Genomic DNA, 72,089 nt, shown 5'->3' with positions numbered 1-72,089 from the left:
CTCTCTCTCTCTCTCTCTCTCTCTCACCACAGGATTTGTAAAGTTCTGCTATTTCTCAGAGTTGTCTTTTATAGGAGTGATTTTGACACTCTCTTGAGGAGAATGAGGAAACGTTCTTGCTAGCTGGACTCATTCTCTCAGTTTATCCATTATCTCATCAAATCTATCTAGGCTATCTTTAACCGGAGCGCTAGACATTTGGACAGAGAGAGCAAGGCAGTTTCCCCTCGTAATATGGATGTGGGATTTGTCGGGATAAAATAGCATGCTTCATCAAACTAGCAGAGTATATGGTGTAAAACACACAGCCTAAACACTAGCTCACACTAGCCGTCGTCACGTGCTTGTTTCTGAACGCTGACCTCAAATTCTCATTCATTATTCACAGAAATGCTCCTTATGAGCTGAACCTGAGCTCTCACAACCGCCTGCATGTTCAATAATGATCAGATTTTAGAAACTAAGCCTGCATTTATTTGATGTATAGTAAAGGTCTGCATTTTCAGCATTACTCCAGTCTTCAGTGTCACATGACCCTTCAGAAATCACTCTAATATGATGATTTAATTCTCAATAAACATTTATGATTATTATCAACGTTGAATCAGCCGTGCTACTTTATTTTTTGATGGTTCTTTGAAAGCTCAAAAGTAACTATAAACATTATGTCACTTTTGATCAATTGAATGCATCCTTGCTGAATAAAGGTAGGCCTGTTTTTTTCTTTTTTATAACCTCAACCTCTCAATTGTATACATTTCGACATTTGTTTAAGTGATGTGACTGGAAAGCTGAATCAGGAGTACCTGAGCTGAGTCTGGAGAGAGAAGTCTCTCTTATGTTGAGCCAGAGCCGTTATTCTGGGACTGGGAACGGCCCGCAGCGCTGAGCGGGACAGAGGCCGGATTGATTCCTGGTTTCCCCACGTCAGCGTCCTGAACACAAGCACAACAGACACCGCCTCACATTAGCTGGGTCAGGGGGCCAAACAACGGCTTGGGATATTTCATCCAAAAATGCAACTCTGTCAGTGTCAGTTATGACTCGCTCTCATGTTATTCAACCCCGTCAGACTTTTGTTCACAACAAAAATTAAGATATTTTTTGTCAAATTTAGATTTTTTTTCTGTTCAAAAAATTATATAATGAGTGAGTTCATCATGAATCCATCAGTCCGTGTTACCTATAATAAGCGTTTACATTGGGACTATTTTACACTGGTTCGGATCGCTGCCGCGCCTGCGTGACTCGTCATAGACGTACACAGAGAGAAGTAGTTCCGGCTACAATGTTCTTCCGACTATTCTGTTAATAAACGCAAGTTAATTATCGCTCGCTAAAGCGCATAAAACGTAAAAAATAAAGCCTCTCTTTGATAAAGCCTCACAAATAACTTGCAAGGATTGAGACAGCAGTCATTTAGTAACTTATTAGTAAAGCTTATTCTTTCTTTTTTAATTTTACCTACACACCATTGTGAATATTTGTTTTTTCATTTTCAAAGAGGGCCAATATGCTTATCCTAGGCTTACATTTTTAAATTACAATGGGCTGATGTTTTTGTTATTGTATTTTCAATATTATAAGCTGCATAAATATATCTGATTATAGTAAACATACCATTTGTATACATTTTGTCATCCTTGCTGCAATCTTACTGGGGTTAAGGGGGGCCCTAAAATATTTTCTTGGGAAAAGTCGGGTCTTAGACACAAAAATGTTGGGAACCACTGTTGTACATCACACGTATAGGCTCACTATTGGCCGACGCTGGTCATGTGTTTGTGTGTGTGACGTACAACCCAGAAGAGCTGTGCTGTTACACTACGTGAACACACTCGAGGAAATGAATAGTTGAATAAAGTTGTTATTTTGTTTGTTTTTTTGCGCTCAAAAAGTATTCTCGTCGCTTGATAAACTTAAGATTGAGCCACTGTAGTCACTCGGACTATTTTAACAAAATGTCTTTAATAACTTTCTGGGCCGGCAAGTTTCGATCCCTTAAGAAGCCTATGCAGTGATCCAGCTCTCAGATTTAATAAATAATATCTTAATTTGTGTCCTGAAGATGAACGACAGTCTTACGGGGTTGAACAACATGAGGGAGAGTCATCACTGACATTTTCATTTTGGGGTGAACTATCCCTTTAATGTCTGTATTTGGCTAGTGCTGAAAAATATAAGCCTTGCGTTTATTTGTACACTCTCAGAAAAAAACGTACGGAAGCTGTCACTGGGCCCTTTTAGGACCTAATATGTACATTTTAGATGCTAATGTGTACCATTAAGGTACCAATATGCACTCTTTAGGTACAAAAGTGAACATTTTAGGTGCTAATATGTACATTTTAGGTGCTGATATGTACATTTTAGGTGCTGATATGTACATTTTAGGTGTTAAAATGTACACTTTAGGTGCTAATATGTACATTTTAGGTGCTAATATGTACATTTTAGGTGCTGATATGTACATTTTAGGTGTTAAAATGTACACTTTAGGTGCTAATATGTACATTTTAGGTGCTGTGTACCATTAAGGCACCAATATGCACTCTCTTTAGGTACAAATGTGTACATTTTGAAAAGATACAGCCCCAGCGACCTTTTATTCTGTGGAATGAATATAGTTAGATTAGAGGCACTAATCAAGTTACACATAGAAATAAAATTAAGTTTTTACCAAGGTGTTGTGGCCCAAACAGTCTTGGACTTTTTTGGTTGAGCTAGAAATGAAATCCTGCAAGCAAACATGTTATCAGCCTCTTAAAAATATAAAGCATTTCATGAAAAACTAAATGTTATTCTGATATACATACCTATCCAAGTCTTACAGGAAAAAAAAAAAAAAAAAAACAATTACACATATTAGCACATTTTTTTGTAAAAATACCATGAGAGTATTTTTAGGATTTGATTTAAATGCAGACTTTACCTGAGTCCATTCTGTCCTGTGTGAAGACCTCTCGGCCCAAAGGATCCTGGGAAACTAAAAGCTCACTTAATACTCACGGTTGCCAAGGAAGCTGTTATTATGGCAACCGATGTCACATGGTGCAGCTCAGTCATCAAGTGACATCATAAAGTTTCCAGCAAAGATCAAACAATTATGTCATCGACAAAAAAGACAAACATATTCATGTGTTTAAATCGATATTTAATGGTTATCAAAAGACCAATCATAAAACATATCAAATCTTCACTTGATTTCTGGCATTAAAAATCCAATTAAACACAGAAAGGTCAAGTTGCAAAGTTAATATACAGACCCAGACATTTGCAGTGTAGACAATCCTTACAGACAATTCAGTGAGTTACATTATAAACCAATCAAAGCAAGCTAGAGCTGGGCAAAGTTTGTGTTTACATAATAGATGCGTGTACTTTGTATAATTATTTTGTGTATATATAAATACACACACACATACATGTACACATTTAAGAAATATTTGCATATACTATATGAATTTAGACATATACATAAATAAATTCTTAAATATATACATGCATGTGTGTGTGTGTATATATTAGCGCTGTCAAACGATTAATCGCGATTAATCACATCCAAAATAAAAGTTTGTGTTTACATAATATATGTGGGTGCACTGTGTATAATTATTTTATATATATAAATACACACACATGCTTGTTGTATATATTTAAGAAATTTTCATGTATATACTGTATATAGATTTATATATAATTTATATTATATATAAATATAAATATTTTATATATAATTTTTTTTTCTTAAATATACATGTATGTGTGTATATTTATATATAAACAAAATAATTATACACAGTGCACCCACATATATTATGTAAACACAAACTTTTATTTTGGATGCGATTAATCATTTCACAGCCCTAATATATATATATATATATTATACACATAATATATTCACATATATACACACATACATATATATATATATATATATATATATATATATAATTATACACAGTACATAAACTCACATAAATTATGTAAACACAAACCTTTATTTTGGATGTGATTAATCGTTGCCCAGCACTAAAGCAAATGCATCAAACACACACATGAAAGAGCTTCAGTAGGTTCATAGCACACTCAAACATCCCATAATACACAATCACACAACTGAAAAACATCATAATCTTTGGCATCTTTTTCAAAATGCTCCGTCTGTATGTGTTAGTGTCATTAAAAGACCGAACTATCTGATCTAGTCTCTCTTCTACTCCAGGACAGGCCGTCTGCCTGTCATTTGCTGAATGTAAATCAAGCCCTGAATAACTGAGACAGCCGATGGTCAGTTGTCCGCCATCATGTCGATGATGATGTCACGGGCGTCCTGCACACCGGTGTTGGCCACACACTTTCCCTTCTTCACCTGCGTGCCGATCACACTGAGCCGGTGTCCGTCGCCAACCGTGCCCAGATCCAGCGCCTCGTACAGGTCGGTGACCCCGCGGGCCCCGGGGACGTCCTGCGGGACACCATGATGAATTAGTCCAAAAACACCAGGAATGAGGGGTGTGCGTGATGTGGAGGATATCGTAATGATGATGTCAGACTCCAATGGTGTCGAATATGTCATTGACTAGAAGTTTAGACAAAGATCAACACCAAATGTGGCCTTTATTGTTCATCTCTGTTCAATTATTGGGAAATACTACACTTGTTTCAACCCAAATATGGTTCAATTTTAAATGACATTTTTAACCAGACGTATGGGTTTGGCCATATTTGACCCAGAATGGGTTATAACAATCCAACTTTCTGTTATTTCAGATAGACATGAAAAATTATATTGAGTCACTACTTGGGTTGAAAAATAGTAAAGCAAAACGCTTTAATAATATTTATACCTGTTTATATTATTTTCTTATTTATTTTTATTTTATATATTGCACTTTATATTTTCTTTTCCTATTTGTTGAAGTCGATATTTGATTTATATACTAAACGTTGGACTATTGTCATGTTTATTTTTTGTAATCTAACCTAAGCCTTTAATTAAAATATATATTTTTTAAAGTGCATCCTTTCAGTCTGTGAGATAAAGCCTAGAAAAATGCATTTAAAATGCCTCCTAAAAAATAACCCAGAGCAAGTGAGTTTTCCTGAATATCATCAGCACAATTGAAAAATTTGATAATGACCTGTCAATCATCTTATCACAGTAAACTATAATAATGCATTTAAAAGTTAAATGGCCAAACAGATCTTTATAAAAGTCCACATTTAACACAGGTAAGAGCTTAAATGTTGATTATTAGTCTCTAAAACCCCTTTATCTGAACCGTCGGTCGCGTGCATCTGCCTTGTTTTGTAGTTTTGATCACTTTTTACTTGTGTTTGTAGTACTGAATCCTCCTCCAAAGCGCAATGGATTGTGGGTAATATTTTATCTGTTATAATGAGCACAAATCCACACTTATTTCAATCTCACGTACCGTTTAGGATGGATACTGTGGGCATTGAGATGCAGGGTTACTCAGTAATGCAGTGCTGCCACCTAATGGTGGCTTTAGTGTCAGTTCATTAAAGTATAAATTTATATATACATTTAAATCTATGAATATGCTAATTAGCCCCGTCTCCACTCACTCACAGCCGCTCAGAGATCCACTTGGCCAACTTACTGAGGTAAACTCTGCACAATGGTCTCGCGCTTTACAACATCAGACACATAGCGTAATAAATACGATTAGCCTTTAGTTTGACTATATTATCAAACATCTCAGATTCTGCTCATATCTAGCTTACTTGAACACACACACACACACGTCACTACGCAATAGATAACACACACTTGTTCACTTGCACTGAAGAAATAGCGAAGATTAAAAAGCATTTGGTTAATAGAAAAGACATTATTTTCCAAAATCCTACTTTTTTTTAATGTACTTTGTTCTGTATTGATCAGTCCACCTAAAAATAAATGATTGGTGAAAAGGATGAGGATGAACGAGGAAGAGTGGAGGATTGAGATAAATTAGAAATTAATGTATGAAATCAACATTTTATTATATATATATATATATATATATATATATATATATATATATATATGAAGAGTTTGGTTCCAAAACGCTATAAATCCATTTTGATGAATTTGAGTAAAACTGTGTTTTCTTTAGCAAGAAAGTGGGAAGATGAAAACCACTATTTTCTGTTTCAAATTTTCACATAGCATTTGTAGGTTATAATAACAATAAAAAATGAAATCCAGGTTTTGATTTTCAAAGATTTATTAAAAAAACAGATTGTGCAATAAATCCATTAATTTTTTTTTTTTCAAAATGCAATTAATCAAAATAAAATTTTACATAAAATTAAACATTGACTTTTCAATACCGACTAGATCCAAAACAGATTTTTGCAGTAACTCAATTTTTTTATTGCGTTTTGGAACCAAACTCTTCATATATATATATATATATATTTATTTTATTTTTTTAAGCTGTGACGTAGTTCATTTCTTTTTGGGTTAGTGCAAGTTTTGAATGTCCAGTAACTTAAAAATTTAGCAGCCAAATTGGCCGGCGAGTCAGAAAGTTAATTTCAAAGCCTGCATGAGAACAACATTAAAAGCTTGAGTTTAATCTCCCGTCTGAGCAGGCAGATGGCCCTGACACACTGGATCAGGGAGGATTAGTGTGTGTGTGTGTGTGTGTGTGTGTGTTCACCTGTTTGTTGGCGAGCAGCACAAGAGGAAGGCAGGGGTCGGCCAACAGGAGCTGATGGAGGAGGCGTTTGGCCAGAGGGAATCGCTCCGGGTCAGACGAGTCCACGACGAACACCATCACACGCGCTTTCCCCAGATACATCCGCCAGTAATCACGCAGCTTCTCCGTGCCTCCGACTGCAAACACACACACACACACACTAAATACTACGGAAACCCTCATGTCACGATTCAATACACATCACAATGCGATATTATTGCGAGACATATGATAAAAGATTAACCAAAAAAATGGACTGTTGATTAAAATGTTAAATATAATATAATGAATATGCTTTGGTCCTGATAACCCAAAGCACAGGACAATTATAGAGACACCAGAATAACAATATTCATGATTAGATGAAAATACTGTTCTCTGTCACTGACTAGATATATGTAAAATAAAGGTAACATACGACATCTGGAATCCCATTGAATTATTATACATTATATAGTAGTTTTATATAGTACTGACACTAAAACTTTTCATTTTAGGTGAACTATACACAATGTCACCATCCCCGATACATATTTATGCATTTCTGTATTGCGATATATAATGTGACGGGATATATTGTTACACCCCTACTAAATACTATTACCCTTTTGGGCACAGCTAACATCAAAATTGCATTTATTTGATCAGTGCATGAGTTCAAACCCTATGCCACACACTGTAAAAATGAACATGCTTTATCTAATCAAAACAATTGTGGCAACAGATTACAAGCACTATTATGAATTAAACTTAACAAATTAGAATTGAGTAATAATTAATCAAATTAATTCCTTAAAAGTTAACCATTGAAAATTGCATTTCATTTCATTTACTTGTTCATTTTACAGGGACAGTGCTCATTAATTAACAGTAAAATAACTTTAAATGAGCCAGAGTTAGCTCGACAGGCTAATTTTCATCTGTTGTCCCTGGCCAGTTATTATGATGGCAACCTAAAATCAAGATATGAAACAAGAAATGACAGTCCACAAATAATAATAACAACATGAAAAAGTAATAATAAGACAAATACGACACACAAGTTCAATAAGTAACGAAACAACATAGGCTAAAAAATGAAAAAACAACCAAGTTTGACACAAGACAATCTGCTAGCAAGCCACAATTTTCAGTAGGCAGTCAGTGGTTTAATGTGCACATATCTGATTATCAATTAGCCAGTTCTTAAGCTGACCATTAAAGGAACGATAAGTCTTTGTTTCTGTTTTTAAAATTTATTTATTAAAAATTACATTTATTTTATTTAAAATTAGAAAAAACTTACAACAACAACCCAAAAAACATAAATTAAAGTCACCATTATGATGATCGGTGTTTGTTTTGTCGTCTGTTAGTGAGATATTTTTGTTACATTTTTTGGTGTAAACTTTACTCATTTTAAATGGTTAACTTTTAAGGAATATTTTGATTATTAATTCAATTTTAATTTTTACAGTGCAGGAACATGCGTGAGCTATATTTACTCTCTAAGAACTCGATCTGAAGCTCCTCCTTGTTGATGGAGACGGCGTTGAAGCCCTGAGTGGGACAGACGTCTTGTTCCAGGCTGCCGGTGGCGAAGCAGTGCAGTAAACTGGTCTTTCCCGCCCCGTCCAGACCCAGAACCAGCACCTGAGTACCTGCCGTCCTGGGCTAACCACACAGAGCACACACACACGACACATCAGGACACGTGACACAGCATTCATGGCAGAAATCACAGCATGATAGGACAGTAAAGCTGCCTCAGAGGTCACAGGAAGAGTGCATACCAAACACAGCATGCACATTTATTTATTTTGATGAACTTTCATGAAGAAGCATTACATAAACCATGAAAAATCTGTAGCTCATTATTTTAATGACTTTGGTTGCACTTTATTTTAAAGGTGTCATTGCTACAGTGTAATTCTACATTTGAGTAATATTAATAAACTATAGGGTTAATTGCATGTAATTATGCCTAATTTATAGGCATAGTAGAATGTATGTTTTTATTGTAGTAAAAACATAAAATATTACAAGGACACTGTCAAATAAAGCAATACCTTGACTTTTATTAAAACGTGAATCACTGTTGCATGACATTTCGTTCACCATCTGTTAAACATAATAAATTATGTACTTACTATTAACATTTCTTAAATAGAAATAGTAATAAATAGAAGGTAATATCATAATAATACTATCTGGAACTATTTAAGCATTACACATAACGACAATTTTTCTTAATAAACATTAACATTTAGGAAAATATTAATTAAAGATTAATGCTATGTTTAACTATTTGCAACGTTAACGAATTATTAACATTTAATATATATATATATATATATATATATATATATTTTTTAAACAAAGCTCCAATATCATATGAGACTATCTGCATGCACCGAAAGTATCATTTTAAGCATTACATATCATGATAAAGTTATAAATAAACATTAACATTAGAGGAAAATCAAAAATAAGTTGCATGAGTTTTTTTTTTTATTAAAATATATTATATAATAATTGAATATTAGTATGTATGAGGATATAGACTATGCATGATCTGTTAAGCATTACAACAACACTTATGTACACTGGACTGTCACATCGAGGCCTCGCGTGCAACCAAAACACCACAGTGGAAGTCCAAGAGGATAAACTGGATCGAAACCAACAAACCTCTGATATTATAGGCGTCTTTTGTGCAGTTTCGGTCTTGGTCGCTTTATGCACGTGTTCTTTTTTCTCGTCCTTCACTTTTTTCTTGGGTTGTTGTTGTGTTTGATGCATCAGATAGCAGAACGCGCACGCGACTCCCCCCGTCAGCGCGAGCGCGGCGCCCATCATCCCGATCTCGCGCGCGCCGGGCATGTTCACGCGCAACTCAAGCCCACAATATCAAATCAAGTTAAGGTTAAAATGTAAACAAACGCGGTACTTTTATCACGCGCACGCGGGCATGACGCGCCACACAAAGGCCTCGGTGCGGCTCCACAAGTGGATTAGAAACTCTACAAGTGTATATTTCCGGGGAGCGGATCTAACGAGAGCAAGAAACAGAGTTATCGGTACAGAAAGCAATCGATTAAAAGCGCTAAATGAAGTTTATTCGTCGTCCTTGCACTAACGGAAAAGGTGCAGTCCGAGCTTTTGCGTTTCCTGGAGATCAACAACAAAAGTCTCGTGAGGTAATCACAACAAACCGCGAGAGATTTTGATCTTAAAGTGTCTCTGCGGGGAGTCTGAGCTCAAATAATCCCCTGAGACGAACCTGCCAATGAGAGGAAATCTTTTCCGTTTAATTTAGAGATGCACACTAGTCGGCGGTGACATGTTTGGCTCAAGTATTGCGCGATCGTTCCAGCAGAGGGCGCTAGAATACAGAGCGAATTAATGAATGTGCAACATTGCCCTCTGCTGGTGAAATATAGCTCTCACAGAGACATTCAAGTGGGCAATAGTATAATTTAATGTATTTTTTCCTCCCATATACATAAATATAAACGTACTATTATTACATGGCTTGGTTAAAATCTAATGTAGATGCGGTCTGTTAATTCTTGATAAGTAAAACACACCGTTACCACGAAAAACAGAGCGTTGCCATGGACGCAGTTCAGAGACGGAACGGACTATTTTTTTTAGCGGAAGCACAATCGTTTTTATATCAATAAACTCATTTTTAAATCAATATTTTCTGTCAAATTATTGATTTATTTTGTAGGTAGCCACGTAGTAAGCGGGTTAATGTGATAATCTACTTTATCCCTTACGTAAAATACCTGGCTTTAAGGTGTTAAGGTAGGAAATGAGAGTAGGCCTATACAAAATCTCTGTGCTCACAAAATAAATAAATAAATAAAATCCAAGCATATGTTCTTTAGAAGTTTAGAAATAGAAATACACGTAGGACTAGTTAGCATTAAACAATTTCTGTAAGTAATACATCTATTGTTTTTTTTAATGGAAAATTAATGTTTCTCTATTTGATGCTGCGTCACCACACAAACAGTTATGATAGATTTATTTCTTGCTGGTCAGGATGGAAAAATGACAAATATTTGTGAGTACAGGATAAGCAAACTTATTTATAGTAATATCCCAACCTTTGAAATGTATAATTAAACAATTATACTTGGTGCACAACTGTGTTTGAATTATGTCAACAGATCTTTATGGGGTTTAAATAGAAAAACACTAAAAATTCATTGTTTTTCTTTCTTTCCTTTATTAAGACATAACACTGGAAATAGTGTCATGATCTGACTGAGGATAGATTGTTTAAAATTATTAGTGTTGATCACGGGATTTAAAAAAATAAATCTCAACTTTGCATAAACAGCCTCTTATTGTGACACAAAGTAGCTTTATTAAGCATTCATGTATCAAGCAAAGGACAAAAGATGAACAGAAACATCATCCAGGTTCAGAAAGAAAACAAATAAACAACTGAAAAATGCCCTAGAGACTCTTGAACATTGATATTTATGCATGTACAGAGTGAATTGGATGGTTAAAAAAATGCATTGAAAAACCGATTCCTGTTAATTTCACACGACATAGTCGCACAAATCACATTCCTCCGTCCTTCATGATTTAATGACTAAAACATTTCATCCTCCAGGCCTCTGGATCTTCATAATCTTCATTATTACAATGCTTTTCAGTGTTTCGAAACCAACAAGCAAACGGAGGGAGACAAAAGCCAGATCAATGGTTTTGTCTCTCTCTCTACCATCCTCCCTTCCCTCCTTTCTTCTTCTTCTGCGGGGCCTTTTTCCGGGCAGCTGCGGGCGCTGTGGGTTTCTGTTGTCGCGGAGGAACCGCGTTGCTGGAGACGCTGCCGGATCCTGAGCCGGGTCGAGGAGAGGTGGGCGGACTGCTGGCGGTCTTACTGGCGTCACTGAAATACACAAAAACAGTGACAGATGTTGCTTCTGGTGCATTAAATGCGACTAAAAAAAGTCAGTGAATTGCACTGGTACTGTATGCATGCAGAAACGTTATTATAGTCAACTAAAACTGTTAAAAAAAATTAAAGTGCATTATGCTATTTTAAAGGTTTTAGAGTCTCCTACAACAGGTTTATATGCATTCAAGGTTAAAAAAAATCTATTTTTCTCATAATATCCACTGCAGCTCTTTCCTCTCAGTGTCTGAAACATGTCAATCACAGATTCAGTCTCTAAGCCCCGCCTATCTGATTGGTCCGAAAGCAACCGCTCATTATCATATGTGAATCTCTGAAATTACTGAAGACAGATACAGATAGATGGATAGATAGATAGATAGACAGACAGACAGACAGATGGATAGACAGATGGATAGATAGATAGATAGATAGATAGATAGATAGATAGATAGATAGATAGATAGATAGATAGATAGATAGATAGATAGATAGATAGATAGATAGATAGATAGATAGATAGACAGATGGACAGATGGATAGATCGATAGATAGATAGAGACAGATGGATAGATAGATAGACAGACAGATGGACAGATAGATAGATAGACAGACAGACAGACAGATGGATAGACAGATAGATGGATAGCCAGATGGATATATAGATGGATAGAGAGATGGATAGATAGACGGATAGACAGATAGATGGATAGATAGACAGACAGACAGATAGATTGATTGATAGACAGATGGATAGACAGACAGATGGATAGACAGATGGATTGATAGATAGATAGATGGACAGATAGATAGATAGACAGACAGACAGATGGATAGACAGATAGATGGATAGCCAGATGGATAGACAGATGGATAGATAGACGGATAGACAGATGGATAGACAGATAGATAGATAGATAGATAGACAGATAGATATATAGATGGATAGACAGATGGATAGATAGACGGATAGACAGATGGATAGACAGATAGATAGATAGATAGATATATAGATGGATAGATATATAGATGGATATATAGATGGATAGACAGATGGATAGACAGACAGATAGATAGACAGATAGATATATAGATGGATAGACAGATGGATAGATAGACGGATACACAGATGGATAGACAGATAGATAGATAGATAGATAGATAGATGGATAGATAGACAGACAGACAGATGGATAGACAGACAGACAGATATATAGAAAGATAGATAGATCGATAGATAGATAGATAGATAGATGGATAGACAGATAGACAGACAGATAGACAGATAGATAGACAGATAGATAGACAGACAGACAGACAGATAGATAGATAGACAGATAGATATATAGATGGATAGACAGATGGATAGACAGATAGATAGATAGACAGACAGATTTTATGTAATACCCCGTCAGCATCTTAGCCTATTTTCATGGCAAAAAAATTACAAATATCATTTAAATACAATAAAGCCAAGCAAACAAACACAAGTCATATTGGACTAAGTGTTTTTAAATTAACATACGAGTAAAAAAAATCCAAAACCTTTTCAGGCTTAATCTTACTAAATAAATCCTTAAGTGAAATAACGTCATAAAAGAGGAATTGAATTTGACATGTAAAGTGATTTTGTATATTTCTGAAATACATCACCCGATAACAGACACTGTAATGTGGACTCAGCGCTTCGAAACGATGTGTATTGGGAAAAGCGCTCTATAAATAAACGTGAACTGAGACTCACAGCTCGGCAGACGCTCCAGACGTGGTTCCCTGCGTGCCGCGGCCGACCTGCTCCTTCTTCTTGCCCTTCTTCTTCCCGCGATAGTACGAGCGCTCTCGCATGGGCAGCCAGCGCTCCGGGTCAGGCTTCGAGTTGGGCTCGTAGTTCTTCGGCAGCTTACCTGAACAGAACACGGATTACTAACGGGACCACTTCTCGTGCTAATAAAATAAGACGTCAACAGCAAACACACCTTTCTTCTTTTTCTTCTTCTTTTTAACATCCTCCGGACTGAAACAAAGCCGTCGACGTGTTAAACAGTGCTAAAGATGAAGTGTTTTCATGTATTTTTAGGACACAAACATGCAACAGTCGAACTAAAATGTGTTCAGACACCAACATTTCTCACATCGTCACAGTTTGTTCGTACGGAGGCGTATTGCATTCACTTGAAGAAAAAAAAATCTACTCTGTTTTTCTGAATTAACGAGTTAATTTTTCATGAGAAAAAAAGTTTTTGCTCTGTTTATCTGAATTAACAAGTTAATTTTTCATGAGAAAAAAGTTTTTGCTCTGTTTTTCTGAATTAACGAGTTAATTTTTCATGGAAAATTTTTTTTGCCCTGTTTTTCTGAATTAAAGAGTTCATTTTTCATGAGAAAAAAAATATTTTGCTCTGTTTTTCTGAATTAACAAGTTAATTTTTCATGGAATTTTTTTTTTGCCATGTTTTTCTGAATTAACTCATTAATTCAGAAAAAACAGAGCAAAAACTTTTTTTCTCACGAAAAATTAACTCATTAATTCAGAAAAACAGAGCAAAAAAAAAATTCTCATGAAAAATTAACTCATTAATTCAGAACAAAAGAGCAAAAAAAATTCTCATGAAAAATTAACTCGTTAATTCAGAAAAACAGAGCAAAAAAAATTCTTCTCATGAAAAATTAACTCATTAATTCAGAAAAACAGAGCAAATTTTTTTTTCTCATGAAAAATTAACTCATTAATTCAGAAAAACAGATTTTTTTTCTTCAAGTGAATGCAATACGCCTCCGTATGTTCGCTATAGTTTAGAAAATGGTAACAGAATTATAAAATCAGGTTGTCCGTCCCTCTGTTCGACTCTCACACATGAATTATGTCAAATATCTGTTAAATTTAACCACACAATTAGATATTACCAGTTTATCTCAACCAATTACCAAGCAATGCTTAATTCTGTTCAGTCGGTGTGTAAAAAGAGCAATTGCAATTACAGAAAACAGTCAAAATGTCATGTTTGGTCCCAAATTTTAATAACTTTACTGGAAGTCACTGTATGAGTGATTTTTGGGTATAATATGTCACAATTTACTTTATGTTGCTATCCTCACTTACATAGAATAACTATAGTGTTCTGCATACACTAGTAAAGATTATATCTGGTGTCTGAATCATTTTTGGTTTGAGTGTGTATCTTCAGAAAGACTGGACTAGTTTTAACCCTCAAACCGTATTGACTTTATAGCCCTTAATCCTGTAATTGTGGACAAATGTGTGCACAGAGGACTCAGGTGTGATCCTAATTTTTATTTATTATAAATGTTATATCACTGTCTTTGATAAAGTTTTGTTTATCCGTTTATGGTGTTTTTTATTTATTTTGGGGGTATTTTTGAATTTATTTTATTTACTTCAAAAAGTACCTTATTTTCTGTGTAAATTATGCTTATTTTTATGTTTTATTTTTTTAACTACATTAAAATATTACTCCAATAAGTTCTTAGAGCTAAAACCTAAAGATGAAGTGACTTTGCAGTTATTTTGGCTTATTTTAGGATGCTCTACATTACAGTTTTTCCCATTCATTTCTGCCCATTTTTGAGCCAAATACAAGATTAAGGAGTTTTTTCCCAGCCACTTAACATTGTAGAATTGAGTCAAAAAAAATTGTGTGTGTTCAGGAGGCAAACTTAGGAAAAGTAGCCAAGTCTTGTACCGCTCCGATCAAGGGAAGTATTTTTTAAAAATAAATCAAAACTATTTTGCCCACATTTGTCCAGAATATGGTTTTAGGGTTAAAATGTTTGGTGGTGTTGTTACCCCTGTTCTTTCGGCTGGCTTTCGCCCACAACTTTAGCAGCTTTCTTCCTGATATACGTGGCTCCGTGCGAGTTCTCCAGCTCGTCGACGTCCACGTTAAAGGACATGGTTTCCGGAGAAGGAAGGTGCTTACTCAGACTGCAGAAAATCAAGCGCTCAGGAAAACAAGAATATAGTGCAAGAACATACAACATTTATGTCATTTAGCAGATCATTTTCCAAAGCAAAGTCGGGGATGTGATTGTGCGAGTCAAAAGGAGTTTTTTTAGACCCTACCCTAGCGAATACAACCAGTGTTAAAAAACTAAGCAATAAATCCACGTGTATGATGCGTAAACTACTTTAAAGGAGTAGTTCACTTTAAAAAATCTTTTGCTGATAATTTACTCACCCCCATGTCATCCAAGATGTCCATGTCTTTCTTTCTTCAGTCGAAAAGAAATAAAGGTTTTTGATGAAAACATTCCAGGATTTTCTCCATATAATGGACTTCAATGGGGACCAAACGGTTCAAGGTCCAAATGAGAGTTTCAGTGCAGCTTCAAAGGGCTTTAAACGACATCAGACGATGAATAAGGGTCTTATCTAGCGAAACGATCAAAAAGAACGAAAATTTAGTCATTTCGCTCATTTTTGATGAACGAGTTCGAACAGGAGAGTCACGAACGCGCATCAAAGAACAGAGCAAGGCGAGCATTTGTGCTTATAAAACTTTATCTTTTTTATTTATTTTTTAAATGAGCGATGGTTTCGCTAGATAAGACCCTTATTCATCGTCTGGTGTCGTTTAAAGCCCTTTGAAGCTGCACTGAAACTCTCATTTGGACCTTGAACCGTTTGGACCCCATTGAAGTCCATTATATGGAGAAAATCCTGGAATGTTTTCATCAAAAACCTTCATTTTTTCGACTGAAGTTTTGGATGTGTTACAGAAAACACTGCGCAAGAAATCATATTATCTTATAAGTCAAATGCACACAAAAGAATAGATAAGAGGAACCGAAATTTAAGTTTTAGAACAAGTATCCGATTCGATTCCTGACCCCCTTTTTTTAATTTAGAACTGAATTCTGGATTAATCCGGAAGAATCACATCCCTGAAGACTCGAGTGATATGTGAGGATACGCTTTGGCCTTGTCCTGATCCACGAGAGAGTATGCAGAGATGAGCTGTGCGAGCGTACGGATGTCTTTAGTGTTCTGCTTCCACAGCTGCTCCAGATCACTGGTGGCCTCTTTCTTACGACCGTGTTTCAGCTTGTAGTTCGCAGCCTCTCGCACCAGAGAGAGGTGGATAGGAGACCCCGCCTGAGAGAGGGAAACGACATCATCATGCAGATCTGAGCCAATGACGACTCGCTGAACCGCCGGCACTCGCTCTTACCTGCTCTTTCTGGTAATACTGGATCGCTTGACTGAATGTGTCGATTGCGCTGTCAATGTCTTCTTCATGCGTGTACATCGTGACCAGAGCAGAAATCTGAAAAAAATAAAATAAAGTAAAGCAGCACACAAGAACACAATTATGGAAGCTTGTTTCCACCACACAATCAAAAATAAAAAATGTTATTGCAACTTCTCACAATTCTGACTTGTTTTTCCTCACAATTGTGAGTTTACATCTCACAATTTTTACTTTCTATCTCAGAATTGCATGATATAAAGTCGCAATTGTGTTATAAAGTCAGAATTGCGAGATATAAAGTCAGCATTGCGATAAATAGTCAGATTGCGAGAAATAAAGTCAGAATTGTGAGAAATAAAGTAATAAATGCACGATATAAAGTCAGAATTGTATGATATAAAGTCAATTGTGTGATATAAAGTCAGAATTGTGCGATATAAAGTCAGAATTGTGTGATATAGTCAATTGTGGGATATAAAGTCATAATTGCACGATATAAAGTCAGAATTGAATGATATAAAGTCAGAATTGTGTGATATAAAGTCATAATTGCATGATATAAAGTAAGAATAAATGTTTATTTCTAGCAATTGTGAGTTTATATCGCTATAAAATGCATGTTTAATAAATGTGCAAAATATGTGTTTGATGTATATATAACTATATATATGTTTTAACATTCAGCTTCTCTTAAAAAAAAAGTTTTATTGATGTCTTTCAACATTCAAGTACTGAATATTAATTTCGAGCAAATTTTTTAAGCAAATATAATTTACAGCTTTACGCAAATCCAATCGATAAAAATTAAAAGGACATTAAATGAGAAAATGACATCAGTAAATAATTAATTATATTATATTTTTAAATAACAAATTTGACATTTTTTTTTGCAAATTCTGCATTAACTAGAAATCAATTTAAATCAAAATAAATTTAATTAATCACGACTAACTTAATCTACTGCCAGTCCTCGTAAATCCCTTTATAAAATTATTATTATTATTTTTTTTTAAAAAAAGCTAAAGAAAATGAAATCTCACCATTCCTGGTTTGTATTTAAATTCTTCTATGGACTTCAGGATATCACAGGCTTTAGTCACATGACCTGTTGAAAGGTGGACACAAAAATTACACTTCAAAGACTATTTTAGGTTCAGTCTGCTCTCTCTACAGGTAAATCACTTCCCCAATTGTACATACCCAACATTATTATCAAGACAGTTGCGAAAGCTAGACAGTGATGTGTCAGAAGAACTCATAAATATTATGAGTGACAGCTCTAAATATGAGGGCTCGCATCATAAATATTGAACAACTTTTTTGGCATCCTCATCTTTGTTTTTTATATTGCCAGCGTATGAATTTGCTGGCTTCTCGATATGAAAATGTTGAATTCTTTATACTTGAAAGCGGATAACCGATATATTGGCCGATAAATATAATTACAATTTTTTATATAATTTTTGAGAGCCTGATCACAAAAACAAAAGTCTCATAATTTTATGTATCTTATATGACAGACTTGCTTGTGGCACTGAACTGTTTTTTCATTTTTTGAAGTGATTCCAATCATATTTCAAGCCATTTAAAACCATGATTGTGGACAGAGCACATCTGAAGCGTCTCAAGGAAATAATCCATTATTTATCGGCTTTAATATATCAGCCAAATTTTCTTACCGGGCCGATAACAATAACATTAAAAATGAACTTTTATCGACCGATACCGATATGGTGGCTGATATATCGTGCATCCCTAATATTGTCAACAGCTAAGCAATAAATCAGAATTAAGCATTAAGGCTCACATTATGAACGTAGCCTCTGTGTGTGTGTGTGTGTACCTTGGGTCACGTAGAGTTGTGCCATGGTGAGTTTGATTCCAGAAGCGCTCTCAGGGTGCTGATCTGAAAACCTCTGCAGGAGAGACAGACATGGTTACAGAACGCCACTGAGCGGGAATTCAATTCACGTTTATTTGTATCGCGCTTTTCACAATACACATCATTTCAAAGCAGCTTTACAGATAATGCGTTTCAGAGTCCATTTTACAATTTAGAGTGTCTGTTATAGAGGTCTTCATGGGTCCAAAAATTCATGCCCGACCCGGAAGAGACCCGTAATGTGCTACACCGAACCGACCCGGACCCGTCGTTCATTTCAAAAGTTGGACCCGGACCCGTGCAGACCCGAGAAATGCCATAGATGTACTGCCCGGACCCGTCTATTCTTTGAAAACTGGACCCGAACCCGGCAGGAAGACACAAACCCGACTGGACCCGATTGTCGCATATTTCACACGAGTTGCGAAAAAAACAACAACTTTTTGTCTTACCTAATTTTAGTAGCCGTCGTCTCACTTCCTTGTTACGTTACCTGACTGACAGATGCATTACAATCCACCGACAAGAAAGTTCTATCCATGTTATTTCTCTCGTTATTCCAAGCTTAATCCACTCATTATTTCAGCTTTAAAAGTCCACTTGATGTCACGGTGATGGATGACAAATGCAACCTTGCACATGTACCAGTGCTGTAGTACTCGAGACTCGGACTTGGTCTCGAGACCATATTTTAATGGTCTTGGTCTTGACTCGTTTGCATTTGGACTCGGAATTGACTCGTACTCGAACATTTTTTTTTTAGGACTCGGACTTATTCCCGAGTCCACTCGAGTTCAATTCAAAATATTTCTCATGATTATTAATGTGTGTTAATAAAATATTTCTTTAAATTGATTGACACGCCCAGTGATTGGTGATTTTCTAGTGCGCAACTGCGCATGACAAATTGTAATAAAATTGCTTTTAACACCACCTACTATGTGGCCTTTTTACCCTAAACTGATCATATTTTTTAAACTCTAAGTAAATTCAGTAAAAAAAATAAAGGATTTCTCTAAGTAAATAAAAGTAAATTAGGTAATCAACCCTCACTGGTCTCGGTCTCGACTCAGACTCGACCGTCTCGGACTCGACTCTCTATGGACTCGGTCTTGACTCGGACTCGAGTGAGGTGGTCTCGACTACAACACTGACATGTACATTCTGACTCGAGTTAACGTAACTCGCATAATAACTTTAACTGTTTGCCCTTTTGAACTATAATAACGATTGCTTGTTGCTTGTTCAGCTTGATCATATCTGTGCTCTCTGCTCTTCATCGAGTCTGAATCTGACCACCAAAACTTTAAGATTAAACAAGACGGTTCATTTATATTATTATAAACATTGGAGAAAATGTAAAGCGCGGTTTGGCGGAAGCTCTGCTCTGGTTGCCATAGAAACATGACACGCGCTTGAGATTGCACTCCGATCGCACGGGTATTACCAGCCCGTGTTATATTAACGATAGCGGGTGCCATGCGAGTAGTATTTCGCCGTTTAGTCATATAGCGTCCTATATGACGCTAAAGGATGAGAATGCGTTGGTATTACACACAATGTTAAACAGACCCGGGACCCGAAGTAATAGATTCGGACCCGACCCGGCTGATCATTTAAAATATAGACCCGAACCCGTACGGGTCCCGGGCCGACGGGTCTCGGGTGCACTGTGAGTACCTCTAGTCTGTTATCTAATAGATACTGAAGAACAATGCGATCTCATTAAATAATGTGATATTCGATATGCGATACGATAAGATAATGCTTAAAGCGTGTAAAGTAACCTTAAATTATCTTTAAAATATATTTAAAATTATAAAACCAACATATGCGTTTCACACGTTGAGCTATTCACACAACACAACACAACCTGATTGATCCGCAACAGGAGGTAACGCACTACACGAGTTGACAACAAATGTCACCCAACGATTCTGTCTTGTCTACAAAGCACGTTTTGTCACGAAAAATCACGCGATAAAACGAACCGGAAATGACGCGAAACAGCACGCGCGCCAATTCCCAGCGAAGAAGACGAAGAACACAACACGCTGCAAACTGAGAAGAAAAAAAACGCCTGTAGCTTTTTTGGCTTTAAATTGGCTGTAGCTCATGACATCACTGAGGTTGAGTCGTGCGACAGCTCAGGATATCTAGCATGCTAGATATTTTTCTGGGCTCGGCGATGCGTCTGATAGTGTCTTTGATGCGTTGTTGGCTCTTTCATACTAACAGATTTGCACACGATAACACCCTGACCTGTCCGCGAGCGCAACGATTTGCAAATCGGGCTTAAAATCATGTAGTGTGAACTAGGCTTTAGTTTTCACTGTATGAATTAAATCTAAGCTACAAACGTTATGCGAAAAGAAAAGTGATTGTCTTTTCTTCATGACCCCAGTTGTTGCAAGCGGTTACGATATGCATATCGCAATATATACAGTTGCGACATTTCGATACTAGTGCAGCCTGAGTTGCAGAAACGAAGAGTCAGGAGGGAAAGTACCTGCAGGAGCTCGATGGCTTTGCCGTGCTGTTTTTCTCGGCAGAGCTGGGCCACCTGGATCAGAACCGGTCTGGGGTGACTGGGATTCTGGGCCTGCAGGCTAGCCGACAGCTTATTGCACTGATCGGCCTGTTGGGAGACAACCGAGAGGTCAAAACAGGTCACATCCGTCAGGATTTAAGCATACCGTACAGAGTGGTCACCTGGTTAGTGTACATGGCCAACAGGGCTTTGTTGAACTCGATTGCCTGCAACTGTTTTCTGGCCAGTTTGTGCTCAACACCCTCAGCGTTGGTCAGCTTCACCTTTTTCTTGGAGTCAAACACGTTTTGGTCCTGAAAGTTCAAAGGGCACAGATGGTTACAAACAAGACTGACACAATCAGCTCTTCAGGAAGGAAGGAAGGAAGATCTTAGTTTTTATGATTTACCTTGTTAATGGTGATGATGTTATTAGCCGTCACAGCCAGCAGACCCACATCAGTCGGCCTGAACGCAAAGAGAAAACACAAAACTCTAATGTGGCAAAACTTCTATGGCAACTTTCAAATCTTGACACAATATATGAGCAATGAATATAATGATGATATGAAATTGAAATAAATGATAATTATGTAAATAAACAAATACTAAAGTTAAAAGTAATAACAGACTAAATAGGAGGCTTTAAGGGATGCACCGATAAGAACATTTTGGCCGATATAATAACCGATAATTCTTTATTTTAAGCCGATAACCTTAATATTTTTAGGTTAATATTTTTTTATATTTTTAACATAACCTTTATATTTTTATTTGATATCCAGCCTTTAATACCGTACAAGGGGGGAGGGGGGTGATGGACTCTTAAGCATGAGTCTGTTTGTATATGCGTTTCTTAAATCTCTCTTTATATTATTTTGCCTCGATTAGCCTTCCATGGCATCTAACATCCATTACATTTACTTTCAGAATTTATAATTTATTCTCGGTCATGTACTGTTCTTATTGATTAATAGCCAGCTGATAGCCTATATCCATAGTCATAGTTAACATTATTAGGAATTTTAAGACATTTTAATATATTTAGTTATGTGTATGCATGTTTTTTAGTATTATTATTTTTTATTTTATTTATTTATTTATATTGTATGAGTTATAGATGTGGAAATCTGTTGTCTAAGCTACTGGATGCCTTAAATTTCCCTTGGGATAAATAAAGCATCAAACAAACAAATCAAAATAAACATTTTTAAGAGCCTTATGACAAAAACAAAACTCACCATTAAAAGCCATGACCCAAACACTTCAACAAATCAACCATCTACAGTACAGTAGCCAACAATTAATGGGCAAAAAACATTCAATTTCTTTATAAATAATAATAATAATAATAATAATAATAAAGCCGAAATAATGCAAACAAATAATTGGACAACATTACTTGCGTATAAAGAAATCAAAATGCATGGATAAATAAAATAGAATAGCCTCCGCACAGACAGACAATAATTAAATTATTTTAATTAAACCAAATTGTTGATGAAAAATTATTAGTTATTATTAATAATGCATAATAAAAATTAATATTACTGTTTCAAATAACAGCATTGCTTTTTGAGCCGCGTGTACTAATTAACTCAACGTCAACGACAGGCATCATTTATGAGATTAATTAGATATTTATACAATTATTTGATATATTTAGGCATAATTGTATGTAGCCTATATGACAGAGCAATTTAAAACCATTATGGCTGAAGGAAATATTACATTATTTATCATATTTATTATTATATAGGCCAAATTTTCTTATTTTTCAGATATAACACGCGTTTCTAATAATTGTTCAAAAAATATAAATATTTTCTGCACGGGGAGTTTTTTCTATGCACATCTCATCACCCGAGCATGCATTTATTAATTAAGACATATGTCGTGTTATGAGTATAGTAAATGTGCAGTGTGTAACACACTTGAGTTTAATGACTTGATTGTAGAGTTGAAGGGCGTCTTCGGTTCTTCCCTGTAGCTGCATCACATAAGCCATCTGAGAGTGAATGATGGCCAGTTCAGCATCCACGTCCTCTTCCGTCACATCCTTAAACACAATAAATCACTACTAATGACAAATATATGAGGCCTCAGTTAAAACCCTTAATCCTAAGTTCCTGCATGTGATGCTTATGCTAGCAAAATCGGAAACCGCTAATACATCAGAATAGAAATATGGAAGAATTACTCACCGAGTCCTCAGCCAAAGACAGTCTGCACAACTCTGGGGAAAAATAAAATAAAAATCACAAACATAACTGACTGACTCATTCAGGCTTGCCTCAGCCACATCACGCTATTCTTGAGAGTTGCAGAGACTCAAAGTGAAACCGTGTGGGTGGCCCGCGGAGCTAATGCTGGCACAGAATTAGAGACCCTGACCCACAGTATTACATACACTAATTGGCTCATTTATTGACACCAAAAAAAAAACAGTTTGACACAAACAAAAAAGGAAGGATTTTACCACCTACAGATTTTATGAGCCAAACCAAAAGCTGTAATACCGGAGGCTGTTCTGACAGTAAATAAGAGGCCTGGGTAGGATTGCACAACATGATTTCCCAGCATTCAGCCCAGTTGATTAAAAACATACGATCCAGAGAGGATGCAGAGATCTGGTTTACAACAAGACGACGATGTCCATTGAATAATTAGATCTCAAGATTTGTATTGGTCACATGCACAGATTTACACCATGCAATGCAATTCTTAAGTTGCAAAAGTTTCCCACAATATAGAATATAAAATGTACACAATATATTTAAAAGACGCAAGTGTGGAATTGCATTGATTAACCCTTGTGCATCCTTATGGACATTTTTGTCCTTTTCAGTTTTGTTTTTATGATCACTTTGTTTGTGTTAAAGCTAACTGCAAAAAACTTGGCACAGGTGTGTATTTTTATTGGAATTTTACTATTTCACCGTCATTTTCTTAAAAAAAATATTTTTTGCATTAGGTACAAAAAATACTCCCTCTCAAAAATGTCCCCATTGAAACAATGAGCAATTTTTAAACCCCGGTTCAGTTAACTATAAAATTATGCAATCTTTGTTAAGAGGCTTTCATTCAAAATTTTATTTTTTACTATTTTTTTTATCAGATGGTGTCATTTTTTTTTAGTTTGGCCTATAAAACAAATATCGCTTTAATCCTGTTTTCTGGTTCGGCATACTACAGAGCCAACTGGATAAATTATGCAACGATATTTGTGTGGGTGTGTTGGTATGGATGCGTTTAGTATGTGTGTTATAAAAAAATATGTGTGTGTGTGTGCGCATGTGTGTGTTTGTAATACTGCAAATTCAAATCCAATCACTGTGAGCACCAGTGGGGTTTTGCTGGCACCCAATGGGGAAAATATGTTACTACGCCCAAACAAACTGTTACCGAAAGCTCATTTTTTGAGATATCATCCTCAAATTTGGAACACAACCTATTTAGATTTATGGCTTTGATTTTATTGCAGTTTTGAGTTTAACCTGATTTAAAAAATGTATATTTTATGTAAAATATTTTTCATAAATAAATTTCATAAACTTATACCTATATCACTTTTTTTGGATTTACTTATTATTATTATTTTACTTCAGCAATAATCTGCAAAGGGTCTTTTTTAAAATGATACCAAACTTAAGTCTGTGCTACAAAGCGTCACATTTTTATGACAGTTTTTTGACATTTTTGTCCTCTTTTTACCTATGTGTAACTTTTTTTAATTGATGCACAAGGGTTAAGCAATTATTTATGCACGTTGTGGCGTAATAGCGTCTATAATTATATAATTATAAATATAAAATAAAGGCATGACCTCTGACCTTCAGCCTTCTGCAGTTTCTGCATGGCCTGTTTGAGCTGGCCTTGACCAATCAGACAACAGGCAGCGTTGTAGCACAGCTCGTATGAGCTCTCCGGTAAACCCAGATCCTCCTGAATACAAAAAAAAAAACAATTCAAAGATGCATCATGTGACCACTTGAAGAAAATCAACACATTTCCACAGATCCAAAATTGAACAAAGATAATGAATTCTTCACATAAAACAATGCATTTTTTATTCATTCAATAACACACATATACATGTACACACACATATATCATAAGCACAAACTTTTATGTTAGATTAATCGATTTGACAGCACTAGTTCTCTGCACATATGCCTAATACCTGGGTTACGTTACCAAATCCAAGTCTAAAACAGACCATAGTGAGATATATCATATGTTATATTAGTTTCTCACCGGCAGTGTGTTCTCCCAGGTGCACTGTGCCGCCACCACAGCGGACAGATTCGTCTTCCTCTCCTCTTCATACTCGTCCTGAGAGTTTCTGATCAGGTCTTTATAGACGGCCTCACACTCGTCGTACCGCTCCAGTCTGTACAGCTACACACACAAATAAATCAACTCAGGCATTTTGGCCGCATTTACACTGCAGGTCTTGATGCCCAATTTAAATTTGACTATATATATTTTTTGACGATCTTTTAAAAGTGACCATAATTCTGAGATCTGCATTTACACTAGACTTGGCGAAACGAACAAAAAAACAACATTATGAAATCAAGAAAAATACATTTCACTAGTACATGAGTTTAATTTATTGGAGAATTCAAGGTCCAAATTCAAAGGGCTTTAAACGATTCCAGACGATGAATAAGGGTCTTATCTAGCGAAACCATCGGCCATTTAAAAAATAAATAACAAAGTTTAAGTTTTATAAGCACAAATACTCGCCTTGCTCTGTTCTGTGATGCGCATTCGTGACTCTCCTGTTCGAACTCGTCGAATGACCTTTTTGATGGTTTCGCTAGATAAGACCCTTATTCATCGCCTGGTGTCGTTTAAAGCCCTTTGAACAGTTTGCACTGAAACTCTCTTTTGGACCTTGAACCATTTGGACCCCATTGAAGTCCATTATATGGAGAAAATCCTGGAATGTTTTCATCAAAAACCTTCATTTCTTTTCGACTGAAGAAAGAAAGACATGGACATCTTGGATGACATGGGGGTGAGTAAATTATCTGCAAAAGTTTTTTGAAAAGTGAACTACCCCTTTAAATATAACTACACTGTAACAAGGACACCTTAAAATAAAGTGTAAGCATCTTTTTTTCTATTTTTTCTTTTTTTTTTTACATATTTTGAGGGACTTTTAGCAATACTTATGGTCATTTTTAACTCCTCCATTAATTGTTATTTAAGTGAAATTACTGAACTTAAATATACAAGTTTGATAAAAATCATCATTAAAGAAGAAAATTTCAAATGGCATTTAGAGGCTTTTGCATCTGAACTCTTCATATATTTTTTGACGATCTTTTAAAGCTGCACTGAAACTCTCTTTTGGACCTTGAACCGTTTGGACCCCATTGAAGTCCATTATATGGAGAAAATCCTGGAATGTTTTCATCAAAAAATCTTAATATCTTTTCGACTGAAGAAAGAAAGACATGGATATCTTGGATGACATGGGGCTGAGTAAATTAAATTAATATTATGGTTAAATGTTTATTTCTGAGAAAATTTTTATTCCGATCTGAGACTATCGAAATCCATGCGCTTTTTTCCTGCTTACACATTCGTGGGTCAAAAATCTGAATTGGGTTACTTGCAAATACGACCATTATTAAAAAGGACCTATTATGCCCTTTTTCAAATGCTTGATGTTGTTTTTAGGCTCTACTAGAACAGGTTTTCATTCTTGGATGTTCAAAAAGACTTTATTTTTCCCATATTCTCCATTGTGACCTAGAAGGAACATGGAGTTTGGCTTTTTCGACTCAATATATCATCTCATAAACTGTATAAGCACACCATAGCAGCCATATAGATTAATCTACCAACACATGACATGAATAAGCCACATCTCAGCACCAGAACATGGTACAGACATGGTTGTTGGCTCGTATGCAATCTTCTACGACACCCTAGCAACCGAGTCGTGAGTTTTGCCAATGCAAGCACCACTTCACATTTTCTTCTGGAAATGTACATTGAGTTGGGTCGGGTCACTTGGACCATGCAGTGTAAATGCAGCCTTTGCCTCAAACAGCAAATCCTAAAAATCATGTCAATGCTGAAATCGGGCAACACGAATCTGACCATAAACACAAACCATGCGATTCTCACCACTTGGCCGTAGAGCTCTTTGAGTTTGTCTGTTTGCTCTGGGATTCCCTGGAGAGTTTTCAAAGCGTTCTCAACCCGGTTCAGACGGTATTCACAGTAGGCCTTCTCAAACCCGATCACGTCACTACAGAGACAAATCACACAAGAATTATTACACTGAGAACAGAAGCAACATGACACCTCTACCATATTCTGCTCAATTTAGACTCATAGAAGCATAGATTATAATAGTGTTTAATATACATTTTACTCTGAACGAATCCTATTCTAACATATATGAACCAGCCAATCAAGGTCTTTGTGTTTAATTTGAAAATCACAGGTTAAAATTAAACTCTTCAGGAGGAAGAACAGAACAGATCTCTAAGAAATCATGATTTTAATGCACGTCTGGAGGCATTCAATTGGTTTAATGCACAGATAGCATGTGGTATGGTTATGTATCAGCCGACCACTATATTGCATTGTGTGTATACTGTATATTATGCATACTTAATGCGCTCAGATATATACATTTCATTGGTCCTTGAAGGGAATTGTGTATGTTCAGGCCTGAATCAAGAACTACCTCTCAATTTGTATAATCATCCCTGATTAGTAAGATTACTACATCAATTCAATTGCCAGATTTACCTAACCTGTATAAAATACTATTTCCAGTTTTCAAGGGTTCATGTTTTAGGGCTAATCTGCCAACAACTAATTTTTTGATTAAAAGAAACAAAATGGTGAGGAATAAGCATTTAATTTTAATGCAATCAATTTATCAAAACACACCATTTTAGTTTAAAATACTATAAATTGGTCAGCAGGAGTCTGGGTGACCATCTCACCTGGGCAGTGATCTGGTGTGAGTGTTCATGACATTCAGGGCTTCTTTAAAACCTCCATTCTGGATGAGACAGACGATTTTACAGTGTAGTGCAGTAACATCATCCTTATTTTCATGAAGAACTGCAAAAAGAGAAAGTATACAAAAATACAATGAATCACTGTATATACACACATATATTTAGCATACGAGGTAAGATTATGGGATCAAGTAAACTTCAAAAACTAATGAGTTCAGATCTTTAAACAAACATAAAATGAAGATATTTGACTGCATGTTTACATTTTAATCCAGCCCTTATGACACGTAATCACTAAACACAGCCCCCTCAAACCTCAAGAAAGTCTTCAAGAATATAAAGACACGCTATAAGAACCTCTCGTGAGTTGTATTATTAAAGTAAACATCACATTTGCCTTAAAAATGATACAATTTCTGCTAAAAGCAGACATTAGAGAATCTACTGCACTGCAGTTTAGACACATGCTATGGGAGAAATGGAGATAAACAGTGATTTTAAGTAGAGTGAGAAAAAGCTGGACAAAAATACGATTGATATGTTTATATTTTACTTTTATTGACAGCTTTCAGGGCTCTAGTAAAGTCTCCGTTCTGTCCACAGCGGTTGACTTCGGTCCAGAGAGCTGAAACGGGCCCCGATCCGCTCGCCATCTTCTGCCATATGAGCGGAACCAGAGACCGGGGCAGAATAAAAGTCCCCCCAACAACTCTAAGACATAATAAAAGTCCCCAATCTGAATCGTAAATTTAGATTTGAAAGGAATGTCACCAAAACATGACACCTTCACAATAAATGTAACTTTTTGTTTTAGATTTTTATGATTTTGTTTTACATGATAATCCTTGTATAAGTTATAAGATTTTTTTCTGAGGATATTTTTATGCAAGATTTCAACAATGTGGAATGGTAATTATTAATTTGCATATTAGCGCTGTTACAAAAGTCAGTTTTATGTGTAGCACTATAGAATACTGTGGAATTGATCAATGTAACATTATTGCAAAAATAATAATCACACAATTAAATTATTGGCAGTGGCGCAAAACATATTTGTGTCCTTCCTCAAACAGGCGGTTTTATGTTTGTGCACTTCCTGATACATCACACATAAAAATACATTTAACAACTTCCATTCTCATCTCTGTGAACGGAACCCAATCTGAGGTTTTGAAAAATAACTTTTTATAATGTCTGGGCATAAATAGAACCTTTACACATTCTGCAGAATTGAACAAAAGTGGAAACACATTTGGGTTTCATTGGGACATGAATCATAGCATCCTCATATTGTCTGGACTGTAGGAACTGATGCTGGGCAGGAAAGAAAGACTTCCATATTTTAAAAAAAGCAGAGGAGCTATGGGATGAATTAATTAGGACCTTGGCCACATTAGAGGTCGAGGGCAGGTCACTGAAAGGATGCTAAAACGAAACCAAAACCATCAAAATAAATGCCAAAGCAATGTAATGTAATGTGCAAACTCCAATAAACATTAAACTACCTTTCAACTGTTTTCCATTTTGCCTTTCATAAAGTGTGTGTCTTCAGTGTGACAGTCTCTTTCTCTGTGTATAAACGATATAAGTACACAGAGAAATAGCCTCGCGCTCTTGCATCATTTCAGTATAGGCCTACTCAATTAACTGTTTTATTGACATTTTTGATTTATTTATTTTGGTGCTCCTAGAACTGATAAAGGACGGTGTTTAGATTATTGCACAATTGCATTGCAATTCTGTCTAAAATGCTACAGTGTGTTGTTTGAGTAGCTTCTGCTATGAATCTGCACCAGAAGGGGGCACAACAAAGTCAAACCGACTGACACTTTTTCTAGACTTCCTCCATACGTTATACTGCTATTGAAATTGGCTATTTTATTGAAGGACAATATTTGCCCGACTGGAATTGATTTTCTGGGCCGTGCTTTACTTTATTGAGGGCATATTTTTAACCATATACCAGTAGTTGAAATAAATTCTCAAGTTTTATTAAGCTCATATGCCCAATACATTATACTCATATTAAACCCATAACCAAATCCAGGTCTAAAACAGATCATCGTGCAATATATCGTGGGTTAGATATCAGCATTTCTCCTTTTTTCTGTCTCAATGATACAGTTTCTCTATCAGAACGGATGTTTAGATGTGTTAACTCGTCAGTTAATCATCAGTCTGGGCCCTTTTCCAAGTTTTTCTGTCTTCTGGAGTTAGTGCGCACAGTGACATATCAAAAAGTAAAAGAAAAAGAAAGTGCTTGAATCTTGAGGTGTGAAAATGTTTATCATAACTGGGAAACATCTTGACTTCCCCTGGTGGTGCTGTCGCCCATCAGAGCTGAAATGACTGACACATTTTATCATATAGATCGCCATGACTGACGACAAAGTGGAATAACCACTCCTACGTAATGTATATAAATAATTTAGATTAAAGATAATATCTGCAACCCCTCCAAAGGTGTTTGTTTGTACTGTATCATTGAATAAGCAATGAACCACAGCATGTCAAACCAACACCTACACTGCACTTTGCATGAATGTCATTGCACACCTTTCCCTGCGCCCTCGGCCTGGTCGTGCAAAACACCCTCTGGGCATGAATGCATTTGCAATTCAACTAATTATTGAGGATAAAAAACAATCAGGATTGTTTCTCCATGGAAACAGAGGTCAGGAGAACGATATCGGTGACGTCTCGTTATAGTGGTGTTTCCAGGCATCAATATTAGTGTGTGGGCTATGAGGAAGGATGTCTTGCTCTTTTGCTCACCATAAGACTCCACCGTCAAAAACACCACAGATGTTTCCACTTTGCTGATACAATTATTCAAGGATTTATGTACTCTCATACATGCATTAGACACAACAAGCTAAACTGAGGCCTTTCTGATGCCAGCAAACATAGCTTGAAGTGTTTGCATCTATTGTTTTGATATCCATTTGTGAAAGTAACATTATTTTATTTTAGGAAAAAATAAGGTTTTATTGATTAGATCAGATATAATTTCACTTGATAGATTTATGAATTAAAGCTTTGTACCACGATAGTAAAATAAAACGCAGGGAAATGAACTGAATTGAAGAGATAATACCCAGGTTATGCAATCATTATGTTGTGAACAAAGCATTAAACAAATTAAAATAATGTTATATTTGAGCCTTTTTTTAACCATTATTGACTGGGTGCATTTCTGAATAAATAATCCAAACAAACAAACAAACAAACAAATTAAAAAATAGCATGGATTTTGGACAGGTTGAAATTTTGGTTTTTGTTCTGATATCATCTTTGAATTGCCAATCTAAGCATGTGGCTCATTGTCCCTTCATCTTCTGATGTCAACATTGCGTTTTTTGTGGTTAATAAAGGTCTTCTATTTTTAGAGCATGAAAAAAGGCCTATTGCTTTCCTGTTGCATAGTGTTGAGTCATACGCATCTCTGGAAAACTGATTTCATGAGTAACTGTTTAAAAACCCCTTTGTTGTCCCTAAAGCACAACCGGTTTTAATGTACTTCCTTGTGACCTTAACAGTCCATCACTTTCACTTTTACTCACGGGTCATTGTAATGGGCTGCCATTAATGGAAAAAAGGGGGAAGAAATCATTTTGTGGTTTAGCTTTTAAAAGAATATACATATGTGTGTGTGTCTATGTAAGAAATCTCATGCAGATATAGATAAAAGCATGTGCCCTTTGCAACCACATTTCCTCCACATATTCGAGAAAAAAAATAAACTCTGTATGTCATAAATATTACTAAGTCAAAATTATGTAGTGTGTCAAAAATTTTACTTGAAAAGACCTAATTATGATAACATATAAAGACAAAATATAGTTTTATAATATAAAACTATATTATGAGATAAGAAGTTACAATTATGAAATAAAAAGTAATGCCGAAATTATAACATAGGCTACTAAGTCTGTCGAAATTGCCTGAAAATTCGAAATCATGACATACTAAATCAAAATTATTTAACGTCTCATAATTACGACGACTTTCTCATGATTACGACAATTTCGATTTCAATATATTATCTCCGGATAATTGTGACTTTTAAAGTCTTCATATTTATTTTTTATGTCATAATTATTACTTTTTATTTCTTAATGTCGCATTATGTAATTATGACATTTAGCATGGTTCGAATCTAAACATTATTATGACTTTTGACTTTTTTATGACATAATTATGGCTTAACAGAGCATTTTCCGCTTATTTGTGGCAGAAATGGCGTTCCATAATTTACTAAAGTTATCGTTAACTATGAAGCTGTCTAGTTTGGGTGGTCTGATTCAGATTCAGTCAGATTCAGATTCAGTTGTGTTGTGAGCGAATCCATCAGGGTAAGCGCGTGGGCATATGTGTATGTGAACGTGAATTAATCTGTTTTTGTGTTTTTTTAAAGATAAAACGATAACATTGCTGCTTTATCAATCAGTTATGATAATTCACGATCAATATAAGTTTGTATTTATTGTTTAGTTCAGCTAAATTAGCGCCCTAGCATCGTGACTAGCATCTCAATCGGCGTTTAAAAAAACAACCTATTCACCTTAACCTGTCAGGTGTCACTTACGTTAACCTTTACTTTCTTTATATGGGTTTAGTTTGAATGTGTTTTATCGGAGTTTGCAAACTAATACATGAATTTAAACGTCGTCAAATAATTTGTGTGAAGGGTCACGCGTGACGCGCTCCTCCTTCATGTAAACCGATTATCACGTTATCGTCATGATCAATTTATTAAAACCATGGATTTATTATTGATTAGCAACCATGGTTTTATGGCGGATTGATTAATTACCACTTGTAAAACAACAGTTTTACTACAAATACTATGGTTAAACTATTTTAGTGTAGCAAAACCATGGTTAATTTGTGGTCAACATGTTTTAACTACACTAATCAGGTTTTTGTTTTGTTTTATGTGTAGTAAAATAGTTAATTTTCATAAGGGCTAATCATCATTATCATCATTTTATTAAAACCATCCTTAAAACCATCAGCACCTGCTTGATAAAAATCTATAATATAATTTCTGATGTGAGATGCATGTCGTTTTTTTGGTCTTTTCTTTCTAATATCTAGCTAACATAATGGTCTTTCTTTTCTGTGTTTCTGTCCCTAAAGCTGTTAGATGAAGATGATGATGAGGGGTGCATCCTCCAGAGGCTCCAGCCTGACCCACAGCCAATCGATAAACATCTCACCTGCTTCACCTTTCAATGACATCAACAACAACAACCAATATCTTCCTGGACAACCATTGAGCCCCTCCACCAAAATCAGTAAAGCATTTATTCTTTCTTTCATTCTTTTCTATTTCTGGACAGACTATCCATTGCTTTTTTTTAGGCAAACTAATTTCTATTGTGTTTCCATTTGTGTTTTAAAGTCAACATGAAATAGCATTTCCATCCTATTTTAGTTCACATAGATCTGTTCACACTTGAATCTGATATTGGCCATAGTGAACGTAGCCTTCGTGACCTTTGGTGATAATGAAAGTTATTTCAGAGACAAGATTAGAAAGATTAAAATCAATGTATCAGTAACATCATCAGTAAAAAAAGAATCAGTAACAAAATCAATGATACAAATTCATAAAAGTTTAAACGCATTTAAATTCTACTTTAAAGCATTTTTCGTGTCATTCAGCTCGAGTTAATGTTTATCCAGTTCATTGATAGTGTCAATGTAGCAAAATTCATCGATTATGACATGATTGCTATGAAGCAGAAGTCAATAGTGTCGTTATTCAGCTCAATTCAGTTCAGGTTTTGTTCTCGTCTGATTGCATAAGCGCAGTCAAATCAACAATAATACTGGATATTAAATGTCCCCAACTAAGCAAGCCAAATTCGACAGTGGCGAGGAACCCAAACTCCAGGCCAGCGTCAACAGTGTCATCTGGAATAGTAGTGTTTTTAAAGGGATAGTTCACTTTGAAATTAATTTTTGGTGTGTTTATCTTACCTCGAGGGCACCCAAGATGTAGGTGTCTTTGTTTCCGCAGTAGTTTCAATTTTAATATTTTTAGGTCAAACCGTTCTTGTCTGTCAGTCATATAATGAAGGTCTATGGTCACCACCTCAAAGAGCATGCACAGAGAAGTCCAAATTAAACATGATTTAATGACTCGTAAATGTGAGTACACATTGATGGCCTAAGACACGAAATGAGCGGTTTGTGTGAGAAAACGAACAGTATTTATATCGTTTTTACCTTGTGTAACCACAGCCACGTCCAAGTGATCTGAGGACGCGGGCGCTTTGGTCTGCTCAAGCGCCGGAAGTGATCTCTCGCGCGGTTGCGAAAAAAAATTAAACGTTGTCTATTGATATATTGAAATCGTCTTCCATTTCGATTTCTTGTATATCTAAATATGTTTAGATCTTCACAGTGAAGGGCAACACTTCCTAAAATCTCTGTGTAAACAATGTGTGACGTACACACACTTCAGATCAGTTGGACGTGGCTGTGTTCACAAGACGTAAAACGATATAAAAACTGTTCGTTTTCTCACACAGACTGCTCGTTTCATGTCTTAGGACATCAGTGTGTACTTACATTTACGAGTCATTAAATCATGTTTGATTTGGACTTCTCTGTGCATGCTCTTTGAGGTGGTGACCATAGACCTCCATTATATGACTGACAGACAAGAACGGTTTGACCTAAAAACATCAAACTTGAAACTACTGCGGAAACAAAGACACCTACATCTTGGATGCACTTGAGGTAAGATAAAACATACCAAAAATTAATTTCAAAGTGAACTATCCCTTTAAGGACTGTGTTGGGCATTGAATCACATTTTATCATATTGTCTCCTTTGCAGATTCCAAGCAGAAAATCCTTCCACGTGAATTGATCGACAGATATAAGCGAGGAGATACACATCCGGTTTCGGCGTTGTACCAGCTATCTCAAACTTTGCAGTTTCAACTGGATCTGAAAGAAACCGTTACAACTGGTAACCAGCAGATTTCCTTCTATCTCTAGATTTTACTTAGTGCATTGTCCGGTTCATAGGTGCATTCAACATTTGTTTTCTTTGTTTTCTGAGCAGCAGGAGTGACGGGGTTTTACTTTGCGTTCTGTGCTGTGATTGATGGAATCCAGTATAAGACTGGAATGGGCGTCACAAAGAAAGAAGCCAGGGCCAAAGCGTCTGAACTGGCCCTTGAAGAGCTCTTAGCAAGCCTAGAGAATGATGGGATACCCTCGGATGTTTCCGGTAATAATCTAATATCTTGAATATGCTTATTAAAAGCAAATTATTAATTGAGAATCAATTTAAATTACTCAATGGGAATCAAAAATCATTGATTGAGATGCATCAGACATCACTCCATATTTCTAGTTAATGGAGACCTAAACTGTCACCGAATATGCACTACATTGGAATGCAAGATTTAATGCAAGTTTAAAAGTTCATAAGAATGATTATATCGAATCATCTGACGCTTAAGACTGGAGTAATAATACTGATAATTCAGCTTTGCATCACAGGAATAAATGATGAAATTTTTAAATAAAACTAGTACTGAGTTTACTGTAATAAATGCATCCTTAATGAGCCTAATAGACTGCTTTAAAAAAAACAAAAACAATCTAAAATCACTATTTTGTTTGCCAGTCATCAGATATTTAAAGGAATAGTTTATCTATAAATGAGAAGCAACATATAATATGTATTTATTTTAGGGCTGTCAAACGATTAATCACGATCCAAAATAAAAGTTTGTGTTTACATAATGTGGGTACACTGTGTATAATTATTTTGTATATATATATATATATTTATATATATATATATATATATATATATATATATATATATATAAATACACATACATGCATGTATATTTAAGAAAAAAAATATTTATATATAAAATATTTATATATAATATAAATTATATATAAATCTATATACAGAATGTACATGAGAATATTTCATAAATATATACAAGCATGTGTGTGTGTGTGTGTGTGTATATATATATATATATATATATATATATATATATAATTATACACAGTGCACCCACATATAGTATGTATTAATTTTAGGGCTGTCAAGCGATTAATCGCATCCAAAATAAAAGTTTGTGTTTACATAATATATGTGGATGCATTGTGTATAATTATTTTGTATATATATATATATATATATAAATATACACACATGCATGTATATTTGAGAAAAAAAATATTTATATATAAAATATTTATATTTATATATAATATAAATTATATATAAATCTATATACAGAATATACATGAGAATATTTCCTAAATATATACAAGCATGTGTGTGTGTGTATATATATATATATATATATAATAATTATACACAGTGCACCCACATATAGTATGTAAACACAAACTTTTATTTTGGATGCGATTAATCGTTTGACAGCCCTAATTTATTTATAAAATAAAATGCATAAAAGGTTAAAAACAGCTGACTTTAGCAATAGGGTATTGTTCCTGGCACTGTTTGTTTTCATTAATGCTCTGGTTTGCAAGCCTTCTTCTTGCAAATAATAGGAAGAAATCGTGTGACCTTCTGTTTGACACTTTCCATAGAATCGATGCAAGCACTTAGTCAGCTCTTCCATTTTTAATGTAAATATGCAAACTTCGAAATTCAATGTGAAAGTTTCCCCAGATGAAAGAGAACATCCTCGCTGCGCTCTCTCCCATCGAAACAACCCCATAGTCATTCACTGAAACCGTGGTGAAGCTCTTTCCTGTTTGAGGTGGGGGTGTAACATTTGTTGTTTTTTTAATGCAAAAAAAAAATTCACATTCACACATCAGGGTGGTTCTGGAATTTATTCTTATCTATATTTTATATCGCGATTGCAAGCTAGGATGCATTTTATTATTTGACTCCTTTTTTATTTTATTTAAGGTTCATAGTTAGGTTTGGGGATTAAAAACAAACTACTAACCCTAATAATAAACCTGTCTTGAGTCTTGCATCATTTAGTCAAACACCTAGCAGTGCAATGAACACAATCACAATGAAACCTGCACTTTCTTCTTTGTGTTCGCAAGCATTGCATGGACAAGCACTACTCATGTTTTCTTTTGTTTGTGTGTTTTCTCCAGAGGGGCCTCCTCCTCTGCCAGTGAGAGAGAAGGACTCCCCAATCCAAGAAATCCATTCTGGAAGAGCTGTGATTGGTAAATACATTTGTAAAGTCAGTCTGCATGTATTTAATAGCCCAGTTCAATAATCAATGCTTAGATGTTTAACCTTTGACATTAGAGCTAATCTAATCTAATCATGTCGAAATCGGAAATATTTCCGAACCTGACTAATAATTTCATTTCGGTTGGTTTAACGCAGAAAGAAAGAACCCCATCAAGGATCAGGTACCCAGCGTGGTGAAGGAGATGTTCACCAAGCTAATGGACAGTTACCCAGAATTCTCTGGCTGTGGCGGAACAGTGGCTGCATTTGTCATGATCTCTCGTAAGTCAGACGCACAGGATGTCAGACCACAGGTTTTTCTTTGTGGGATTTGTATTAATACGTCATGTGACATTTAAGACGTTCCTTGTTGCCATATAATCTGTCCTGCACAGAATCTGGATATTAGTGCTAAAAAAATGAACCAATTCATCTCTATTAATCGCACCTAGCGTTAAAGTTTTAAATATTTTTATAACAATTTCACAGTTAATCAATGTTATCAAACACTTCACTGCATTAATTATCATTTAAATAGTAGTGGTGTAATTATATATTAAAGGGTTTTAGTGTCAGTACTACATAAAACTACTATAAATAATTATTTTGTATATATAAATACACACACATGCATGTATATTTAAGAAAAAAAAATATTTATATATAAAATTATTTATATATATAAATTATATATAAATCTTTATACAGTATATACATGAAAATATTTAATTATAATTATACACAGTGCACCCACATATATTATGTAAACACAAACTTTTATTTTGGATGTGATTAATCGTTTGACAGCCCTAATATAATGTATAATAATGCAATGGGGGGATATTTGTGTGTCCTGATAATGCCAGATGTCGTATGTTACCTGTAAAAAATGGCCTACATTATTTTACATATATCTAGTCAGTGACAGAGAACATTATTTTCATCTAAAATAATCCGGTTTTTATCTTCAGAATCATGAGTATGTTTATTCTGGTGTCTCTATTGTCCTGTACTTTTTTTTTTATCTTTATTTAATAAGAAATACAATTTACAGACCAAAATCTACAGAAAACTCATTCATACCCCAGAACATACATGAGAAAAGAAAGACACATTTTTACAAAATATATTACGACAGAAGAATAAATATGATATGAAAAAGATAGGAAAAACTACAAGATTTCATATAATTATAATACACATAGAATATTGTTCCATTTTTTTTTTATTATATTCATCCAATCTGTTTTTACTTTCTGCTATTATCTTTTCCAAACAAAGATGAGACCTTATAACATTCTTAAAGTGGCCTAAACACAAGCCTGATGAAATTTTGGTTTTAAAAATAAACATTTTGCCTATTAATAAAATGGTATTATCTGCACTAAGTCCAAGCCTATTCATTTACACGCATTTTAATCAACAGTACGTTTTTTTAATCTTTTATCTCCTTTTTATAAGATTGCAACATCAAACACTTTTGTTTTGAAACAGACATTATTTTGCATAACTAATTCACATAATTACATACATTTTGCATTAGGTCTCCAAACCAATCTAGATGACCATGTATGGGTTTTGTGGGGTTTACATCTATACTTTATTCTCAGAATTTTCAGAAACTGTTTCAGAGCCGCACTTTTCGGACAAATTCACCTTCGTTATAAAGTGCACAGTTCCTCATCCAGCAATCGTTAACCAATGAAAAGGGCATGGTGTGGCAAAACTTATGGGAAATTCAGAGATGGCGATAACAGACATGGGGAGGTCATTGGGGCAGACAGGATTACGACAGCGCAAACATGTGAAGAATGAACTTCTCTCGTTCTTAAGCACTTCCTATTCATAGATGGTTTCGGGGAATAGTACTTACAGCAGAACATTATGGGAACTGTTGACATGAAATATAATTAGAGCTTAATGAAATCGAGACGTCTATTGTTTATTTCTAGAATTTGCATAGTCGTATGTGATATTTTAAACAAATGGCGCTTGTTTGTTGCGTGTGTAATATCCTGGGGGCTCTTAAAGATGTGTGTGGGCAGATTGGAATTTCCAGAGGTAACAATGGTGTGATTTCCTTTGGCCCTTTAATCGTCCGTCATTCGTTTGATGAAATTATCCAAACCAAACAAACTAAAACAGGAAATTTTGGAGGATTCTTAATGAAGTAGGTACGTAACATCCACAGGATATTTAACAAGCAAAATGGCCAAGGAAGCTGTGAGGTCATGGGTGTTGACAAGCTTTTTTTTTTTTAAAAGATTTACAGTAAAAGGAAGGGGATTGGGAGACACTCTCAAATAGCAGTTACAGTAGATTTGTCTGAATGCTACCTGTGTTTTAATGGGTTTGTTTGAATGTGGTGTAACGATGAAGGGAAACCACCAATTGTGAGATAACAACCACTGCGTTAATGGAAAAGTGGCAAACGTTTCGGTCACGTCACCTTTTCTCAATACCTAGTTAAAAATACTCAGTGCTGGAGCCATCTTAATATAATGAGTCCCAGTCACATGCGACCAAATTGTTTGCCGCTTTATCTGTAAAGCAGTGGTTTTTAATCTTGCAATTGGTGGTTCCCTGTCATTGTTAGCGTGCAGGCTTTTGGTCTATGCACCTCGTTTATCAACACTTTTGCTGATAATTTACTCACCCCCAAATCATTCCAGGATTTTCTCCATTTAATGGACTTCAATGGGAACCAAACGGTTCAAGGTCCAAATGAGACGTTCAGTGCAGCTTCAAAGGGCTTTAAACGACATCAGACGATGAATAAGGGTCTGATCAAGGACTCTTCGAGTCATGACTCGAGTAAAGATTTGTTCATTTTTGATGAACGAGTTCGAACAGGAGAGTCACGATCGTGCATCACAGAACAGAGCAAGGCGAGGATTTGTGCTTATTAAACTTAAACTTTTGTATTTATTTTTTAAATGGCCGATCGTTTCGCTAGATAAGACCCTTATTCATCGTCTGGTGTCGTTTAAAGCCCTTTGAAGCTGCACTGAAACTCTCTTTTGGACCTTGAACCGTTTGGACCCCATTGAAGTCCATTATATGGAGAAAATGCTGCAATGTTTTCATCAAAAACCAAGCTGAGATGTGAGAACTAGTCTGGCGTCAGCGCTGTATCTTTCATACTGTACATCTCTTTGTGTGCATTGGTGTAATGGCACTGTAAATTAAAGTCTTTAATTGCAGCTTGCGTTCCCAATCTAACTAAACATATAGATGTACCCTTAAACTCGGTAAAAAGATAATCTTTCATTGTCAATTTTTCGTTTCTTTTTGCTCATTTTGGTGAAGGTTCACATTAGCATGCACATACTATGCTGTAAGTAAAGACATGACTCACCTTTCAAATGTTTTCAAATTTATCATCAGGGTATATAATGGTCCAGATAAGGATGTCATATTTAAAGGCCATCCCTGGTTTAGTTCCTGTCTCTATGAAGCCCCTCCTTCTGAAAAGCACACTGTGCTCTGATTGGTCGGCTGAAGCATTGTGTTGTGATTGGTCGAGCGCTTCGAGTGTGGTTGGGAAATGTCCCGCCCCTTACCATAACCGCCAGTTTAACACACTACTAACTAACTCAACCAGGCCCCGCCCCTTTATTCTGCGCATTAATTATTATAATGAGGAATATTGTGACGTGTTCGTACCGGGAAGAAACTCAAGACTACAATGGAGGCGTTTCAGGAGTTCAGAAACACTGATATAGTGTTCTATGTATAGTGATATATGTATAGATGAGGTCTCTGGTGCATAACTCACCCCTAAAAAAATATGCAACGACCACTTGTTGATGGATGTTTTGCAATGTATCATCTGACCCGTTTTAAAATGCTGTTCTGGTCGGTCTGTGGTTAAATAATGATAATCCATTCTGTCCCATGTTTCATCTGCAGCCACAGGATGTGAGGTTGTTGCTCTTGGTACTGGCGGTTCTAATACCAAAGCCAGTCCAGCACCGACAGGACGAATCCTGCATGATTCACACGCAGTCGTAACTGCCCGGAGATCATTAATGAGGTATTTTCAGCGTTGATGTTCACATTAATCATCTCTTTGAAGGCCAGTTCAGAGAATATCTAGCACTGTCCAGAAAGCTGTGGTTTGCTGTTTGTTTATCCTGCCAGTCATAAATGCATGTCTCTTGATCTAAAAACCTTTTTGCTTAAATGCTAGAAGAAACACTTCTGTTGGTAAACCAAACTCAAAATAGCCAAATATAACTTTACTTCTTGGCAAAGCTTGTATGCCAAAACGCATCAGAGTGTTGTAAAGGTTTAAAGGAGTAGTTCACTTTAAAAAAAAAACTTTTGCTGCTAATTTACTCACCCCCATGTCATCCAAGATGTCCACGTCTTTCTTTCTTCAGTCGAAAAGAAATGAAGGTTTTTGATGAAAACATTCCATATAATGGACTTCAATGGGGTCCAAACGGTTCAAGGTCCAAATGAGAGTTTCAGTGCAGCTTCAAAGGGCTTTAAACGACACCAGACGATGAATAAGGGTCTTATCTAGCGAAACCATCGGTCATTTAAAAAAATAAATAAAAAAGTTTAAGTTTTATAAGCACAAATGGTCGCCTTGCTCTGACTCTCCTGTTCAAACTTGTTCATCAAAATGAACAAATCTTTTTTCGAGTCATTTCGTTCATATGAACCATTTCATTGTTCATTTTGATGAGCGAGTTTGAAAAGGAGAAACTTTCTTTTCGACTGAAGAAAGAAAGACATGGACATCTTGGATGACATGGGGGTGAGTAAATTATCAGCAAACGTTTTTTTTTAAAAGTGAACTACTCCTTTAAGATAACCAAGCCATAATATTTCTAAAGAAAGTGCATGGAGTTTATATGATTTTCCCATCCAAAGAGCACCTCAAGCAAACATTTTGACTCCTTTACTGACATTTGATATAGCCAAATTATCATTAATTACACTGTAAAAAAAATATTTTCATGATTTGTAATCACAACATTTTTTCTTTTGTCAAATCAACTTAGATAACTGATGTAGTTCAGATAACATAATATTTGGAGTTTCTGATGATTAAATCAGTCTCCTTCATTGTATTAACTCAATTTTTCCATTTCAATGAACTTATTTTTACTTATTTTTTTAAGTTAAACCAACATTATTTTTTTACAGTGTAGTCTGTTGTTGATTAAAAGCACAGATGATTGGAATTTACAATGTGTTTTGAATGTGCCATAGGTTTCTGTATAGGAATCTGTTGCTGTTCTTCAGTAAGAACAGTGCTCTGGAGGAGAAGTCCGTCTTTCAGCAGGACCCGAACACGAAGCTCCTCAGCTTCAAAAATCACATTACTCTACACCTGTACCTGAGCCAACTGCCCAAAGGAGCCGCACAGATACCTTCTCAACTGTACACACACACACACACACATCTATATAGACTTTAAAAGAGAGATGATGCAACGTTCACTCTGTATGTCAGTAATTCAACTTTAAAGGTGAAACTAATATATTATATAGACTCATTACATGCAGAGTGAGATATTTCAAGCCTTTATTTGTTGTAATTTTGATGATTGTGGATTACAGTTTATGAACCCCAAATTCAAAATTAGAATATTGTGAAAAGGTTTTCCCATAATCATCAAAATTATAACAAATAGAGGCTTGAAATATCTCACTCTGCATGTAATGAGTCTATATAATATATTAGTTTCACCTTTTAAGCTGAATTGCTGACATATATTTTGCACGATATTCTAATTTTCGAGTTTAACCTGTAAATGAAGAGAGTCAGGTCTGATGGTGCCCCAGTATCCTTCTCTTCTTTAACCCTGTAAAGCCAAAATCTAAAAGAAAAAGATTGCACATTTGTTTTTCGTTCAGTAATATATTTGATTCATCAGGCTTTTATGGCTCATTTGATATAGTGGAGCTCAAACTCGAGGAGGAAAAAACAGCTCAATTTTATTCAGAGGCACAAACTGAGAAAAGATACGCAATTTGGTGCAGATGCTGATATTTATATTTGCCAAAAGGTAGGGTGAAATTCTGATGCTTGTAATGTAAGTGCATCTTTATAACAGAATAGCAGATACTCCAATAAAATGCATATTAAAATCAGTCGTCACTCTATATCTGACAATAATATCTTGGTAAGATGATATTTAAATGTTTAGTTTTATGATCAAATCTCTAGTTTTTTAACATAATGCGATACAATGATGGTCGAGAGTTGAGCAAATAAACCTGATGATCATATTTGGATACTCACATTTACATATAACATTTCTAGAAATAAATGTATGGATAATCAAGTAATCCAGTAAATGCTATTACTAACAATATAAAAGTGAGTTTTTACAGTAAAAAGACACGTGAACCATGAGCTGAAGGTAGAAGTTAGTACAATAAAAAAAAAAACAATAAAAAAGCATGTAGTAGATTTTGTGCAACAGGATTTATAGCTTTATAGATCATTTACAGGCCTAAGAAATGTTCAAATCAAATATGAAACGGGCTTTATAGGGTTAAAATCGAACGTTTTTCTTGTTAATTGGTCGAGCGTGAGCTTTATTCATTCCTCATTTGTGCATACACACATTGTGGCATTTATCTTGAAGATATATAGTATAAAAAAATCAGGTATACAAACTGCAAATTGTACGAAATTGTTCAACTAAATCACAGTTGTTGTTTTCTAGCCGCCTCAATCCTCTGTCCATCTCTGCATGGGAGGTGAATAATCAGATCGGCCTTCATGTGGTGGTGGAAGGGAAGGTCTTCTCCAAGTTCTCCAGCTCGTACGAGCAGATGGGCTCGCATGTCGTCAGTATGTCCGACACCGATAAGATCATGCAGTGGCAGGTGTTGGGCTTCCAGGGGGCGCTACTGAGCCACTTCATTGAGCCGGTCTACGTGAGCAGCATCTTCATTGGTAAGTAAGAGTAAAGCCCAACGACGAACAATCCAGGCTAGGGGTCGACTGATAAATAGCCAAGGCCATTTTTTAATTATCGCATCAGGCGGTATGTTTTTCTGTTCGGCCAATGTGTCGGAAGTAGGACTTTTATTTTGACAGTGATGAACGATTGAAATCTGCTTCGCTGTATACAGTTGGCTGCTATGTCATTTTCACTCAGTTCTTTATGTAAAATTAACACTATACTTGTCTTAAAATATATTATTCTTAGTGATTACTGATTACACTGCTTTTTTTTTACAGTTAACAATTTTCAATATTAAAATTTAAACGATCTTTTCCATATAAGTCAATTTTAGTTTTGTATTTCTAATTTAATAATTATGTAAAATAAATATGCTGAACAAATACTGAAATAAAATGCTTATATTAAATTTAAATTATATAGTAATATATATTTATTTTATTATTATTTATTTATTATTAAAAATAGGTAGGCTATTTATAATAATTAGTAATAATAGGTTGTTTAGGCCTGTCACAATAACTTCTTTGTGGGCCAATATATTGTCCCAGAAATAATTGCAATGAACAATATTATTGTCAATAATTGTATACTGAAAATGCTGTGAAAAAATAAATATCCTGTATGAAAAAAAAAACCTTGAAAAAAACACCTGCAAATGCACAGGTTTACGTTCTACAGATATGTATTTGTTTTTTATTTTATTTACAAATCTTATTTCTTTTAACTTGAGTCCATTTACATAGAAAAACAATGTAAAACACATTGTCTGTGAAAATGAATGAAACACATTCGCGACTGCCGCGTCCCGTGGGAAACGACACTAGCTGTTAGCGTCCACCATTTCGCTCTGTGAGGTCTATATATGTACCGGAACAGTGGATTGGGGCTTTTAATTTGTATTTATTCTTCCAAACTGTCTGTAGTTGTCAAGAAAACACTAATGCTTTTCATCTGTCGATCTGTGAATAAAAAAGAGCCCTGCTTTCACCTCTGACACAGAGAGCCGACAAGATTGCAAAATGTGAACATAATGGGGAATATATAGCCTCACCCAAAAATATCGAGGTCATGTGCATTGTGCAAGTCGATATATTTATTTTCGCGATAGGCCTGGGGTTATTAGATTTCTGTCCTGATGTGCCTCATTTCAGTCCTCTCAATTAGTGGTTGAATGAAAATTTACTGAACATAAAGCTCAAACTATCTGTAATGATGGCAATAGTGAATAGTGTAATAAAATGTTTTTTTTCTAGTACTATGACCTCTTATATGTTATAAGATCGAGGGAATTTGGATTTCTCATTTCATGACCTCTTTAAAGCCTCTTCTGTTGACAGCTGCCAGTTTACGGTATATTAGGGAATACTAATACGTGTTCGTTCCCAGAAGAAAACTCATGACTAAATCTCATGACTTATCTTTTTTTAGCACGTTCTTTGTCATCATTTTCTATATCCAGCATCAGAATGGTGATTTTCATTTCAGCGTTTTTCCGAAAAAAGGACACTTGCAGACTCCAAAAGGACACCAAATAACCAAATGAGTCCATATAATTAGTAAATGTATGCACACCATAGCACCCATTAATACAATCTTTTCATAATTCAGTTTACATTATGTGTACAGTACAACAGCAAAGTGTGTGTTTACATTTTAAGAAGTAAAGTTGCGATACTGAACAGGACCACATTGAGATGGTCAAAAAATTGATCTGACTGCATTATATGTCTACTACCAGAATATTCGTTCGGTGGGTTTGTATTCGATTTGAAAATATGACATTCGGATATTATTATTATTATTTATTTTTTTTGGACACCCGGCATCCCAATCGAAACGGTTTTTATTCGCGCTTGAATATGATTTACACTATAAAATCTGGTGAAATATAATACTTAACATATAGCTTCGTTAAAGCTACTTAATAAATATATTTGCTGCTTCTTGGACTACTAAAAGTGTTCCTCGAACTGGAGTATTTATTATTCGTTTTTTATTATTATTATTATTATTTATAATTTTTTATTATTATTTTATTATTATTATTACATTTGGTTTTTATTAATTTAAATTTCGTTTTGTTTTATTTATTTAAATTTCGTTGCTATGTTTTATTTAAGTTTTGTTTTTATTTATTTAAATTTCGTTTTTATTTATTTAAATTAGGGCTGTCAACCAATTAATCGTGATTAATCGCATCCAAAATAAAATTTTGTGTTTAAATAATATATGTGGGTGTACTGTGTATAATTATTTTATATATATTTATATAAATACACACACATGCATGTATATATTTAAGAAATATTTTCATGTATATATATAATTTATATAATACATAAATATAAATTATATAGGCTACATCCTTCATAGATGGACTATTTTGTGGTTTAGGTTAAAAACGCATACATACTCAGGAAAGGTCAAGTATATATAATTTATAAGATCAAGGGAATCTGGATTTCTCATTTCATTCTGTTGACAGCTGCCACTTTACGGTAAATTAGGGAATGCTGTGACGTGTTCGTTCCCAGAAGAAAACTCATGACTAAAATGGAGGCGTTTGAGGGAAACCGGGAACTGATATAGAGGAGAACTCACGCTGGAGGGACTTTGTAACCTTTCTGAGTTTTTTTAAAGCTCAAGCAACAACATCACAGAGTAAAGAAAGATAAACACGTGAAAAAGCATAATGCAATGGGGGAATAGTTGTGGTTCCTAATAATGCAAAATGTCCTATGTTACCAGTATAAAGTGGCCTACATTTATTTTAGATATATCTAGTCAGGAAACAGTCAATAAATTTGTTAACCTTTTACTTAGAGTATTGCAATAATATCGTATTGTGAGTTCAGTATCGTGATATGTTTAAAATAAATAAAAACCATTAGTCCAGGTGCTGTTAATGCAGTTGGTATCCTTGATATGCTCAGGTGACGGCAGCTGCAGTGACACTCGTGGGATAGAGATGGCCGTGAACCAGCGTGTTGATGGCATCACCTCAGCACTTCCCTTGTACTACTGCGTCTACCGGCCACACATCAGCCTGGTGCCCTCGGCCATGCCTCCAGACACACACCCTACCCAGAAGTCCCTTAGCCTTAACTGGAGCCAAGGAGACCTCATGATGGAGATGGTCAGCGCTCTGGAGGGAAAGTCAACGGAAGAGTGAGTGTCATGATGACTTTAATGCATCCAGATGTTTTATGCTTCTTATTGGTTATTCTCATTAGGGCTCGGTATTGATTCAGATGTCCCGATTCGATTCCAATTCACAAGATCTCAATCTGATTTGATTTTCGATTCACTGATTTCATTCATTCCATTTTCACTGACCCCAACCCCCAAAAATAGTTCTTGTTTTAGTCTAAATGTTCTAAATGCTCATTGAAGTCATTATTTATGCCATTTGCAATGCATTATTAGATGCACAAAACTCATCAAGTCCCAGAATCAGAATCGAATGGAATCTTGAGTTGCCTAAAAAAGATTCACATCCCATAGGCCTAATAAAAATCATATCAATATCTGTGTGTTTATTCCAGCTCTCCGTTTAAGAGCAGTCCGGCCTTGGCCAGCCGTCTTTGCAAGGCAGCGATGCTGAGTCGGTTTAATTTGGTAGCTAAAGAAGCCCAGAGAGAGGAGCTGCTCACCGCTGTCACGTACAGGGAGGCCAAGGTACTGCACTCTTTCTAATTTACATTCAGCTATAGCACTGCATTAGCCTAGCGCTGCATTAGCCTAGCACTGCATTAGCCTAACGCTGCATTAGCCTAGCGTTGCATTAGCCTAGCACTGCATTAGCTTAGCACTGCATTAGCCTAGCGTTGCATTAGCCTAGCGTTGCATTAGCCTAGCGTTGCATTAGCCTAGCGTTGCATTAGCTTAGCGTTGCATTAGCCTAGCACTGCATTAGCCTAGCACTGCATTAGCCTAGCACTGCATTAGCCTAGCGTTGCATTAGCCTAGCGCTGCATTAGCCATTAGCCTTTAAGATATTGACACTTTACAACAATAAAGAAACATGAGTAAACGGGGAGTGCTTGATGGTAACAAAGATTTAAGCGTGGTAAGCCATGAACAGTTTAGTATTTCTTACAAACATTAAGAGAAATACAGTGTGAGAGGTTTAAAACTACACTTTCTTGTGGTGCGTTCACACCGGACGCGAAAAGCCTGTCAGGGGCGAGTGATTTCAATGTTAAGTCCATGCAACGATGCGTTACGTGCGTAAAAAATCCTGCGGATTCGCGCGAATGATTCAGTTAGTGCTATTTGTGCATTCAGGCGTTTGACGCTAATTCGCGCCTGCCACCCGAGTTTAAAAATCTTCACTTTGCCGTCAATTCGTGCCGCGTTAACCAATCAGGAGCCTGCTGCTTGCTGCTGTCACGTGGTGAAGTATCTGTATGCTTCAATAAATTATTTTGTTATATGACTAAATGCCTGGTGTGTTTCTAATGCACAACAAAGCAAATATTTTACCACATAAAACTTGATTTCAATATATAAGACACGTTAATTTTGTATTGAATGCTATTTATTCCATATCTAGATTATATGAAATATTATTATAATGCAAAGACAACCAACATACATGTGCATAAGTTCGTGTCTGGACGTGAGAGAAAAAAATCACAGGACAGGTTAATAACTTTTGGAGGCTGGCTCTAATTTATCATCAAAACGTTTTGATTCTGCCGCGCGTGACGTGCGTAAATTTTGCTTCAAACTTTTTTTTTTTTTTACTCGTGTCAATTTCGCTCTTGACGCACGAATGTATTCAAAGTGTTCAAGCGGCGTATAACTAGATGCGCTATTCGCGTCTGGTGTGAATGCACAGTTATACTGAATTTCTCCTAATGTTTATAATTTGCCTCTTTGTTCTTATTTTTGAAGTCCGAGATAAAATAAAATAGCAAAAATAACTATTTTTAGATGTCGTGATTTTAATCATATCGTCCACCCAATTACTTTTGCTGTTATTTTACATTTTTGCTGTGGTATTGGCGTCAATATATTCTAGTAGAGTATCCTAATTTTGGTATTGTGACATATTTGGATTAATCGTACAGTCCTACATTAATATAAAGCCAGCTTGAAACGACTATAACACCCTAGCAACACCCTGGAAACCAATTGTATTTTTTTTGCATCCAATTACTGACAAAATATCAAGTCACTTATTATTAGTATTAGTTGTCCAGCTTATTCTTAATGGCTGCTGCTTTAATATTGATTGATCATCTCGTTCTTTATTGAACGTCAAGATGATGGCAAAGCCGTACCAGGAAGCAAAGAGTGTGTTGAAGTCTTACCTGGAAAGGAAGGGCTACGGCCAGTGGGTGGAGAAACCGCCGATCAGCGACCATTTCTCTCTGTGAGAACCCACCTACAGATGCCATAACTGCAATATCGTGTATACATATGTTTAAATTGCATGCTTTGTGGTTTGCATATTTGGTTTTGTTCAAATCTGTTGTATGACGATGCATCAAGAGGCACTTACAGATGCACATTTGTTATTGGACTGGGCAAACATACTGGATTTGAAGTTTATTTACACAAGTGCAAAGATATAAAATACAGAAAACAGTTCAAGGCAGATAATAGTGCAACATTGTAACAAAAGGGGATGTTCTGTTTGTTTCCGAGGTAAATGAAAATAAAAGATTGTTTGGACATTTATTTGCTGACTGAATAGTGCTGGATTTTTTTATTATTATTAAAGAATTGTTTTTATAGTTTTACAATATCAAAATCGTGTTGCAGATGTCTCATGCCAGCATATGCAATCATCCATCAACTGGTTTTTATGGGCGTCTCGCACTGAATATGATGACCTCTGAATATGATGATGTCAAAAGCTCAAGGAAAATTTGATTTGTCAGTTCTTCACCCCTTTAATCAAGTTAATAAAACTTCTCTATATGTGTATTTTGCGGGTGGGACATGTCCCCACCACATTTTGCCAGGGTTGATATTGTCCCCACCACTTTTAAAACATCTCGTGGCACGGATGTACCAATACATATAAATAAATAAATCACAAAATAAAATGCACACAACCACTGATGAACATATTCGGTTTTACTGAGGAAAAAAAAAACATATGGTGACAGGATGATTGACAGGGCAGTTTATGGTGACAGGATGATTGACAGGTCAGTTTACGAGGATGATTGACAGGGCAGTTTACGAGGATGATTGACAGGGCAGTTTACGAGGATGATTGACAGGGCAGTTTACGAGGATGATTGACAGGGCAGTTTACGAGGATGATTGACAGGGCAGTTTATGGTGACAGGATGATTGACAGGGCAGTTTAGAGTAACAAGATGATTGACAGGACATTTTATGAGGATGATTGACAGGGCAGTTTACAAGGATGATTGACAGGGCAGTTTACGAGAATGATTGACAGGTCAGTTTACGGTGACAAGATGATTGACAGGTCAGTTTACGGTGACAGGATGATTGACAGGTCAGTTTACGAGAATGATTGACAGGGCAGTTTACAAGGATGATTGACAGGGCAGTTTACGAGGATGATTGACAGGTCAGTTTACGAGGATGATTGACAGGGCAGTTTACGAGGATGATTGACAGGGCAGTTTACGAGGATGATTGACAGGTCAGTTTACGAGGATGATTGACAGGTCAGTTTACGAGGATGATTGACAGGTCAGTTTACGAGGATGATTGACAGGGCAGTTTACGAGGATGATTGACAGGTCAGTTTACGAGGATGATTGACAGGGCAGTTTACGAGGATGATTGACAGGGCAGTTTACGGTGACAAGATGATTGACAGGTCAGTTTAAGGTGACAGGATGATTGACGGCAGTTTACGGGGATGATTGACAGTTGAAGTTTGAAGTTTATGTAGAATAAGTATGCGATAATGGACGCAGCATCTGTCTTTTGGGTGCAGCTCCCTCAAAATATAGATCTTTACAAACCTTCTGTAAAGAGTGGGAGGATTTGTGGCCAGGGTCCACCATAATATTAATAATAAAAAACGAATCATAATTATGAAGGAATCAATTTTTCCATGATGTCCCTCCTCCACCCCCACTGTATTCTGAAAACAACTTTCAGAGCTAAAAATGACCTTATCAGGTTAAAATGAAACCTTGGATATCTGACATCAATAACTGGAAACACACACCCCTGTTTAGTGAATGATGCAGTGTTAGAGTTTTATGACTAGATCCAGCCGACAGCCAATCACGTGCCTCATATTTATGTGTCAGTCACAGAGAAGCTGTGTTTCAGCTTTTGAGGGGAAAAGTGTCGAACAGGGATGATTGTGGTGTGAAGACATCTTTTTATTCTTACCTTTATCCACCAAAAAGTCCATTCAGGATAAACTTGATAGTACAGTCTGCATTATATAATAATATAATATGAAGATGCACAACGCTAGAGCCTTTATGTAAACAGGTCATGCATTGCACTCACATTCATTTGTATCGCAGTTTTCACAATACACATTGTTTCAAAGAAGCTTTACAGACAATGCACATTTCAATTTTTAGTGTCAGTTATCAAAGGCAACGGTCTAATTATGTATTTCAGAAATGCACATTTACAAAATCACAGTTTTATTAATTTAAACAGTGTAATAATTTAGGCTAGAAACAATGAGCTCATTGAAATAATGAAAACTTGTTTGTTAACAAATGATTATGACATATAGAAAATTGTAGCATTGGTGCATGTTGACTCAGAGTTTTGCGTCAACGACAGGGTAAATTATAAGCAGTTTGATCCGCAAGATAACCCAGGATTACATTTACCTGGGGTTTATAATGACCTGGGTTATCTAGTTCAGGTGTGTATAGCATCTGGAATATGTTGTAGATGAGAAGTGCTTTAAAGGTCATTTTATGTGTGGTTAGTGAAACCCTCCTGAGAAACGGGCCACTGCACGGTGTGTGTTCGGAGGTAAACATCAGATGTTCAAGTGCCCTGTTCACACTACAGCACAGGAAACCTCAGGGGCTTCCTGTCAAAGGTAGCACTGCATCCAATCGCGTTTACTATGCGTTTATGTTAGTTTGGCTCATGCATGGACCATCTTTTCAATCAATTGTGGCCCATCTTAGTGACAGGACCACGTTTTGCTGTGGACCAGGTTTGTACGCTGTATGCATCTCTTAAAATGGAGGGAGTGACTCATGCTTTTGCTTTTTGTGCTGGATTCATGCGTTTTTTTTTTCTTTGGAGCAAATGCGCAGGTGGGATGTGCATGTGTGTGTGTGTATGCATGCAACCAGGCCATGCTGCAAAAACAGACTAATGCGTAGAGACAATCGCGCTGTTAACATGCAGGATGTTTGGTTCTGTCGATGCTTGAACTTGGGTTGTGGTCAGTTTGTGTCATTCATGTTAAATGGCTATTATTTCCATTTATTTGATTCCAGAATTTAACCTGGGGGAAATAGATGCAGTTTTGGGGTCTGGAGTCGAAGGTCAAGGATCAAATGCACTTGAAATAGAGCAGGGGAGCTCAGAGATGGTGTGGAAGCTTGTTTCCACCACGCTTTAAAAAGGGAAAAAGATCATTAGGACACTCACAATTCTGAGACATAATCTCGTGATTGTGAGAGATAAAGTCCAAATTGTGAGATATAAAATCTTACTTTAATTCTGAGAAAAAAGGAGTCAGACACTTTTTTTCATGCTTTCTCACAATTCTAACATGTTTTGTGAGTTTATATCTTGCTGTTGTGACTGATTTTGAGATATAAACTTGCGTTTCTGGGGGAAAAAAAAGGTCAGGATTGTGAGAGAAAAAATATGCAATTACATTTTCTTTTATTTCACGGTGGAATAAATAGACCATTGACCATTTGTTAAAAGAAAAAAGGTATGGATGTCTGTAGTACTTTAAGAAAGTCTGTTACTCCCATTCATCCTAGTTGACGACTTCCAGAAATGGGAGCTTTTATCTTTGCTTATAGGCACTTTTGTTGTATTTGTTTTATCATCTTTTCTGTAAATGTCATCATGTGACTTCACTACACACTCTGGATCGACAGATAAATTCTATGTATTTATCATTATGAAGACCTGAACATTCACAGAAAATGGCTCACTCCTGAAAAATGAGCTTAGTTTACTTTAAAGAATAAAATGCTGAAAATTTACTCACCCCCATGTCATCCAACATGTCCACGTCTTTCTTTCTTCAGTCGAAAAGAAATGAAGGTTTTTGATGAAAACATTCCAGGATTTTCTCCATATAATGGACTTCAATGGGGTCCAAACGGTTCAAGGTCCAAATGAGAATTTCAGTGCAGCTTTAAACGACACCAGACGATGAATAAGGGTCTTATCAAGCGAAACGATCGCTCATTTCAGAAATAAATAAAAAAGTTTAAGTTTTATAAGCACAAATGCTCGCCTTGCTCTGTTCTGTGATGCGCGTTCGTGACTCTCCTGTTCGAACTCGTTCATCAAAATGAACAAATCTATTTTGCGAGTCGTTTTGTTCATTGAATCAACCAAATGACTCGAAAAAAGATTCGTTCGTTTTGACGAACGAGTTGGAACTTCGAACGGGAGTGTCACAGAACAGCATTTGAGCTTATAAAACTTAAACTTTTTTATTTTATTTTTTAAATGAGCGATCGTTTCGCTTGATAAGACCCTTATTCATCGTCTGGTGTCGTTTAAAGCGCTTTGAAGCTGCATTGAAAATCTAATTTGGACCTTGAACCGTTTGGACCCCATTGAAGTCCATTATATGGAGAAAATCAAAAACCTTCATTTCTTTCGACTGAAGAAAGAAAGACGTGGACATCTCGGATGACATGGGGGTGAGTAAATTATAATCACTTTTTTTTTTTTTAAAGTGAATCACTCCTTTAAAGCAATTAACAAACAGTGAATGCTTTTCTCTTTTCTTTTGTTGCTTGATCAATATTAAGGATACAGACCGCATTAGGTTTACACTGTCGCTTTGAGACGTTGGATCATGTCCAATGATATGCGGATCCAATTGCACTGACTCGGGAGAAAAGCTGCCTGGCGGCGTTTCAGAAACGTTGTTTCCTTCAGTGGAATTTGATCTTGGAATTTGGGATTATGACGCACACACATATGGACTTCTTTGGCAGAATGAAGATCTGCATTCTTTTTCAAAACTCCTCGTGTTCAATTGAGAGAAATCAGGCATGAGGGTGAGTTTTTCTTAAAAAAACAAAAAAAAAACAAAGAATGCAAATCGTGTATAGGTTCGTCAAGCTGAGCTGAAATAGGGCAGGTTTTACCTCAGGAACTTGAGATTTTGCAGCTGGTTGTATCTCAGATAGTATCAGTTTATGGTTAAAAGGGCTCAACCACATTAACCCTCACATGTGGGGCAATTTATTTCTTTATTTTCGGTTCCTGTCATGTTTGCTGCTGCTGGCGGGCCGTCCCGTTATCCCTACACATTTCCTGATCAGGAAGGTGGGCGTTAGTCATGAGCAATCACCATCTGGGATCAACTTTTAAAGCAGCAAAGTAAAATGACAAGCACTGTGGTTTAGTGCTGCTCGGTGTTGTGTGTTTTGTTTTTGGGGTGATTTAGACCCACACGTACACCTTATAGAGGTGCCCACACACACACTACCTGAAAGAGTCTCTTCATGCTGCAAAGTGCACTTTAATCATTTCCCTTCACACCGTCCAGGAAGGAAAGCAGTGTGTGCCATGTCAAGTATCACTACTTCTATTGCTCATACTTCTAGGGTTAGGGATTTCAACACTTAACATGTGCTGATGACTTTAATAGAAGTAATCAAATTCGTTCAATTATGAATTTTTTTTTTTTATATTTTATTTAAAGTTTTTTACATTTTTACAACCCCCCACCCCATGCCAGCATATAAGTAGCAAGAAAATAAAGTACATAAATAATAATAATAATAATTAAAAAATAAAAATAAATAAAATAAATAAGTAAATAACCAATAATGATAAATGCCAATATACATATGTAAAAGTACATACACACACAAACATATAATGCACATTTCTAGATATGTACATTCAAATACACATTACAGACCAATTATGACATTTTTAATGCAAATATGACATTGTTTGAGATGTCTTTGTTATGACATCTTGACATAAACCAATACATCATAACCTGTCAGTGTCTTTGTCATGACAACTTGACATTAAAGGGCTTTTAAATCATTCATTTTTACATATAAATCATACCGTTGTGGTCTATATAAAACATAACTGCAATGCTTGGGTCTGAATTCCTCCTCATTATTATAGTACAGCTCCACAGGCCCCATTTCTGATGTGCGTCTTTGAGCGACCCGTTTCAAAGCGGCCCCTTTAAATAAAAAGGAGATGCGTCACACCCCGCCCGCTCTCCAGGTCGATGAGTTCACGGTCAGTTCAACTCTTATTGTAGTTTGATTAGAGATATACGATTAAATACGATGCCTTCAAAGAACATTTTTATTCACACGTTAATAAAATGTCAACAACAGAAGACTTGTCCATCAAGCCTCAAGTCATCTCGTATAGATCGTAATTACGAGTTGAACGCACTTGAACGCCACCACAATGTCGTAAATACCAGTGGGGAGCTCGGGATTTTCTTTAAGCCCCGATCTGTACGAGTTGGGGCCGTGTCGGTGAGAAACGTTCATTCAACGTCTGTTGATTTTAATTGAATTTCAACGTTTACTCATTGACATCGTAAGGCTTTTTCATTTAGCCTATAAAGCAAGCTCCCTGCACAAAATATGATAACATTATAATATAAAAATTATAGTTTACATTTGCTTCATAAGCTAATAAAAAACATAAAGAAAAACACACCTGATGCGCATTCTTTGTTCTTCATTTTTTTTATTAGCAGAGTTAACAAACCTTGCTGTATTTTCGTGTAATTCATTAAAAGAAGGTACGCTACCATTTTGCTCCGACGAAACTGACTTGAACGCACCTCACGTCGTAAACACGACTTCCCACCTCGTACGTACGAACTTCCCAGGAGAACGCAGCAATATTCGAGCCAGAGCGAACGAGTTGATAAAGATGACGACGAACCTGCAGAATAACCTCTTCATCATATGGATCTATTGGTATGTGAGTTAACTGTTTTGTGTTATTTGTGAAAGTCGACTATTTCTCTTGTTAAAACAAGCACACTGACAAGATAACTGACTACGGTCTAATCTTACCGCAAACAATCTGTATTGATAATATGATACGTTCAGAAAAGCATCTAAATGACCATTGATGAAACTCGAGAACAATAACACTGCAGACGTGTAACATTACTTCAAAACCAAAACAAAGAAAGACAAAGGTACTGCTAAACCATGATGACCACCATGTGTTTTATTTTTATTAACGATATTTACAGCTTATCGAAATGCTCTGTTCGTCGTCTCCAAAGATAGAAGGAATTTACCTCTCATTCAGACGAAGTCGATCGGCAAACCGTTCTGTATAACGTTACTGGCGGAGGTTGTTGAAGTGGGAATCCTTGAAGTGCTTCAGGTCACTAACGTACATCCAAAAACCGAACATTTTGACTTGCCCTCTCGTAACTTCTGCATCATTGAGCTCGGACTACAAAATCGGAGCGAGAAATAATAATGGCGGATTGCTCGAAGTGTTGGGCCGGTAGTCAATGTCCTTATTTGGCAGTTCCACTGCAAATTATGTTGTAGTTCAAAAAACGTCATAAATCTGAACAGGTTGAAAAATATGACCAAAACAGAATATAAAGATATAAACAAAGCACCTGAAGAGAATAATTTCATCTTTTCTGTACTTATTAACACTCCAAATATACAACAAAATACATTTAAGGGCTAAAAAAGTGGATTTTTGCATGATATGTCCCCTTTAAATGAAGTTGGCTTTGACATTATAGGCATTATAACTGTGTCATGAATATTTTTCTACAGTGGTACACATCGAATTTGTCATTAAAATGTTGCAATGGCTTCATGACAGCCAATGACAAAACCAACCACCTGACAGTTTAATGTAATGTTAATTAATAAAGCTAGGTGCTTTCTTGAGTTTCATAATTAATCTGCTGTGTCATGTTTATGACAGGTTGTGTTGTCATGACAACTTGACATTACTGACAGGTTATGATGTATTGGATTAAGTCAATGTGTCATATTCGCATTAAAAATGTCATAATTGAGCGAATGACACTTAATGACAGTTGTCATAAACATGCATAAAACTTGTTTCATATTCATAACGTGTGCTTATTTATTATTAAATTGCTTGCATTCCTTGCACATGTCCAGTGATTGTGTTAACTGTGCTGACAGAAAACATGAGTCATGACATGAAATCAAATATTTGATTATATTTAGAAAATATATATAAATCTAGTTGGGGATGTAAAGTTGTTCTGGACAGACGCCCACTGCTGTCAGGGCAAGAGTGAGTAATGTGTTTTAGCCTGACCGCAACAGCATCACATGAACTGAATTGGAGAGCATGGTAAAGGAACGTGCCGGAACTGATCGCTCTAATTCAGTAATGATGCGCATCCCAGTGTGGTTTAGGTGGGTAAGAGTGATGACTTATTAGTAGTGGTAGGTGTAGAAAATATTTTCCAGGCATTGCTTGTCATGGAACGTGTGATCGGGGACTTTCCCAAGTTCACACACACACACACACACACATAATGTCCACCTTAGTGATGAAATGGGTCAAATAACCACAGTTTATATGTAGGTCAAGGGGTCAGAATCGTGTTTTCTCTTCACCCGTGACCTCTGCGTAATTAAACCCGCATGATGACTGAAATCAGTGAAATCTCACGCTTTTGTAAGAATTTGGCTCACATTTATTTATCGTAAAAATACATTGCAGACATTCAAATAAATAACCAATAAATAGTATCATAAATACATAAATAAGCAGCAAAGCTTATGTGAAACATAGTGCTTTTTTTTCTTTTTAAAAAAATACAACTCCGAGAACTGTCAACATGTCGGGCTTCACAGAAGTTACATAAACGTCTATATCGAGGATACATTCATAGCAGTGCAATGTATAAAGACATTATCCAGTATGTAAAAAATAAACCAGTCATTTAAATAGTTTAACCCTGATGTTTCCTAAACATGGTCTAGATTTAGCTTTTTGAGGCTGGAGTGGTCCGGCGCAGGTTGACCTCCACACTCCACCGTTGCACCAGAGTTTGGAGGGCGTCTAGAAACTGTTGAACATCTGTTTCGTTGTAGGACTCACAGCTGCATGAGCTTGGGCTTTTGGGAATCTGGTGAGAAAGGAAAAATAGGTCAAGACTCTTAAATATAAAGGTTTCCAAATTTAAAATTCTAAAGAACTTTTAAACTGCATTCTTAAAAATGAAAGTTCCAAACGCACTTTTTTTTTGCAGTGATGTCACTAAAGAACAATTTTTGGTTCCCTAAAGAACAGAATTAAAAAAAAAAAAAAAAAAAAAAAACCTTCAGCAATGGCTTTTAAAGGCTCTTTGTGAAACCAATGATCCACCATCATGCCTGTTAACTTGTGTATCGCTACTTTAGGCCGAATTGATGAAGCATATCAAATTGTTTTAATCTGTGTTGGCGTCGATAAATTTGACTTATGTGAAGACTCTTACATTTAAAGGTTTTTGATTCCACATAGAACCTTGCAGTTATTCAAATTCTAAAGAACATTTAAACCACATTCTGAAAGTTGAAAGTTCCAAAAGCAAATTGTATCGCAGTGATGTCACAAAAGAATCATTTTTGGTTCCGTAAAGAACAGAATTTTAAAAAAAAACTACTACTTTAGTCCGAATTGATGAATATATACAATTGTTTTAATCTGTGTTGGAGTTGATAAATTTTACTTACAACAGTCATCGTATAATTCAGTCCGTCTTTGAGGTCCAACCAGGCATTTAAGTCATTCAGGTCTTTGGTAAGATTGCATTCCTCTTTAAGGACATTTAGCTCCAGTCGAGTGCAGTTCAGCGCTGAAGACAGACAATCCTTGAAAGAAACAGAGAGAAGAGTGTGTTAGGCCTAGAGTTGTTTGCAGAGCGCATCTCTCAGCTGCTGTGATGAGCGTGTGTGTGTGTGTGAGAATTGTTGTGAGAGCTGGCTTGAGGTTTGGCTTTCTCGTAGTAACCTCCTTCCTGTGTGAGGGATCTATCTCTCTTCAGCAAACAAAGTGATGTTTAAAGCTAAAAAAAAGAAAAATTGTTCACTTACCCCACGCATGTCAGTAGGAGAGTAGATTCTCGTGTCTTTTGGCTGTAAATAAAAATACAAAAACATAAATGCATAAGCAGTTTAAGTGATTTGATATTGCTGGTTGATTTAAGAGCAGATAATACTTACACATTTGTTTTTAGCAACTTCTCTAAAATTGTTTAAAAATGTAGGTATCTCCTTCTCCTTTGTGGTGCTTCGTTTGACAGGCTGGGCGCTCAGGCAGTAAACCAGTGCCAGTGTCAGAGCACAGATCCAGTGTAGAGCAGACATGGTTTCAGTGGATGTCCTTCGAGGTTCAAGTCACCTGCTGGATGGTTATCCTCAGTGCACGATTGACAAGTGACTTGTAACCTGCTCGTGTTGGTCTATATAGTGACAGCTCTTGGAAAAATGAATGGGTGGGCAGAAAGACAGATATTAGCAAATACAATCAACTGCTGGAGTTTTTTTTTTTCCTTTTGATGACTGTTGGGATTTTTCTTATTGCTCTTTCTCCCTCATCTAGCCCCCACCCCCTGTCCTTCCACCCTGTGTGTGTGTGTGCGCGCGCAAACACATTGAGGTTTTACACAGATGCGATATTCTAAATGTGGTGAAGTAGTCACCAATAAATAGTAAAAAACTTAATATTTGTTAAGTGTCCTGTCCCCTCTGATATGATGCATGTTTTTGGCATTAGATCAGCCTGTTGCACACCATTACATCATAGGCTTTATCAGGTCATCACTTGTGTGGGTTTGCTCCAGTTCACTGCATAGGAAACCCTCATAACTGCTACTTTATACATTAAAAATTACGTCCACTGAGAAACCTGTTGTACATTTTACAAATAATTACAAGGAAATACCGTGAAATTTTTGAGCATACTCCAATAATCTTTTTTTTTTTTTTTACAGTGTATGTTTGTGTAAATATGATGGCATCTCTCTTCTCAGACTGTGGGCGCTTTGAGGCATTACATTGGTGGATGTGTGTCTGTCTCTGAAAGTAATGCATGGGACATGAAGTCATGTCAGATGTATTTATTCCAGACATGTCCAGACATGACAAACTGCTTTAAAGAATTGACCTACACTCTAAAAATTGCTGGGTTGTTTTAACCCAACTTTGGGTCAAATATGTCCATATTATATATATATATATATATATGTCCATGTCCATAAACACAGTCATTGGGTTAATATTTTTAATTACATTTTTAACCCAACGTTTGGGTTTGTCCACATTTGACCCAAAGTTGGGTTAAAACAACTCAGCATTTTTAGAGTGTACATATGGCTTAATTAATACACTCTTGGAAGAAATGGGGTTCTGTATAAATGATCAAGTAATGATTCTGTATACAAGCTTTAAAAAAAATTAAATCACGATTCTGAACCCAGTGTGCCGAACAACTCCTGAAAAGTGAAGCCAGAGCGTCTGAATCGCCCCCTGGTGGCTGGTCCCAGTACAGCTCATAAACCCCGCCCTTTCCATGTAGTCTAACACGAGGGACATCAAATTACACTTCAAATACATTTTTTCCAAAGATGTTTTCTGTCAGATTTTTTTGTAAGTGTAAGTTTAAAGGAGTAGTTCACTTTTAAAAACTTTTGCTGATAATTTACTCACCCCCATGTCATCCAAGATGTCCACGTCTTTCTTTCTTCAGTCGAAAAGAAATGAAGGTTTTTGATGAAAACATTCCAGGATTTTCTCCATATAATGGACTTCAATGGGGACCAAACGGTTCAAGGTCCAAATGAGAGTTTCAGTGCAGCTTCAAAGGGCTTTAAACGATTCGAGACGATGAATAAGGGTCTTATCTAGCGAAACGATCGCTCATTTGAAAAATAAATAAAGTTTAAGTTTTATAAGCACAAATGCTCGAAAAAGGATTTGTTCATTTTGATGAACGAGTTCGAACAGGAGAGTCACGAACGCGCATCACAGAACAGAGCAACGCGAGTATTTGAGCTTATAAAACTTAAACTTTGTTATTTATTTATTAAATGAGCGATCGTTTCACTTGATAAGACCCTTATTCATCGTCTCGAATCGTTTAAAGCCCTTTGAAGCTGCACTGAAACCCTCATTTGGACCTTGAACCGTTTGGTCCCCATTGAAGTCCATTATATGGAGAAAATCCTGGAATGTTTTCATCAAAAACCTTAATTTCTTTTCGACTGAAGAAAGAAAGAGTCTTCTTCTCAAATTTCTATATTTCCATAACTGTTTATGTCACACCGACATAATGAGTTGTTCTGCAGGAAACTGTACTAACCGTTTTTACGAGTGTGAGTGCGGTATCTTGATAACGCGGCGCCACTTCACGTTCACCACTGCGCCGAATCAGGTCCAAATCAGTGTTTCCTGTTAAGCATGAAAGAATTATGCAATCATGTAAGACATTTATTTTATATAGAACCTTTGGTATAAAGGGTTCTTTAAAATTAAGTCAAGAACCCTAGAGTTCTATATAGAACACAACAGAACCTTTTTTTCTAAATGAAGGTTTTTGATGGAAACATTCCAGGATTTTCTCCATATAATGGACTTCAATGGGGTCCAAACGGTTCAAGGTCCAAATGAGAGTTTCAGTGCAGCTTCAAAGGGCTTTAAACGATGGAACCTAGTTCTTTCTGCATATTAAACTGAATCAGAAAGCATAGTATGAAAAATTAAAAATGGTTTGAAGCATATTATTAAAAAGCTCTATACAAATGAACTTGATATTAGCTATGTTTCCATACAAAGCTGAGAATTAAAGTTATGCACGCAAAATTTGAATGTTGCGTCAAAGGTTTGTAAATAAAGCAGTGTTTCCTTCCCATGTGGACAAGGGAACCGCACGCATTTGCTCAATTGGCCCAAAATATCTGAAATAAAAGCAGAAGTAGCTGCAATCGTGGAAGCCTCTGTGGTTGTTTTTTACTCCTCTATTAATGACTCGACAAAAATGTCACTGAACCCAGTGACGTAGCGTCTGGGAATGCAGGGTATGCACGTGCAACTGGGCCCTGGCCGATAGGGGGAATGTTTTATTAAAACCAGATAATTAATTTTTAAAGTGTAGCCACAATAAATATATTTCTGTATGCATGTCATGACATATTTCTATAGTGTTTTATTTGCACAGGAGTGCAGTCTTCTGTCTTTTTTGCTCATCAAGGGATTTATTCAGTAAAAGTGTTTCCATCATAGTTTATGCGATTAAAATCCGTCTTAACTATGCTCATATTGTTTTTCAGGGTGGCATTTAAGCACCTTTTGACTGGGATGACCACCCACTCCCTAAATAGGGAGCTTTGACCCGTGTCCTGGATTTGTAATACAAAAAAATGTGGTTGCCATTGAAGATTCATTAGCCAGAGTGAGAAAATATCCAACCGTTTTCCAGTATCCAACATTTTTTTTATCCAGTAAGAAGATATGTGCATGAACTATTCAACTCTTCGCCGATTATGATTTCATGGACGTCAAAGGAACCAGTGTCGACGTCACCAAAAGTTGTTAAATACATCAACACCTGCCAAGATTTCGTCTAGACATGTACTGGTGGTTAACATCCTAATTAAACCAGTTCAAGATGCACTAAATCTTCTTACTAGGCTGCTATTGAGTTCATCATATGTAGTAGACTGAAAAGTTCCCATACAGTAAATTACACCTGGGCAGATTGAGTGATTGAGTCACTGAGACGATCACAAAAGCTTATACGTTTGTAACGTTATCACCCAACGTGATGGCAAACAGGCTTTCCAACTAATGTAAATATATATGGCTGTCAAACGATTAATCGCATCCAAAATAAAAGTTTGTGTTTACATAATATATGTGGGTGCACTGTGTATAATTATTTTATATATAGCACATGCTTGTATATATTTAAGAAATATTTTCATTTATATATAATTTATATGATATGTAAATAGAATATTTTATATATAAATAATATTTTTTCTTGAATATTCATGTGTGTGTATTTATATATAAAAAATAATTATACACAGTGCACCCACCCACTTTTATTTTGGATGCGATTAATCACGATTAATCGTTTGACAGCCCTAATATTTATATGATATAATAGCAGTGAAACGGTCTCACACGCGTGTCCTGCAACAGATCTGCATCCAGGATTTTAATTCTTTTAAAAATGCAATATCCCAAAATGCGAAAAAACTAAAAATGAAGTGGTAAACATAGCAAAGGTAGTGAGTTGAGAAATCAATTGAACAGTAGTTCAGCCTAGGGCTGTCAACTTTAGTCGTTTAGTCGACTAATCGGTCGATGCCGTCTTGGTCGACTGACATTCTTATTGGTCGACCAGTTGCATTTTTTTTTTTACTAATAGAAAGAGTTTTTCAATGATTTACTCCTTGATATTTATTCATTTATAAGCAGTTATTTATTACTGTATTCTAAATATAATTAGCCTATGTTTTGTCCCCAACTTTAAAATGCTTTAATTTAGGCTATTTTTGTAACTGCGCCACAGTTTAGGCGATCACGTTGCTTCATTATGAGCGCGCAAGTCGCGCGCCTACATTTGAAATCGAACTTGAGCGCGCAAAAGACGTGAGCAGCCTTTTAACGGCTATATCATGCTAACTCAATAGATTGTGTTTTCTTAATGTTTTCGCTTTTATTTGTACACTTGACGCATTTGAAAATAGGCTAAATAATGCAACGAAAATAAACCTATACGCTGTCCTACAGCCTATTATTAGGATTGTTTTTAAGTTATTTGGGTTTTTTGTGTGTTTAAAACGCCTTGATCGTCAGGACGAAAGTTAACCCATAGCTTTGAAAGTAAAGAAGAATATAAAGCCTGTATAAACGAGAGCTTTTGTTGGGATTTTTCATTATGTGGCAGATAGCAGTTATATTTTTTTGCAGCGTGTGGTGTGATCAGGTGCGCGATTGTGACCTAGGACAGAGCTCTTCACTTTTTGTAGGGATGGGCAAAGATTAATCGTGATTAATCGCATCCAAAATAAAAGTTTGTGTTTACATAATATATGTGTGTGTACTGTGTATAATTAATTTGTATATATAAATACCCACACATGCATGTATATATTTAAGATAAATGTGTTATTAATATATCAAATATTTATATTTATATGTAATATTAATTGTGAATAAATATATATATATAAATATATTAACACACATTTCTTAAATATATACATGCATGTGTGGGTATTTATATATACAAATTAATTATACACACTACACAAACATATATTATGTAAACACAAACTTTTATTTTGGATGCGATTAATCGTGATTAATCGTTGCCCATCCCTAACTTTTTGCAGTTAAAAAATCACTTAATTTTCAAAGAATTGTATTATTATTATAGTTTTATTTATTTGTGATGTTTTTTCGTTGTTGTTTTATAAATGCTCAATGACAATTGTTTTAAAAATGTTTAATCAAAACATCACGTTTTTTTTTTTAGTCGAATAATCGTTGCGTAGGACAAGACTTTGGTCGACTAAGGATTTCTTTGGTTGAATACAGCCCTAGTTCAGCCTAATGTAGTAATTTTATTGGATGACGTGAGCTGATCATTTCCCCACATTATGTTGTAGTTATTTAACACTTCCTGAGGATACAAAACAAAAAACTGTGTTTTGAAGCTGCGCTGCACATGTGTCCTCTCCTACAGCTGAAAGCAGTGGTTTCAGTAAACGAGATTTTCTTCTGTTTCTTGCATCTGAACACTTCATGAGTCAAAATTATCTCCAGTCCAGACACTTCCTTCCTTCCTTCAACATCTAACCTTACATTTTACACACATTCATGCAAACCGGAGACCAGTGAAGTGGAAAATTGCTTCTCTTAAAAACTCTCCCACAGGAGAAACAAATGACATCATTTCCCTTTCTACGGTTGCATCACAGCCAATTCATTGGCACAGTGCAAACTCTTTAAAAAGGGTTGGCACCATAGTGTAGTAATGTGCTACATGATTACCATATTAAATGTTGTTTACAGCTATTTTAAAGCACATTGCAGTATTACCTTAATGATAGTGTCCAAAAACTGTGTTTTTTAAGTGAAATGGCACTAAAGCATTACAGAGCATTTGCGGTGACGGCACCGAAGCTCTGGAATAGAAATGCTTTTTTTTAAATCAAGCATAAATACTTACTTTTAAAGTCTGGCATTTGACGCTATCGAAGAGTAGTTTTAGTTTTATTCTGCACTGTTGGCTGTTTTTTCTGTCTTTGACTTGACTAAAAGGTTGTTAAATGTGACAATCATTAAGTGATGGCCACTGGTATGGTGTAACTTAAAAAACTGCCATGGAAAAATGTACAGCACTTGTGACATTTATTACTAATAGCTTATATTTATCACAGAAACCGGTTTCCCCCTTTTACGTAGTTTAATGTCTCTGGTGTGTGCTCAAAAATCAAGAAAACATCATTTTTTTTCCCTAAAGATAACTTTTTGTATGGGATGAAGCTGTAAAATGTCTCATGTTTATGCAGTCATAGCATATCTTCAGTAAGTTTCCCTTTTACTCTAGCATGAATCATTGGGGATTGATTCAGTTGATCATTTTTCCATGTTGCGTAGCTGTAGATTGATCTTGGGGACAGCATGGTTTGGTTGTACGCACTCACTGATATTCATGCAAAGTTTTTAAGGGTAACGTGGGTTTGACGTGACTATGGCCTTGAAATATTTTTGAATTGTTAAAGTTTAAATTTAATTGCATAAAAAAATGATGATAGAACTGACATGCATTACTAAAATAATATTTGACCCACGGAGGTGAAGGTAATTTTTATTGGATTTTTGTGTAGTGTTTTAGAGCAGAGAAAGACTGGCTTCACAAAAAAAAAAAAAAAATATATATATATATATATATATATATATTAGGGCTGGGCAACGATTTATCCCGATTAATCGCATCCAAAATAAAAATTTGTGTTTACATAATATATATGTGTGTGTAGCGTGTATAATTATTTTGTATATATAAATACACACACATGCATCTATATATTTAAGAAATATTTGCATGTATATACTGTATATATTTATACTTTATACATAATTTATATTAAATATAAATATAAAAATTTTATATATTAATAACAAAGTTTTCTTAAATATATCCATGCATTTATGTGACTTTATATAAAAAATAATTATTTACAGTACACACACATATATGTAAACACAAATTTATATTTTTAGGTGCGATTAATCGCGATTAACCGTTGCACAGCCCTAATATATATATATATATATATATATATATATATATACAGTATATATATACAGTATATATATATTTATATATTTATATATATAAACATTTATATATATATATATAATATATATTTCTGTTTATCTTGGTGCAAGCCTACATATTTTATTTTATAAGCAATTAATAAAAAAGTGATTAACCGTTGCACACATATATATATATATATATATATATATATATATATATATATATATATAAATGCGTGTGCGTGTGTGTGTGTGTGTGTGTGTGTGTGTGTGTGTATATATATATATATATATATATATAAATGCGTGTGTGTGTGTGCGTGTGTGTGTGTTTATATATATATATATATATATATATTATATATTTTTTTTGCTTACATATTTTATTTTGTGACGATCAGACAAAAGTATTTCGAACTGTCTGATCTTATCTTGATACAGTATATCTGTTGACATGGCGAAACAAAACACAAGGTAATTCCTGGTAAAATAAACACTGTCATCCTTTATTCATGCTGGCTCTATGTCATTCAGAGAGAAACAATGCACAAGATATTTGGGTTAATACCTGATAACATAGACATTATCTCATCATTTACTCATGTCTCTCCAAACCTCAGACTTCAATTGTTCAGTGGAAAACCAAACAAGATATTTGGGGAAAAATGTAAAAAAAAAATGAAGTCTACATGGTCATTATATGTCTGGAAACAAGAGCAATTATATGTCTAATCAAGATAAGCCAAACAATACTTTAAAGGGTTAATTAACCCAAAAATTAATATTTATATCACTGTAATAGTTTTGTCCGTCTTCTAAACACAAAGAGATTTCTGTCCCTCCATTGAAAGTCTTTTCCCAAAAAAAAAAACAAAAAAAACGGATGGTTGAAACATTTCTCTCAGATTTCATTCAAAATATCTTCATTTGAGTTACAAATGTTGTTTGAACTTTTCAAGAAAATTGTTAAAACTCTTGATATATTGCTCTTTTGATATATTGACTGCTTACATTCATACAATGAAATAATCTGGGGGCAATGAAAATTGTGTGAATGATCAAAAATGTTTTTAAGAAAACGCTTTCGCTGCATCTTAAATCAGTGATGTGAATTCAAAGCTTAAATGCAAGAGGCCGTTTTTGATATGAAGTACTGGTTGCTCAGTGGAATTTTCTCCTCATAAAAGTCATCATCACATATAATTAATGTGCCACGGTGGTTAGTGAAATGCAAGCGCGTGGGAAGTGTTTTGTGTTTAGTGAAAGTGCGAGAGAAGGGAAGCCTTCAGGGAAAAGCCCTCTGGTGTGCTTTGGAAGGGCTTGTGCATCACAGGTGTTTCAAGCTTATAGAGGGAAGCGGAAAAGCATCGTTCAGCACCTCAGGGTTCCCTCTGTGTGTGTGTGTGTGTGATCGCGCTCTGATTTTTATCTTGAACAGTCATCACTGTTACGTCAAGATCCCACTGACTTTTCCGCTAAAACCCACTCTTGGGAGTTCTTGATGGCATGTTAAATGGATAGTTGATTTTTCGCCCTCTAAACTCGATTGGTTTATTTAAATATACTTAATTTATTTATTCATAAAAATTTATATTCAAAAATAAATTTAAACTTAATTTATATATTCATAAAATAAATATGTGGTTTAAAGGAGTAGTTCACTTTTGAAAAAATGTTTGCTGATAATTTACTCACCCCCATGTCATCCAAGATGTCCATGTCTTTCTTTCTTCAGTCGAAAAGAAATGAAGGTTTTTGATGAAAACATTCCAGGATTTTTCTCCATATAATGGACTTCAATGGGGTCCAAACGGTTCAAGGTCCAAATGAGAGTTTCAGTGCAAACTGCAAACTGTTCAAAGGGCTTTAAACGATTCCAGACGATGAAAAAGCGTCTTATTAAGCGAAACAATCGCTCATTTAATAAATAAATAACAAAGTTTAAGTTTTATAAGCTCAAATGGTGGCCTTGCTCCGTCGTGACTCTTCTGTTCGAACTCGTTTATCAAAAATGAACGAATCTTTTTCCGGGTCAATTCATTCGTTTTGTTTGTTGAATGAACCAAATGACTCGCAAAAAAGATTTGTTCATTTTGATGAACAAGTTTGAACAGGAGAGTCACGAACGCGCATCACAGAACAAAGCAACGCAAGCATTTGTGCTTATAAAACTTAAACATTGTTATTTATTTATTAAATGGCCGCTCGTTTTGCTAGATAAGACCCTTATGGTGCGTTCACACCGGGTGCGAATAGCGCGTCAGGCGCGAATGATTTCAATGTTAAGGCAATGCAAAGATGCGTTACACGCGTAAAAAATCCCTGCGGCGCGAATGAGGCGTGGAGCGCGGCGCGGAAGACGCGAATACGCCCCATTCGCGCGAATGATTTAGTTAGTGCTATTTGTGCATTCACGCGTTTGATGCGAATTCGCGTCTGCCGCCCGAATTGAAAAATCTGCACTTTGACGTCAATTCGTGCCGCGTTAACCAATCAGGAGCCTAGCTACTTGCTCACGTGGTGAAGTATCTGGATGCTTCAATAAATTATTTTGTAATATGACTAAATGCCTGATGTGTTTCTAATGCACAACAAAGCAAATATTTTATCACTTAAAACTTTATTTCTATATATGAGACACGTTCATTTTGTATTGAATGTTATTCATTCCATATCTAGATTATATGAAATATTATTATGATGTAAAGACAACCAAAATACATGTGCGTAAGTTCGTGTCTGGACATGAGAGAGAAAATAATCACAGGACAGGTTAATAATTTTTGAAGGCTGGCTCTATTTATCATCAAAACTAAAATAAATGACAGCTAGATTAGGTGGATGAGGGCGAGGGGGATCCTCGCTCCGATGCGGGACAACAGGTCATCAAACTGGGCGCGGGACAGGCGGAAGTACTGCTGACAGCGGCCGTCATCCAGCGCAGCTCCTGGAGCGAGCAAATGGTGAAACTCGCCAAACGAAGGGTCCGGTTGACACAAATACGGCGACGATGATCCCCACGCCGCTGTTCTAGCTCTCCAGAGGTCGACACACAAACAATGGCGCCAACGGATTTCGATTCTGACGCGCGTACATTTCGCTTCAAACTTTTGTTTTTACGTGCATCAGTTTCACTCTTGACACGCGAACACAAAGTGGTCAAGTGTCAAACATGTGTCAGGTGCGAATTTCACGCGCTATTCGCGTTCGGTGTGAACACAGCATTATTCATCGTCTGGTGTCGTTTAAAGGGTCATGAAACCCCAAACCAAATTTTCTGAGATTATAACAGAAGTATGTGTGTTGAACACCATTGAATACAATGTTAGCATCTGTTAGATTTAATAATGAGGTTAAAATGGTTAAATTTGAGTTTTTTTCCGCTTTTTTCGTCTTCCGGGTTTAAAATCTTCATCGGAGCGGGTGACGTGGCCATGCACTGCACAGTGCGTTGATGACTCATCGCTGTCTCATAATTATTAATGATACTGAGTTTTCTTATCCAATGAGAAGACACGGCCTCTTAATTATTCATGACACCACGTGGATCTTTACAACGACAGACATGTTAAACTATCGCGTACGCGTAGTCGATGAGAGAGGCAATCATGGGACGCAAGTATTTATTTTCATGGTGCAAAGTCCAAGTGCGTTGAATATGTTCCCCGCGATATTGCCAGGGCTAGACTCCGGCTCTGGACGGTTGGTTTGCCATCAAACACGGACACGTCTGAAGATGATCTAAACTATAGTGTGTGCCGCGAACATTTTCTCGAGAGAGCTGCGACAAGTGGAGAATGATGGACTTCGCCTTGTTGACAACCAAGTGTGTCTTGCGAGTGATGCGGTATCCCGAGGACTTTCTATCCCTTCAGAGGTGTGTGTGTGTGTGTGTGTGTCTAAAATGAGAATTCATCCACTTCCGCAGAGCCATCTTTATTATGAGGGTTCAGAGGGCACGGAGACTATACACGGAATGATTTTTTTAAGCGGAAAATTAATAATTTTTTTTCTGAAATGTATTTATAGTGTCTATATCAACCACTATATATTTTATAATGACATTATAATTATACATGTAGCCTACATTAATATGTTTTAAATATAATTACGATTACTGTAGGCTAATATATGTAGCAGGGCATTCAGTTACTTTTGAAAGGACAGTAATAAAGTGTCAGTGTATTTCATAAGACTTTAACTTTGCCAGCTATATATTAAAATCTAGCATTTCTTCATGTTTTACCATTGCTTTTTAGTGACAGTCGATATGCATGGGACGGTGACGTGATGGTCATACCACACACACTCCCTCCCTTCTTCTCACAGCTAGCCACGCCCATTTCAGTTGCATTTTTCAAAAAGATTTTGAGCTAGACTTGAGCTGAAAGAGGGGGGTTTCATGACCCTTTAAAGCCCTTTGAAGCTGCACTGAAACTGTCTTTTGGACCTTGAACCGTTTGGTCCATTATATGGAGAAAATACTGGAATGTTTTCATCAAAAACCTTCATTTCTTTTCATCCTCTGCCATTCAAAACATAATGCTTTTGGTAGAAATGTTTGAGGATGAGGTGAACCCTTTGATGTTCATGGCAAGTTTACAACTGTGATTTCCTGACTGAATCACCAGCAAGTTCTCCTTAGATCTTCTGTGTGAAAACATCTGTACTAGTGTGCTGCACCGACCACCGAGGATTGTGGGAAATTGGACATAGAATGACTCCATCAGACACTGAATTAAAAAGTCTCTGTCAAGTTTGTTTATTTATTTTTTGGGAATTAACTGCCGAGCTTTATATTTCATGGTATGTGTTGTGAAAAAAAAGTCAAATAAAGCAAAATGACATGGAAATTAATTCTATTATTATAGATTAATTTCATTTATTTTGTGAGTTTTTGTATAAACCTTCAATACCGATGTATACCTTGAACACTTTGCTTTGGATAGAAGCGGCTGGTCAAACTAAGCTAATGTATTGCTCAAATGATTGAAGTCGGCTTGTTTGTGTCATAAGTAGGTTGGCGGGAAGTCCCCGCAGGATTTGTCATTCTGAAGTGGTTGAAGCGTTGAAGCCACTCGTGAGGGTCTCAGGCCTGCAGGGTCAGGTGTAAGATTAAGGCTGTGAGCTGCAACACTGATATACTCATTTATATAAAGTTCTCCTCAAAAACCCACACATTTGAGTCAGCGCGAGTTACCTGAACTATGGAAAAATGGCAAGAG

The 72,089-nt window shown here is 35.8% G+C and overlaps 5 protein-coding genes across 5 annotated transcripts in view; 1 reads left to right on the top strand and 4 right to left on the bottom strand.

Moving 5' to 3' along the window:
- Positions 1-2,751, bottom strand: part of spmap2l (sperm microtubule associated protein 2 like) — a 7,805-nt gene extending 5,054 nt beyond the window's left edge. The window contains exons 1-2 of the mRNA XM_039654992.2: positions 2,681-2,751; positions 807-935 (exon numbers count right to left, since the gene is read on the bottom strand). Coding sequence (XP_039510926.2) covers positions 807-935; positions 2,681-2,751 — 200 coding nt within the window. The remainder of the gene's footprint in view (positions 1-806; positions 936-2,680) is intronic.
- A 386-nt stretch (positions 2,752-3,137) lies between these two features.
- arl9 (ARF like GTPase 9) lies at positions 3,138-10,077 on the bottom strand. The gene is made up of 4 exons (XM_039654990.2): positions 9,387-10,077; positions 8,201-8,369; positions 6,678-6,853; positions 3,138-4,471 (listed from the first exon to the last, which is right to left on the bottom strand). Exons 1-4 carry the CDS (start codon positions 9,576-9,578, stop codon positions 4,295-4,297), a joined length of 714 nt encoding a protein of 237 aa, XP_039510924.2. The 5' UTR covers positions 9,579-10,077; the 3' UTR covers positions 3,138-4,294.
- Positions 10,078-11,053: 976 nt separating this feature from the next.
- srp72 (signal recognition particle 72) lies at positions 11,054-28,931 on the bottom strand. The gene is made up of 18 exons (XM_039654989.2): positions 28,789-28,931; positions 28,218-28,338; positions 27,385-27,508; positions 25,495-25,638; positions 25,071-25,182; positions 23,442-23,473; positions 23,172-23,296; positions 21,648-21,705; positions 21,421-21,552; positions 21,218-21,346; positions 18,670-18,742; positions 17,867-17,931; positions 16,806-16,901; positions 16,548-16,729; positions 15,422-15,559; positions 13,593-13,630; positions 13,361-13,520; positions 11,054-11,610 (listed from the first exon to the last, which is right to left on the bottom strand). The coding sequence occupies exons 1-18, from the start codon at positions 28,886-28,888 to the stop codon at positions 11,439-11,441; spliced, it is 2,001 nt and encodes a 666-aa protein (XP_039510923.2). The 5' UTR covers positions 28,889-28,931; the 3' UTR covers positions 11,054-11,438.
- A 3,526-nt stretch (positions 28,932-32,457) lies between these two features.
- Positions 32,458-50,080, top strand: adad1 (adenosine deaminase domain containing 1 (testis-specific)). Its single transcript, XM_039655101.2, has 12 exons — positions 32,458-32,590; positions 33,378-33,535; positions 35,089-35,223; positions 35,320-35,487; positions 37,371-37,445; positions 37,612-37,737; positions 41,368-41,491; positions 42,682-42,852; positions 44,147-44,379; positions 47,326-47,560; positions 47,938-48,070; positions 49,663-50,080. Exons 2-12 carry the CDS (start codon positions 33,385-33,387, stop codon positions 49,774-49,776), a joined length of 1,665 nt encoding a protein of 554 aa, XP_039511035.2. The 5' UTR covers positions 32,458-32,590; positions 33,378-33,384; the 3' UTR covers positions 49,777-50,080.
- An 8,132-nt stretch (positions 50,081-58,212) lies between these two features.
- il2 (interleukin 2) lies at positions 58,213-60,082 on the bottom strand. Its single transcript, XM_089135108.1, has 4 exons — positions 59,749-60,082; positions 59,620-59,661; positions 59,260-59,397; positions 58,213-58,670 (listed from the first exon to the last, which is right to left on the bottom strand). The coding sequence occupies exons 1-4, from the start codon at positions 59,890-59,892 to the stop codon at positions 58,527-58,529; spliced, it is 468 nt and encodes a 155-aa protein (XP_088991234.1). The 5' UTR covers positions 59,893-60,082; the 3' UTR covers positions 58,213-58,526.
- Positions 60,083-72,089: the final 12,007 nt, after the last annotated feature.

The sequence above is a fragment of the Pimephales promelas genome, chromosome 9, assembly GCF_988280905.1.
Source record: "Pimephales promelas chromosome 9, fPimPro1.hap1.1, whole genome shotgun sequence".
NCBI classification, from domain to species: domain Eukaryota; kingdom Metazoa; phylum Chordata; class Actinopteri; order Cypriniformes; family Leuciscidae; genus Pimephales; species Pimephales promelas.
Note: the sequence above shows the minus strand (reverse complement) of the source record. Positions and strands in the feature narration are given on the sequence as shown.

Bases quoted from the DNA above. Each gene is read 5' to 3' on its own strand.
- srp72 (XM_039654989.2), bottom strand. From the start codon at position 28,888: ATGGCGAGCGGATCGGGGCCCGTTTCAGCTCTCTGGACCGAAGTCAAC. The intron at 21,553-21,647 runs GTAAATCATAAA...TTGAACTTTCAG, and splicing joins ACATCATCACCATTAACAAG to GACCAAAACGTGTTTGACTC. The intron at 21,347-21,420 runs GTGACCACTCTG...GTCTCCCAACAG, and splicing joins TGGCCATGTACACTAACCAG to GCCGATCAGTGCAATAAGCT.
- il2 (XM_089135108.1), bottom strand. From the start codon at position 59,892: ATGTCTGCTCTACACTGGATCTGTGCTCTGACACTGGCACTGGTTTAC. The intron at 59,662-59,748 runs GTAAGTATTATC...TTTTATTTACAG, and splicing joins AAGTTGCTAAAAACAAATGT to CCAAAAGACACGAGAATCTA. The intron at 58,671-59,259 runs GTAAGTAAAATT...CTTTCTCACCAG, and splicing joins TGAATTATACGATGACTGTT to ATTCCCAAAAGCCCAAGCTC.
- adad1 (XM_039655101.2), top strand. From the start codon at position 33,385: ATGAAGATGATGATGAGGGGTGCATCCTCCAGAGGCTCCAGCCTGACC. The intron at 37,446-37,611 runs GTAAATACATTT...GGTTTAACGCAG, and splicing joins TTCTGGAAGAGCTGTGATTG to AAAGAAAGAACCCCATCAAG. The intron at 47,561-47,937 runs GTGAGTGTCATG...TGTTTATTCCAG, and splicing joins GAGGGAAAGTCAACGGAAGA to CTCTCCGTTTAAGAGCAGTC.
- arl9 (XM_039654990.2), bottom strand. From the start codon at position 9,578: ATGCCCGGCGCGCGCGAGATCGGGATGATGGGCGCCGCGCTCGCGCTG. The intron at 6,854-8,200 runs GTAAATATAGCT...GTGTGTTTGCAG, and splicing joins TCAGATCGAGTTCTTAGAGA to TCGGAGGCACGGAGAAGCTG. The intron at 4,472-6,677 runs GTGAACACACAC...GGTGTCCCGCAG, and splicing joins TGCTGCTCGCCAACAAACAG to GACGTCCCCGGGGCCCGCGG.